This window comes from Engraulis encrasicolus, chromosome 2 (genome assembly GCF_034702125.1).
Source record: "Engraulis encrasicolus isolate BLACKSEA-1 chromosome 2, IST_EnEncr_1.0, whole genome shotgun sequence".
Classification (NCBI taxonomy): domain Eukaryota; kingdom Metazoa; phylum Chordata; class Actinopteri; order Clupeiformes; family Engraulidae; genus Engraulis; species Engraulis encrasicolus.
The window spans coordinates 51824643-51895514 of record NC_085858.1 but is presented as its reverse complement, the minus strand read 5'-3'; the positions used below and the strand labels follow the sequence as shown (position 1 = coordinate 51895514).

The 70872-nt window shown below is 41.6% G+C and overlaps 7 protein-coding genes across 10 annotated transcripts in view; 5 read left to right on the top strand and 2 right to left on the bottom strand.

Annotated features, from left to right (window-relative positions):
* Positions 1-13739, top strand: part of LOC134440588 (heparan sulfate glucosamine 3-O-sulfotransferase 6-like) — an 18814-nt gene extending 5075 nt beyond the window's left edge. The window contains exon 2 of the mRNA XM_063190710.1: positions 11915-13739. Within this exon, the coding sequence (XP_063046780.1) occupies positions 11915-12539 (625 nt within the window). The 3' untranslated portion in view covers positions 12540-13739. The remainder of the gene's footprint in view (positions 1-11914) is intronic.
* A 6352-nt stretch (positions 13740-20091) lies between these two features.
* LOC134440627 (hydroxyacylglutathione hydrolase, mitochondrial) lies at positions 20092-28157 on the top strand. Of its 3 annotated transcripts, none has more exons than XM_063190762.1 (9): positions 20092-20315; positions 23659-23834; positions 23934-23998; positions 24208-24325; positions 24734-24842; positions 25168-25271; positions 26490-26591; positions 26887-26966; positions 27066-28157. In XM_063190762.1, exons 1-9 carry the CDS (start codon positions 20279-20281, stop codon positions 27163-27165), a joined length of 891 nt encoding a protein of 296 aa, XP_063046832.1. In that variant the 5' UTR covers positions 20092-20278; the 3' UTR covers positions 27166-28157. The 3 variants fall into 3 exon arrangements, with proteins under 3 accessions (XP_063046832.1, XP_063046826.1, XP_063046839.1); XM_063190756.1 differs by lacking the exon at positions 20092-20315 and adding an exon at positions 22083-22275; XM_063190769.1 differs by lacking the exon at positions 20092-20315 and adding an exon at positions 22995-23364.
* On the bottom strand, positions 20859-21873 carry fahd1 (fumarylacetoacetate hydrolase domain containing 1). Its single transcript, XM_063190779.1, has one exon. It carries the CDS (start codon positions 21769-21771, stop codon positions 21118-21120), a length of 654 nt encoding a protein of 217 aa, XP_063046849.1. The 5' UTR covers positions 21772-21873; the 3' UTR covers positions 20859-21117.
* Positions 28158-28696: 539 nt separating the features above from the next.
* Positions 28697-33218, top strand: LOC134465126 (hydroxyacylglutathione hydrolase-like protein). The gene is given in 10 exon segments (XM_063218592.1): positions 28697-28801; positions 28896-28960; positions 29029-29063; positions 29066-29148; positions 29308-29422; positions 29530-29637; positions 30095-30198; positions 30497-30576; positions 31152-31230; positions 33147-33218. Coding segments are annotated over 10 exon segments (846 nt in total).
* A 3611-nt stretch (positions 33219-36829) lies between these two features.
* Positions 36830-47133, bottom strand: narfl (nuclear prelamin A recognition factor-like). Its single transcript, XM_063190688.1, has 11 exons — positions 46997-47133; positions 46547-46642; positions 46278-46421; positions 45742-45871; positions 43716-43850; positions 43210-43328; positions 41948-42077; positions 39507-39579; positions 39246-39383; positions 38458-38615; positions 36830-37897 (listed from the first exon to the last, which is right to left on the bottom strand). The coding sequence occupies exons 1-11, from the start codon at positions 47060-47062 to the stop codon at positions 37656-37658; spliced, it is 1431 nt and encodes a 476-aa protein (XP_063046758.1). The 5' UTR covers positions 47063-47133; the 3' UTR covers positions 36830-37655.
* Positions 47134-47438: 305 nt separating this feature from the next.
* Positions 47439-54815, top strand: zgc:113333 (beta-N-acetylhexosaminidase). 2 transcript variants are annotated; one of them, XM_063190678.1, is made up of 14 exons: positions 47439-47700; positions 47848-47935; positions 48127-48367; positions 48885-48994; positions 49189-49276; positions 49460-49624; positions 51490-51673; positions 51781-51852; positions 52039-52243; positions 52695-52777; positions 52927-53002; positions 53095-53193; positions 53354-53443; positions 53625-54815. In XM_063190678.1, exons 2-14 carry the CDS (start codon positions 47856-47858, stop codon positions 53815-53817), a joined length of 1686 nt encoding a protein of 561 aa, XP_063046748.1. In that variant the 5' UTR covers positions 47439-47700; positions 47848-47855; the 3' UTR covers positions 53818-54815. The 2 variants fall into 2 exon arrangements, with proteins under 2 accessions (XP_063046748.1, XP_063046741.1); XM_063190671.1 differs by having other exon boundaries at positions 47841-47935.
* A 3274-nt stretch (positions 54816-58089) lies between these two features.
* e4f1 (E4F transcription factor 1) lies at positions 58090-69954 on the top strand. Its single transcript, XM_063190629.1, has 14 exons — positions 58090-58217; positions 59361-59482; positions 59605-59707; positions 59872-60035; positions 60192-60312; positions 60733-60885; positions 61208-61353; positions 61957-62322; positions 62770-62869; positions 63500-63717; positions 64546-64744; positions 65189-65343; positions 65646-65711; positions 66942-69954. The coding sequence occupies exons 1-14, from the start codon at positions 58124-58126 to the stop codon at positions 67347-67349; spliced, it is 2415 nt and encodes an 804-aa protein (XP_063046699.1). The 5' UTR covers positions 58090-58123; the 3' UTR covers positions 67350-69954.
* Positions 69955-70872: the final 918 nt, after the last annotated feature.

Genomic DNA, 70872 nt, shown 5'->3' with positions numbered 1-70872 from the left:
CACACAAGACAAGGCTCACCCGTGCCATCATTTTGGCATTTACTGAGAGAGAGATAGAGAGAGAGAGAGATTGCACAGATATTTCCTCATCATCTCATGTGGCAGTTGTCAGGGTCAAGACACCTGCCTTTTAAGTCTGCCATCCTGAAAGCTGCCATCGCCTTCTTCTGTTTGTTTTTATTTATTTATTTCTTTTGTTTACATTTATGTGTTTTGAAATGGTGAACTCCGGTGACAGCTCGAGCGTAATGACTCCAGTGAAGAGGAAAGCGGCGTCCGGCCTTTAGCGCCCCCTGGTCACAGTTGACGGGGCAACCATGCGGAGAGCGGCCAAGTGTGGACACAGGTTTGAGTGTGTGTGAGCAGGGCCGCTGACAGCTTTGGCTGGGCCCAGGACAAAGTCATCTGAAAGGGCTCCCCACCCAATACATATAATGTGATGAGAACCCAATTTTGGGCCCCCTTTGTCCCTGGGCCCGGGACCACTGTCCCCTTTGTCCCCTCCTGTCAGCTTCCCTGTGTGCGAGTGTGTGTGTGTGTTTGAGAGAGAGAGAGAGAGAGAGAGAGAGAGTGTGTGTGTGTAAGAGGGGTGTGTGCAGTGCTACCTTCTTCTTTTTACCATTAGGGGTGTGTGTGTGTGTCTGTGGGGGGGTCACCTGCCTTTACTGTCACGCCTCGACAAACATGCACTGTCTGTTTTGTCTGCATTCATTAAGATTCCGTGTCGGCCCCTCCATGTCAGCTTTTCCCTCAAACCCACCTGATCCCTGACATGCAGCTTGCAGGCATGTTTCTTTTATTCTTCTCCGGTTTCGCTGCTGACAGCTTGCATAATTGTGATGCCTTCAACGGCAGGCAGCAAAGCGAAGGGGCCAAAGATTCACGGTAAACCAAACGTTTAAACGGGGGAGGCCAAACATTCACACTTTATACCCAAACCTTTCTTGGCCCAAGGACGTACCGTAGTCTGTGGTGTGCTCCAGGCCTTAGATATACCGTATAGCATGCAGAGGAAACATCTGCGATCAACTAAAATGTTGGTACAATATGCACCCCTCTGCTTTGTTTATTTTGATAGCTGTACACATCCTGTTATGGTATAAATACTGCCAATACTGTCCATGGGTTTGAACAGCAAGCAGTGTTTTGCCTTTTAGAATTATACTAAAAGCACATCCATTTGAATCACTCAAAGGCCTGATAGGCAATTAATTATGATGATCGCAGCTAGGCTTAGGATGAGGGTTTTTTTTTCCTTTTTGATTTTCCCCCTTCCACTGAGAGGCAGACCATGAAACTTGGAGAGTGTAACCCCATCCAGAGGATTCAGAGGATGCGTAGAAGATTTCAATGCTGGAACATTCTCCTCGTTGTGGTAGCCCAGACCCCCCACCCCCCAAAAAACCCATGTAGGATTACCACTACTGCAGACTCTCTAATTTGTTTTGAAAATGTGTGCCCTTTTGGGCACCAATAATAATAATTTCATGACACAAAATACCTCTTTACGTACAACTATACGACACAAATTCAACAGCACTATAATTTCTTCTGTTTTAAATTTCACAGCACAGTGCGGAAGTCACACCATCTACTACTATTATATGTGGTGCATCGAGTTTGGAATTAATACGTGTCTGTCACCCCACCCTCATCCTGTCTGGCTAATGCAAGTTGGAGAGACTACAGCTCCAACGTGATTTGCAAGTAATGCCAAGGAGAGAAAGGCTTCCACATGAAAAGACCTACTTTTCACTTATTCATCCACTTGAATCGTTTTTTTGGTGGAGGAACTGTGAAAATAATATTAAATGCATGCTTCGTGGATGACAGAGGGCAGTCTCTTCACAACCTTTTTTTGTCCTCCAAAAGTGAAGAATTACAGTAATTTCAGACTTGTTAGAACTTCTGGTGTCCTTGACTACCTGTGTTGTTGCTCTGAGGCCTGGCCAATAGTCAGCAGCCATCTTTGTCGAGGCATCTTGAGATCATCAAGGGGGCCTGAATGGGATTCTCTGGCATAGCGTCTCTGCCAGTCTCCATTTGGTGATGAGAAGTTGGTTCCTGTCTTCTCTCAGGCCATAGCAGGACATTTGCTTGCAGTTTCTGTCCATCTGCTATCATTATGCAGGAAGCTCACGAAAGTGCCCCATGAATTTAGACTTTTTTGTTTGTTTCCAAGCAAGACTTTTTTGGGTTGTTTGTTGATTGTCGGTTTTGTTCTGTTTCATACAGTCTGATGCCAAGAGAGGCTCATGCAGCAAAAGCTCTTCGATAATTTGAGGGAAGCGCCATGAATGAAACATTGGTTCACTTTTCAAGTTACTCTGACAGTTACTCTGACAGTAGCTTCCACCTACTTCAAAAATTGTTTTTTTTAACAGAAATCCACAGCAATTTAAAATACTTACAAAAAATGTAAAATAAAAATGTACAATTAAATATGCATTTCTGTGATAGTGGACAACATACCATACATAAAAGAATCAAGTATATGGTATACTGCGCACAGGTAGTATTTTACTGTATTTTTCAGACTTGTTAATTTGTTTGATTAATAGGCCATACTTATTGATGGAAATGACAAATCATAGATAATCTAATGCCTTGCAAAACCCACAAAGAATGTCTATAGAAAGTATAAAGGCTACCCCTGTCAAAAAAGAAAACAAAATAGTGAATTCATTATAAAGATTGTATTAAACAAACATGATTCAGAGACTATTCCCCAACCAGAGAAACGTAATTTAGAACATTTTTAAAAACATTCATGTCACCGCCCTACTTGCAAAACATGTATTTCCTTTTACTTCCGAGCACCAACAGTATAGGCCGTATCAGAGCACGGACGTGACTATTGATTATGGGTGATAAATGGAGCCTATGATTTATGGGAAGCTCCTCGGGGAGTCTTAGCAACACATTTGAATAGGGGAAAACTCTGCACGGCACTCCACAAGTTCTGGTATCAATATGTTGACTGTCTGTCAACTGGTTGACCTTTCCCCTCTGACTCCAAAGGCCATCTCCTATCGGATTGCAATTAAAATATGGAAATACCGGCATAAGCGGCCCAGTAACCATTTCCAGCATGGAATTTCCGAAGTCTTGGCGTTTTCCAATCCTGCCGGAAATATTTGGGTAGGAATGACAGCATGGAGTCGGACACATGCAAAACAGAGTCTCGTGCTGTGTCAAAAGAATGGACATTTTTGTGGATACTTCATGTTCCGCACACACTCACCGAAAGGAAGGTTCAGCCCAGGTGAAGAGAGAGGGGTTTGCAATGGTGGTGCAACACAAGACGAATAACAAGTCGGACAAATAAACACTAGTTTGTATGCAGTGCAGGGAGAGCTGTCGTGCATAAAAGGTCAGGCCTCCATGGCTCTTCATCTACTCACAGAGTTGAATTAAAATGTTAATCTAACGAGGCCTAGGAAAAACATTTTTATGTGATTTGGAACATTTTCCATATACATATTCTATGCTGTACATAACACAGGGCATAATGCACTTAATCATATTCCCCCATGTCAAGTTCAGTGCCTGACTTTTAGTAATGAAAGCTGCGTTTTAAATGCATTCATACCGCATGACAGGAAATTGATTAGTTGTGATTCATTTCCAATGAATTGCATAAACCATGACTTGATGGATGTGTTTTAAAACATTTGAAATTTAATTTGTTTTGACCTTCCATTTGATCTTTCCTTAAGTCACGAACACAGGAAAATATATGGGATATTTAGAAGCACTATCATTATCTTGGATTTCACTCTGGCTTTAAATGGTGTTATTTACACAAACACTCACACTAACCACTCATTCATGGCTTTTTCCTTCTCTGATTCTTTTATCCAATTAATCATAAATTATCCGTTCTTTACCCAGTGACATCAGCTCTTGGTTCAGGACCGTATGTTGATTTTGATCATCCTTTCAGATTCAGATCTAATCTTTTCCAGCAGAGTGTTTTCATTGGCTTAAATACATCCTGACAGACGAGGAAGTGGTTTTAGAATTTCTTTTTTCTTTTCTTTTCAAAATATCACTGGAGGCCCTGCCGTGGCCTAACGATAGGGCACTGGGTTGTTATGCCGGCGACCCGGGTTCGATTCCCGCCTGGGTCATTTGCTAATTCTTCCCAGTCTCTCTCTCCCCACTCATTTCCTGTCTCACTGTCCTGTCAAAAACAAGGGCAAAAAAGCTCTCTCTCTCTCTCTCTATATATATATATATATATACAGTGCCCTCCATAATTATTGGCACCCCTGGTTGAGATGTGTTTTTTAGCTTCCAATTATTATTATTTTTTTCTAAATAATATGGGACCTTAATGGAAAAAAAGAGAAAAATCCAACCTTCAATACAAGTGCATTTAGTCAGTGGGGAAAAAATCCCACATAAAGAAATAATTATTTGACATCAAATAATGTGTTTCACAATTATTAGCACCCCTGGTGTTAATATTTTGTACAACCCCCTTTTGCCAACAAAACAGCACCTAATCTTCTCCTATAATGTTTCACAAGATGGGAAAAGACAGAAAGAGGGATCTTCAGCCATTCCTCTTTGCAGAATCTGTCTAAACCTGCGTCCTCTCCTCTGTACTCTCCTCTTCAGTTCACCCCACAGGTTCTCAATGGGGTTGAGGTCTGGGGACTGAGATGGCCATGGGAGGAGCTTGATTTTGTGTCTGGTGAACCATTTCTGTGTAGATTTGGCCATATGTTTAGGGTCATTGTCTTGCTAAAAGACCCAGTGACGACCCATCTTCAGCTTTCGGGCAGAGGGCAACAGATTTTGATTTAAAATGTCCTGGTATTTCAAAGCATTCATGATGCCATGCACTCTAACAAGGTTCCCAGGGCCTTTGGAAGCGAAACAGCCCCACAGCATCACTGACCCACCCCCATACTTCACAGTGGGTATGAGGTGCTTTTCAGCATGCGCATCTTTCGTGGCACGCCAGACCCACTTAGAGTGTTTGTTGCCAAAAAGCTCAATCTTGGTCTCATCTGACCAAAGCACACGGTCCCAGTTGAGGCCCCAATACCGCTTGGCGAACTCCAGACATTTGCGTTTATGATTGTGAGGAAAGGTTTTCTCCGTGCATGCCTTCCAAACAGCTTGTTGGTGTGTAGACAGCGCCTGATGGTTGATTTGGAGACTTTGTGACCCCAGGATGCTACCATTTGTTGTAATTCTGTAACAGTGAGCTTTGGAGATCTTTTGATTTCTCTTACCATCCTCCTCACTGTGCGTGGTGGCAAAAGAAACTTGGGTCCTCGTCTAGGCTTGTTTACCACTGTTCCAGTGTTTTGAACTTCTTAATTATTCATCTCACAGTGGATATGGGCAGCTGCAGTTGAGTGGCAATCTTCTTGTAGCCTCTGCCTGACCTGTGAAGGTCGACGCACATCTGCCTCACTTGTATGCTGTGTTCCTTTGTCTTTCCCATGTTTAAGAGTGGATAAGAGAAATGTCCTCGGTGTCACGTCATATTTATACCCCAGGGAAACAGGAAGTGATGAATTACTAATTAAATGTTCCTACATACTCTGGTAAACTTTGTAAACTACTGTAGAAATGACAGAAATGCTTCAATTATATTTATTTCCTGGGAATTGTTAAGGGTGCCAATAATAGTGGAACAGGTGATTTAATGAAAAATAATTATTTTTCAGTCAGGGATTTTTTTCTTTTCCTACAATTCATTTGAGTTGAAGGCTACATTTTCCTACAATTTTCAGTGTGACAGTATTCTTCTGCAATAAACACTGAATTTATTTTAAGGCTTTTAACACATCTCAACCAGGGGTGCCAATAATTATGGAGGGCACTGTATATATATACTGTATATATACAGTATATATATATAATATCACTGGAACTCCATCTGAGCTGAGTCTGAGATGTTCTCCAACTCCAGAGGGATGAGCGAGAGAGAGATGTGATGTGCACAGAGCAGTCGGTAGCCTGATATCAAACAAAGCATACAGCGAGGGAAGAAGCTCTTCAGTTGTGGGCCATCATGTTCCCATGCATACATTGTCAACCTAGGGAAGACTGATGTTTGGTTAAGATGATTGAAAATGGAAACCAAAACTGACTTGGAGTAGTATCAGTTTCTGCTGTGTGATGAATGTGGATCGTATCTGATATCTAGTCACTAAGGCAAAGCCCTAGAGGTGTCTCAGTGTTTTTAGATGATGTACGTCATTAATTCTAAAATACTAGGTCACACATGTTCCTAGGATCTGGTGAATCACTTAAAGCATTTGGGAGTTAAAAATTCAATTATTCCATGCAGTATTCTCTTGGTTGTTCAAAAAAAATGTAGACTTAGGCCCACAAGTGCGTTATAATTTATTCCCCATTCTTTTTGTTCTCTGTCTCGGGTGCTTTCTGACATCACTGCTTAACTCGTGTCACTGTTTGAATGGCCATAAAACTAATCTGGTGCAGAATAATTTTATATGATGTGGTTCTTCTGTTTTGCAGGAAATGCATTGCTAAGCTTAACTGTGAGCACAGCATCGTGGTTAAAAGAATATGACAGGCCTCCTTGGATGTCAACAAAGTCTGCTCAGGATGTTCTAACATTGTAAAAGTTACAAACATGCCTCATAAGAACTATAAATGTTAGAGCCCTCTATAATTTGTTCTATAAGTTACTGTACAGTTTCTTCACAGCCAACAAAATGCACCCTGTGAACATGACTGTAGTAATGGTGCTGAATTGTTGTGTTTGCATGGCCAGGGTCTGCTTGAAGTCTGCCTGACATAGAAGGGAAGCCAATCACAGACTACAGGATACACCAAGAGATCTTCATTGTCGTTGTTTTATTTGTGACCATTATATATGTGGTCTACATTTTTGTTTCCCTCTGGCTGCGCGATCCTGGCTGCGCACAACTCAACCTCTGATTTTTGGAAACCGGTCAAAACATTAGCTCACGTGGATGGTTGCCAGTGTCTTTCCCTTCCTCACAACACCATGTTTATAAACAAAAAAAACCCATGTATTAGGGCCCCAGCACTGAAGTGCAAGGGCTACGGCCCTGCCCCTGCAACGTATGTGTGAGGGCCTGTCATTGCCGCTTGCGGCCTTAATTTGCTTACTCGCACAGATTATTTGTGCCCATTTGTGATAAGCTACAAGAGAACATGTTCAATTCTTATAGTACAAAAAGGGAAAATCAGCTCTGAACATTTGTCTTACCCATAAAAAAGACATGAAGTTGGCCATTTTAAAGACAAAATGTGAGCTTTTTGATTAACCGATACTGTTTTCTGAAGCATTAAGTAGCTTCAACTTGCATACTCTGCAAAAAAAAAAAATGAAATCACAATGTGATTTTCTCAGTTTCACACTCAGAGACATGTGTCTTTGGGTTCGAAATCCAGTCACATTTATGAGCAGTTTCCATGTGACCTTCAATGCATTAATCATGTTCAGGCAGATCAATTGTATTGTTATCTGTCTTGAGGTGTGCATTGCAGAGTTGGTCTGGGGCCGGAAGACACATTTTTAAAAGGTTTATGCTGTGTACATGATGGGTGAGTTTGTATACATTCATGGGTTTTGAAGGGGGAGCCTCAGAGAGGCGATTCACTATGCTGCTGCATTGACCGAAACACCAAACACAGCTGGCCTCATTTCAGGAGGTGATACACATGCAGGTCACAAGCAGACAAATACAAACACATACCTGCTCCAACAGACACACACATCCATCCGTCCACCACCCCCACCCCCACTTCCAAACACACACACGCACGCGCACGCACGAACACACACACATATGTCATAAGTGATTGTTATTTATTACTCTATCACTTATTGTACTGGTTATCACCGGTCCATCACTATCACTCAACAATGTTAAATGCAGTATATTTATTACTTCATCACTTTATTGGTATTGGACCATCACTGTTACTTGTCCTGTCTTGCACTTGACGTCAGTCTGTAAATGTCAATCCTGTGTATGTCTATGTCCTTCATGGTATACACTAGAGAGAAAATTTTATTTCATTTTCCTTGTATGACCTGTCCATATGAAGAAACTGACAATTAAGCTGACATGACTTGACTTGACTTGAGGTGATAAGTGGACCCCGCTTAGCCCCACTTGTGTTATGCATTTATGAGCAGTGAACACCAGCATAGGTGAGGGCTTACGGCAGAAATGAAAAATTACAATTCACCGTTGCAGACAGGCATAGCAGACAGGCAGGATCTGTTGGGGGGACTGTGAGGCCTTGGTGGATTGTTAGGTACAGGGACATAGCCTATTGATCCTTATTTAAACAGCAGCCTCGCTCCCAGACAGACAGACTGAACATAACACTTAAGAGATAGAGACAAGGGGACAGTCACCACTGGCATACTACTTAAGGTTTCTCATATTTTTCTTATTCGTTTGATGGCTGAGCGCGCTTTACTGTTTTTTTGGTGAGGACTATAATTTCCTTATAAAAGAGGGAGCAGGTTCAGAAAAGCCCAAACAGGCAAGAAGAGGCACTTAGTAGACAGACAGGCAGACACTCAGGGATGGCAGGTACAGCCAGTACCGTCTGGTCCTCAAAATGCATCCTTGAAATAAATTGAGGAGCGTAACTCAGGGTCTAAAGATTTAGTTTCTACCTGGCAACAGGTATATCTTTTTATATACAGTCCCAGGAAAAGGTTTGTACACCCTCTGAAATTTCTTACATTTCTGTCAAAATTGATCATAAAACATGGTCTCATCTCAAGAAGGAACAATCAGAGTCTGCTTTAATTAATTCCACCCAAACATTTACATGTTATCATATTTTTATTGGTCATAAGGCCATAACATTCACAGGAGAGCAGGGCTTAAGTAAGTACACCCTTGCATTAAGTAGGTTTTAACCCTCAGTTAGTTGCAATATCATCAACCAGACTTGTCCTGTAGTTGCAGATCAGATTAACAAAACAATCTGTTTGTATCTTGTCTCCCTCTTCTTTTTTGTCAGAGATTTGACTGGGCTATTTCAGAATGTGTATTTCATTATTATGAAGCCATTCTAAAGTCGATTTGCTTCTAAAGTATGGGTTGTTGTCACATTTCAGGACCCATACTCTTGTGTGCTTCAACTGTGTGTCAGACTTCCTCACGTTTTTTGTTCCACTGATAATAGCAAACTGTCAAGGGCCTGAGGCAGCAAGGTAGCCGCATATATTGATGTTCCCGCCACCATACTCAGAAGAGAAGATGCAGCCAAGAATAGCTAAAAATGGGATTCATTCTGCCAATCTAAAATTAATGGGGTTTCTGTCCAAAAAATATTGCTGCACCTTTGCCACGTTTTGGTGTTAACTCACCAGTTTAATTCTAAATCACCCGAAATGAAACCCCATTGAAAATGAATGGGGTTTTATTTCTGTTTAGTTAGAATTAAACTGGTGAGTTAACACCAAAACCTGGCATGGAAATCTACAGGGTATATTGAAGAGTGAAGTGTGGGGCACCAGGTCAACAAACAAGAACAGCTGACAGCAAAGCATCAAGGATATCTGGGCTTCCATAACTCCCATGCACTGTTTTTGCCATTGACTTCAATGTTAAACGCATCATGGCCGTTATGAAGACAGAGAATGTCCTAACCAAGTATTGAACATTGCATGTCATGTAGAAAGTACCAAATTTCAACTGATTTAATGTGACCCGAATTTTGATGAAGAAAAATGTGATTTTATTACAATATTCTAATGATGCGAATTCCCCAATTCATGTTTTTTTTTAGCTGGAAGGCCAACGTATATAAAAAGACAAAATATAATGATTGGAATAGTTAAAAAACTGGGCCATGAATCTACAATCCATGACAGTTTAACATTATTGATGGAATTATGGAAATAAATCAACTTTTTCATGCTAGTCTAATAAAAAGGCCTGGAGCTGTATGTTTGGGGGGCTTTTTAGCCTTTATTTAGATAGGACAGTTTAAGAGATGACAGGAAGTAAGTGGGAGAGAGAGAACTCAGGTTGCCCGCATATGGTACGTTGTGTTAACACGCTGCGCCACAGCACCCCCGGCAACAGGTATCTTAACCCATTGGTCTTCATCAACATCTTCACCATGGAGAAGTCCTGTGTAGATGACTCCGTACCATACATGCAAGAACAGAAAGACTGAGGAAGGGGTTTTTCCCCCAGGCAGTGCGACTGCTGAACAGTGATCTATTTAAATAATCATTTTAGTTTATTACTTATTTCTTTTTTATGTATGGAAAAAAGCTTTATCTGAAGTAATTTTAAGAGATTGTAACTTCAACTAATGTATCATTAGGGTATCATGATAACTGATTGAGACAATTTAATTTCTTGTCTGTTATTTAGCTGTCATGGGGACTTACTGTAAATTAAAAGGTATACCATGGCTCGTAGAAAGCGTCTGTCTGGTATTAGGCTCTAGCTATGACTTCTAACCTGTCGAGAGATACATGAGTTGTATATTTTGGATGGCTCAGATTTAAAAGAGGGACGCAAAATGCATTGTCATTATGAAGTTTATCGTCAAACAAACACACTTTCACACAAAATTAACACATAACAGTCTACAGAGTTGCAAAACTAGAAAAGCACTCAGAGTGCAGAACCTGCATTAGCTCAGATCTTCACCAAATCAGCTCAATCCATCCATGTGTGCCGACATTGTGCTGTAACAATGTCATCATTTTGTGAGTTATTTTGTACCCCAACAAACAAGCAAACCTTGGTGCAAAATAACCTACTTGGCTGATATAATGGAAATTAAACAAATTGACATTTTACATCGCAAATCCATCCCGACCTTCTTCCAAGTTTTGCTGAAACTCAATTGCACTTGTCAGCAAAGTTTTTTCTCACTAAATGTATTGGCCATTTCGGCTGTTAAGCCGTTTTTTAAATGCTGTTTATTTTCCCAGAGCACATTGCTGCAATTTGTCTTGAAAATCCACATGCCAACCACAAACCACGTGAGCCGACTTAGCTTGTAAATAATGGATGAGCTGGTGATGGAGTCATGTCCCTGCTCTGATGGCCCTCTGCATGGCTGGACTGGCCAAGAGGCATACAGGGCATTTCGCCGGTGGACTGTTGATGATTTTGGCCTGGTCCTCTCCTCAATGTAGTGGTGTCAGTCCTCATGCTGCCACTTCTGACCTCAAAGTCATATTTAAATATTCATTTTGGCTGTTGTGGTCAAAATAGCTCGTAGATAACTAAGAAAGGTTGTCATCACAGGCTTCATTGTCTCTCTCAATGCCTGGCGGACTGGTCTTCACTGGAAATGCCTGACCTAGCATTTTGCCCCAGTCCAGCCCTGGCCCTCTGCTGCAACCACAAGCAGACCAGAGGGGAGCAGGAGAAAACAACATGCGGTTTAACAAAAAAAAAAAAAAGATTTAAAAATCCTTTTGAGGAGCTTTCATTAGTTAGGATTTGGCCATGTTGAGGTTGTTGTTTTTTTCTCCTGTGGAAAATGTATTGGAAAGAAATCCAGTGAGTGGGCCAAATGACTGATTAATGAAAGAATGAACGACAGAAGGGATGAATGAGTGAAATTAAATGAAACGGGATTGGGGATTGGACTGTGAAGGAGACTGTTTCCATTGTGGCCTGTGAAACTCTGAGGTGTGTTTGCAGTCCACAGAAGTCCTGCTGACTTCACAGATCTAAAATTCACTCTCTCTGTGTTTTGTATAATATATGCAACGTTGTTTAACCATGATGATTATGATGGAAATATATCACAAAATCCACCACAATCAAGCCTGGATGAGTTGATCTTCAATGTTTCTCCTCTGTTCTAGTGCACTTAGTATGTTGCTTGTAATGCTCTCACTTGTGAAAATGAAGTCATGAACCCTCTCTTCCCCTCTCTTTCTCTACAGGAGTCTGATGCCGCGCACGCTAGACGGCCAGGTGACCATGGAGAAGACGCCCAGCTACTTCGTGACCAAAGAGGCCCCCATGCGCGTCTGCTCCATGAACTGTGACACCAAGCTCATCGTGGTGGTACGGGACCCGGTGACCAGGGCGGTGTCCGACTATGCCCAGACGTTGTCCAAGAACCCCGGGCTGCCCTCCTTCCAGAGCCTGGCCTTCCGCAACTCCTCCGGCCCTCTGGACACCATCGACACGTCCTGGAGCGCCGTACGCATTGGCCTGTACGCCCAGCACCTGGAGGGCTGGCTGCGCCACTTCCCCCTCTCGCAATTCCTCTTCGTCAGCGGCGAGCGGCTGGTGGCCGATCCGGCAGGGGAGATGGGGCGCGTCCAGGACTTCCTGGGCCTCAAGCGCATCGTCGGGGACAAGCACTTCTACTTCAACCAGACCAAAGGGTTCCCCTGCCTGAAGAAGCCAGAGGGGAGCGGGCACCCCCGCTGCCTGGGCAAGTCAAAGGGCCGCCCCCACCCGCTCATACCTCCAGAGGCCCTGCAGAGCCTCAGGGAGTTCTACAGGCCATTCAACCTCAAGTTCTACCAAATGAGCGGCCAGGACTTTGGCTGGGACTGACAGACTAATTCACAACAGAGGACAAGTCTAAGACTGGCATATAACATCATCTCCGGCTGTATATGTCAGCAGCATTCAAGTTGAGAGATCTATCTGAGGAAGCACTGTCAGACATTTGGCTTGTTGCCCCAAGCCAGCGATGAGTGCTGAGTTACTGAAATATCACCAAATTATGGGTATGGATAAGTTGATTATCACTTACACTGGAAACGTCATAATGAAGACGTTCTTGTTTTTCCCACCAGGCCGTCTGTTGAAGGCTCTAGTCCAAAGAGTATTGGTTGAGTGCTAGTGGCATGACTGCAGGTGGTGCAATGCAGTGGAGTGCATTGCAGTGAGCACATGAAGACACATTGCAATTAGCTGTTTGAGTGAGAATGTCAGAGAGATCACAAATTTCCATTGTGTAGCAATAGACCACACAGTGCAACTTGAACTCATTCCAATCCATTGTAAGCTAACTCACTTGTCTGTCAGAAGTCAGTTGGACCGAGAGACTGCGAGTGAACAGGATGTAATGAAATTTGCTCAGCACAGGAAAAGTTCCATGAGCTGAGTGTCAGAGTTGTCAAAAAAAATGCCTCACATGATTAATGTGCTTCTTCAAGCAGCTCTTTCCACCTTCACAATATTGTGAGGCCTGTTTTTTTCCAGTCTTCAGGAATGTATATATATTGTAAGTCTGTATAGATGTTGTTCATTTTAAGGTGAATATTATGAAAATCCCGGGATACATTTACAGTGTAAACATCATAAAGAATATTGACAAATATCTGTTCAATTTAGGGCTGGGCAATATGGCAAACAAAATGGGCACACTGTATATTTCCCATATTCTCTGATACTCGTTGTTATCACAGTTCTGTTCATGCTGCTTTATCATTTCCCATCACCTCACAAATAATCGTCCTCAACAAAGCTAGTCAAAGGTTTCGTTTAAAAAATACCCATTGCTGATCATGAGAATTGACCTTATATTTATCACAGTCGTGATTTTAATGCCCAGCCCTTGTTCAACTGTATTAATGTATGTTGTACCCTTATGAATGATATCAATATCAGCAAAATAACTGTTCAGCTGTGCATGAACAGGATTTCTTGCTTTGGATGGAGGTTGTGGCCGTTCGAGCTGTTGCATTAAACACAAATGCCAAACAACATGGATGTCGTGCTTCGTGAAATGACACACAGATTGTATTTCAGGACTCTGCCTTGCATTCAGCCAATCGGATCAATAAAACAACACAGACAACTAAAAGTCGTGGCCTCAGTTAAGAGAATGATGTGAGAACAGAAAGAGGATTTGAGGACAGCCAGCCAGCTGTAGCTCGGGGCTGAGAAATTTCAACCTCACCCTGTGGTTCCAATTGTTTAGTGCAAACTACACTTGCAGTTATCGAAAACTATTCTCCGGCCTCTCATTACGAATTATGGCTAAGAATGTGAAAAGAGAATCTGTCAGAGATCATTCACCACACATCTCTATCATGTCACTGTTGTTTGTTGTGGGATCCAGCTCACTGAGCTTTTTATGCCAACCATAAATAACTCTTGTGTCTGGGTAAAACAATCATTTTAAACAGCGGGGTATGGATGTTCATTGACTCCCAATTCAGGACAGGCAAGTCCAACTCACCCCATAGGCGGCAGGCTTTTTTCAGCACATCCTGTGGATAGGAAATTTTTAGGTTTGTCCTTCTTGACAATGCCAGCACCATCAGTCTTAATTTGTCAAAATTTCAGTATCATATCACCACAACAGGCACAGGATGTGTATTTCCAGCTCAAGACACAGGACAAAACACATTCCCTGGCCAATAAAAATCAGCTTATAATACGCATCTGTCCTACGCATGTTATAAGTTGTGAGTCCCAAAGTCTTAACCTTGAACCAACTCTAGCTTTTGCCACCAGGGTTGGATCTAGCCATTTTGGGGCCCTAGGTGAAATATCAACATGGGGCCCTAAAAAGTCATTATATAGGCCTACACATAAATTCTGTGTTTTGATGCTATATACATTTTTTGAGTCATATATCTTCAATTCTCTTGCATAAGTGACCAAGCCTACTTTTTTGTTTTTACTGCAACTTTAACAGTTGGGGCCCAGATTTGGTTGTGGCCCTAGGCAATTGCCTAGGTTTACCTAATGGAAAGTCTGCCTCTGTTTGGTACAGGGGGGCTCATAGGATTATATAAAAAATCTGAAACATTTTTTGTTTGATAGTTGTTCTCTACTGTTTTCAACACGTGTTCATTGGAACCCTTTTCAAAAACATTTCATGGTTTATACTCACATATTTTTCCGTCAGTCCTCAACTAGCAGTCATCTTGATCTATTCTCATTTAGGTACGGTATAAGCAATGAAACCTTAATACGGTTTGCTAGTTTAAATGACGTTCAGTCACACACACTGCCAGTGTTGTAATTTATAATTTGACACAGAGGGTTGCAATAATCAATAGCAGCTTCGGTATCAAAACAGGCTATAAATATGAATGGTGAACCTCAAGGTAGTGATTGTGCTCCTTTTATGTAATGAAATATGTGAGCAGTATCTTAAAAAGAACAGTAAGCATCTGAAATAATACGGCCATTTTCTGTTGCTAAGCCTATCGTACAAAAGACTTCCATGAACTTTCTGTGCCTCCTACACGATGAGCTCATGATAATGGACACTTAAGTTATGAGATTTGTGTGTCAAAGAAGTTATGAACTGTAAATTAGGTTTAGAGGAGTGTAATCCATGGATTTTGCATGTGGCTCTGTATCATTTAGGCTACTGTAGTTTTCCATAAGGTTTCAAATAACAGATACAGTACTGACAGGGTTGCAGACAGGGGGTGGGGGTGGTAGTTGGGGCAATGGGGACAGTTGCCCTGGCACCAGGAACAGAGGAGGCCCAGGTCCTCATTACATTGTGTCTATTGGGTGGGGAGCCCTTTCAGATGACTTTGTCAATTGGACCCATCCAAAGTAGTGGTAGTGAGTAGTGGTATATGCATTCAATCTATACATTTTTCAAGTGTCATGTGTTCCATATCGAGATAAAGGATGCTGTGCGGTGAACTGAGAGAACCCTTCCTATATATGCACAAACATATTTTCCCCCTAATATTCATACTCACATCATGCCATCAGCACTGGAACATATGCAGAGCCCGTGCAGACCCAGAATGTGCCCTGTGCCTCTGGAAGATTACCATGATGAGGGGGTCAATGTATTTTCAGTCATGCCTTTCATTAAGGCATATGGCGACCTAATCAAAACCAGGCCGCAGAAATTTTGACTGAGCTGAAAAGTGGAGAAGGAAGAGGGCAATTTGTCTGCGTGAGATCAGGCTAGGATTACGACGTAAAAAGTGGGATTTCCTTCTTTCTGAGATCTTGTCACTAAAGATGCTCGAAACAAGATGTTCTGGCCTCCATCTCAACTTTTCTCGAATATCCTGGAAGTGGGAGATTTGTTTGGGATTTCTTCCTAGGCCTGGTTCTTTAAGCACAAACATGCCAAATACAGCACAAGTGCCCAAGGCACTCAGCGTTATGAAGAATGGGGAAAGTAAACCTTCTTCAGCCCATTTGACCAAAGGGAATGATTTTCATTCCAGGACCCAGGCATGGGCGAGCCTGCATGGATCCTGCAGTGAAAACCTTCAGTCTTTGGTCAAATCATAACCCAGCCAGGCTTGTATAGTGGGCAAAGAATGCAGTACAGTAGTAATAGTCTCTGACACACTATTGTGTGTATAGTGGTGGGGCTAGTATTCTTTCTTCTTTCACAAGATTTTTTGTGTGTGTTTCACTGCCCATAAAAGACCATGTCCAGACTTCTTAAGTATCGGTCTCTGGCTGTCAAAGTACACTCTCCATAGTAATGGTCTCTGACACACAATTGTGGTTCTCCTATACAAGTAGCCTACTTTTGTAGTTTTTTGTCCATATATTTTTTTAACAAGCTGCTTTGTTTGCGCCACCACTGCACATAAAAGGGTCACGTCCAGACTGCTTGTACTGTAAGTATTGGTCTCTTGCTATTAAAAGCGCTGGACATCTTTACCAGAAAGTCCTTAAACATGAGACATGCAAAGGCAAGTCTATTATTTACACACACTGACTCACTTAGTCATGATGCAGCCTGCACCTGAAATAGGTTGCAATTTCGCCAATTGTGAAGCGGAGTCAAAAAAGAGGAGCAGAAATTTCACCCATACATACTGTAATACATCAACATAATAACCCATAATGACATTTCACCCATTACATAACATAAATAATCCATCTGAGCTAACCTATACATATGTAATAAAATATATAATCCAGTGAGAGTTTATAAACTTATCCTGCTCATAAAGATAAGGTGACACAGTAAAGGGGCCTGCTTACATAATGCCACCACTGTGTCACACCCTGCCTTTTGCAATCTCCTCGAAGCGCACAATATCCTTTTATAATGGGAAATAATAAAATCTTTAGAGTTCCCATCTTCAGTTGGAACACAGCACACTGTAGAGCAAAAAGGGGGAGGCTGAAGAAGAAGAGAGAGGGAAAATAAAAGCTATTACCATATCACAGTATTGGCCCAGAGAACAGGCCAATACATGCAACACTGCGAAACACACAAAAATGTCCTTCTCAGCTGCCTGTGTTGAATGCTTCGGCTTTATACAATCAATGTAGCATGCAGGGGAACTTGTGCACTGTGTGTGTGTGTGTGTGTGTGTGTGTGTGTGTGTGTGTGTGTGTGTGTGTGTGTGTGTGTGTGTGTGTGTGTGTGTAAGTAAATATTAGGAAATGTGATTCCTGTATGGTGTTGATTGGTGGAATCAAAAAAGTGTGTGTGTGTGTGTGTGTGTGTGTGTGTGTGTGTGTGCGTGTGCAAGCAGTAAAGGAAAGCTAGGTCACTGCTTGGCCACTAAAGCTCAATAATATTAAACAGCCTGAAAAAACAAAACAAATTACAAAGGAAGAAAACTATCTATGCGCAGTTAGACTTCATTTGAAGACGAAAGACCAACGCGGCCCACATTTACTCAGGCTACGCAGGCAACAGGTTTCAATTGGACACACATCATGATGATTAGGTGGATTTCTGCGGACATGCATGAGCGATCCTCCTATTAGCGCTGTATTTAGCATTGTCAGTCCCTCCAGCCTTGTAGATGGACTGTACATGTGGCAGTGAGATGTATATGTATGGCAGGCAGGGCAGTAGGCTCACCTCAACAGCTGGAAAACCTATTCTGTGTTCCACAAGACATGGTTACCAAAACATAAAACGCATGAATGAATTTTGCCTTTTCCCCATAAAGTTCGAATGCATTCCACAACTTTATTTAACACTAACTCCCATGTTGTTACTGTGTTTTTTTTTCTTCTTTTTTGGACGGATTTACCTCAACTTAAACTAATCATGCCCATATGGGGAATGACTTATGTCAGAACTAACTACAGCAATGTAGATTTGTGTAAAACACAACTGACATTCATACACTGTGATTGCATTCCCACAGTGTTTGACGACAAAACGAATGAACGTATTTGTGTGAGTTTTTACAAGTAGTATTGAAAACTTACATTTTATGAGATACAAGTGAAGGTCTAACTCCCCCCTTTTGGTACTCAATGCAAATTATATAGTCTATAGCTTTGCAATAGGCCTACCCCCCAAACTCTATGATTTCTCAGCATAAGCTTCAATGTTTTTTTTTTACTGTGCTATCCTCATCAATTGACTTCCCAGATTCAGCTCTTCAGATTGTTTTCAAAAACAAAAACTATACAATTTATAAAATCATCCTTGTAGATTATTATGACAAAGTTTTCTGAGACGATATTGCACTACAAATAATAACAAATAAACTAATAAGTTATGCACTCTTAAATTATAAGCACCTGTGTTGATAGGTTAGATGTTTCAATAAATTTGACCCGTAAGTTTTCCCATGAAAGACAGCTTGATTGTCACTATTTGAAAATTTCAGGTTTGAAAATGGTTCTACAGTATTTTTTTAAAAACATTTTATCTTCAACAGGATGTTGATGCTTCTGTACCAATGAATTTGAGGAATTAGTGGACACGGAATGGATCTTACCAGAGGTGTAAATAAAGTAAAAGTATATCCTAATGTAATTACAACAACATTATACAGCTACACCACTTTACCCAACTCAATGAGGTAGATAAGGGCTACTTGAATGGAAGGGCACTTCTACTTTTACTTAATACGGTACACGTCCGCCAAAGTGTGGGAAGATGTATATGACTGAAACCAGGGTTACATACATATACTGTTCAGTCACAGTTTGCAGACAAGTGTGATGATGGATCTGGCAAACAGTGAGATGAAGTGAGGGGTTGTAATCGAAGATGTCTAACAGCTGTTACACACCTGGGTGAATGGGGGCAAGAAGGGGTCACACACTTGCGGCGAATATTGTCATTAAAGAAAAGTTCAAAATGTGAGACAGGGAAACCCTCAAGTGTCCTAGACAGTAATCTCAAATGTGACCTATGGAAGTTAGGGAGTTGGTTTGTGATCAGAAGCGTGCAGTTTTGACTGCCACTCCAGTAGACAAAAATGTGGGTGGTCTCCTACACATTACTCATGGCTAACGTGCCCTTAAGCAAGGCACCTACTGCAACCCTACTTTGCTCTAGACCTCAGGCCTCGCACATAAAATAGCTCTATGGCACCGCGATTATAAAATGCAACTTTCTTAGTTGCTGTAGGTTATGGCCTGCATCTTTCTCTTTTAAAGAGGTGAATCTTGACATAAAGTTAAACAAAAGCAACCCCCCTTTGAAGGCTTGGCATACGTCTGGTGTTGTCCAAGAGGAACCAAGCATTAAACCATTTGTACTTCCTGCAATTGCAACCGCACTGACACCAATGTCACGATTATGTGCTGACATCATGTCTTATGGCTCTGTCAGGGGGGGTGTTAAAATAAGCTATAGCCTAATAAGAGCCCTTGTTTCCTTTGGCACCTGCATGATTTCTATTAGAAGATTTGTCACTTTCTTTAGGTCACCTTAGACAGGTTTATCACTCAACAAAGTGATGTAAATACACCGTACCCCAAGGTGCTATCCTTTCTCTTGAAGTGGTCTCAATCAATGCTTCCAGTCGCGTCCCTACCACAACACCAGCCAAGAGTTGAAGACCATTGCTGCCCTCTCCTGACTGTTTTAGGGAAGTACAATAAAGTGACAACATATTGACGTGACAGCTGGTGGTGATGAGTGTAACCACCAACACCCCCCCCCCACACACACACACACACACACAACACTGTGGTACCATACCACAATAAGCATAACATAACCAATATGGAAATGTCAAAGTACAAAGTAGTGTGCCGCTTAGTGTCATAGCAACACACCTCCTTCCTAAAACTCCTATGCAGATGTACAAAAGGAATTCAAGGCCCCCCATTAGTACAGCACAACTCGCCAACAAAGACACTCAGAAACTGGGGGACACCCGAGACAAAGGCTGGCAGATATAAAAACCACACCTGGATCAGGGGGCAGGGGCTTCGGAGTGAGGTGGCGCAGGGCTTCTGGCACAGCTTAACACAGGTCAATAGTAAACAAGTTGCAGTTGCAACCAGACAGATAAGACTTCAAGTTGTCGATGTAACCGGACGAGCTGTAGCAAGAAAGCCACTGCCAAAGTGTAGACCTCTTGGAACAAGCCACAGCACAGTAGCAGGCAGAACTAACTACCTAACAAATGGACTATGTGGACTGGAGGAACATGTTTTGGCCTGGTGAGTAAACTGAACAATCGAAACGTTTGGTTTGTCCCCCCCTTCAACAGCATGACCCATTGAGTAAGTTAGACAAATGGATAGTTACTCACTTCTTACAGTATGGCCAGAAGAGAAGACTGTGATGGTCTGTGGTCTGATGATATTGTGCTGGAGACAACAGGCACTTGTGACACACACTGAGGCAATTGAACAATTAATCTACACCTCAGGGGGGGGATATAGGACAAAAATATAGGACTGAGCGAGGCGGATTGTTGAGCAAGAGCACGGCAGAATTCTGATATTCTCACAGCAATACATTCCCTTGTAGAAGACATCAAAACATTATTGGGAAAATATCTGTGCAACACTTTCCTCTTGGCTTTTTCCATAGAACATGTCGCTTATCACTAAACACTGCCTGGAACTGGTTTTGACAAGTTCTGGTAGGCTATCTGAGTAACAATCCTAAACCAGTAGCCTAGTTTCAGTCCTGTATGTTTGTGGCCTAGCCTACTTCAATAAGAATTTAATGTGGTGTATAAACACATACATTGCAGCAAAGTTTTTCCCCTTCATTTATTGTTAGTTTGGACCAATTTTGCAATTTCTGCTTATTTCCTTGTAGAAATGTGATTGCTGGATATACATCCAGAAAAATGCCAAGAGAGGAACAGAATCTTGGTGCTGATGTGTGTGATCCCAAACAGTCAACAAATGAGTCCAAGTAATTTAACTGGAACAACTGACTAGTAGTATTTCAGTAACAACAAATGGTGGTTCATACGGGCAGAACATGAAGCATCATGTGGATTGCGTTTTATAACCTGTCGACTTTGAAAGACATGGTGACAATGCCTTCAATGCCTGCCTGTATCTCGTCGTGCTCCTGGACACTCGAGACCCCTTTGGGTGTCCCAGTGAGGATCAGGTCTCCCTCCTCCAGGGATATAATGTCACTGATGTAGTTTATCAAGTATGGTATGTTAAAGATCATCTGCGACGTGCTGCCATTCTGCCGCATCTGGTCGTTCACCTTCAGCCACAGCGTGAGGTTCCCCGGGTCGGGGATCTTGTCTTTGGGGATGAACTCACTGACGGGACAGGACGTGTTGAAGGCTTTGGCGAGAGTCCAAGGGAGACCTTTGGACTTGCACTCTTCTTGGATGTCCCGCGCAGTCATGTCTAAGCAAAGCACATAGCCAGCTACATGCTCCATTGCTGATTCTCGAGAAATTCCGGTTCCCGATTTGCCAATGACCACCCCAAGTTCAACCTCATGGTGAAGATTGCTTGAGTATGTGGGGACGAGGATTGGACTGCCCTCCTTCAAATAAGCTGATGGTGGCTTCAGAAACAGAACAGGTTCCGTTGGAATGGCGTTTTTAAGTTCCTTTGCGTGGTCTGCATAATTCCTTCCGACGCAAATAATTTTCCTGCCCCATTCCCAAAAGCGGGTGACATTTCTTGCCATTTCTCACCTGTCGAACAGAGCCAGCAGTAACCAAAGTTCTTGCAGTAACCCAGCGCAGTGAGTGACCTTTGAACGCTGACAACTAGGCAACGAACGCATTACGGCAGTACGGAAAGTCAGATGGGACAAATGTAGAATGGTAAACAAACACTAGACTAGAATCCCTCTTCTGGGTGGGTTTATTATCGTATAGTGGATTTGCTATTACAAAGGAGATAAACGACTGGCCGTGTTAGTGTTAAACGAAACCATAACCTCCCTCTAAATATTATTTTTAATTTCCCGAATATTCAATGAAGTCTATTACGTATGCCGCTCCCCCTAACGCGATTGGTTAGTCCGTGAGGTCAAGGGTAAAAGGATCTGCTCAAACCAAACTTTCTGCTTCCTTCTTCTGCTGTTGCTGTAAATACGAAGACATCTGTCAACTTGCTATGTTATTCAGGTCACTACTGGCGGGTGCCTGCACTCTCGGTGTTTTTGGAGCTGCCGCGTATAAATTTGGTATGTTGCGTACTGGCCAACAGAATCTTTAAGCAGTGCGTGGTCCTGTCACTTCAGCCAACACACTTTACGGTGGTTATAACCAGTGTATGATGTAGGGAACTAGTGTAATCCAGTTCGCAGGACCTATGTCTTTCCCATGTTGTAGCGCTGTCACAAGTTAACAAACAGAAGAAAAAAATACTGCAACATTACTTTCAAAGCGAATCCTGAGCAGTTTATGTGGGTCAGCGACAGCGTGGATGTGCCCACACTTATAAAGAAATAGCAGTGTTCATGGAATATGTGGAACATCTGGGAGAGCCTACCTCCGAACTGCCCTTTGACATTTAATTCAATCTTCGTTCGACTGTCAAAGTATGGGGGTAAACTATGATGTAGACAGCCCACCGACACAGCTACCTAGGTTACACGTGCAGGAGTAACGCATTACAAAAGTAGTTACATTTCATTAGGCTACTTTTTGCTGTATGTAGGCCTACAGCATTACAGGGGAAAGGCTGTAATTAATATAGTTACAATGAAACTTACACGTTTTACTGTAACCCATGCAACGGTGTACAGTGGGGTCAGAAAGAAACTATTCCCGAACCTGTTTGCTTTTTAGTCTGCATGCTGCCCAAACACCTCCTGGATGGGAGGTGAGAGTGTCATGATGACTCCGCTTGATTTACACTGTAAATTTCCAGATTCATATTTAGTTATTGTGGCGAGAATCTTGTCTCTTTGCGATAGCCTAGTAATATTGTAGTGTGAGAGATTGCTTTGAAAAATACAGTAACCTAACATGTAATTAGTAGGCGAATGCTTTAGTTTTTGAGTAACTTGTCCAACAGTGGTCGACACACCCCAGCCTCTGTAGTGCTTGTTATCAGGTTGTGAGTTTCACTGACTCCACCCTAAAGTCAATTCGTGACATAAGCTCCAGAACAACTGGATAATCAGTTGAGTTGACAACTTTACTCCAGCCTATGTGAAAAGTTAAACTAAAAAAGAGCCCACATTGTTGGGTCAAATGAGGTAATCCAGCCACTGTACATTGTAGGCAACACTGTGCTTCACCAAAGGGGGAGACAAATACAGATTGAGGTAAGCTGTTTTGGAAAAATAGAGAAAGGATAAGGTAACAGTGTTAGTATTTCGTTGTGTCTTGTAGGGCTGTATAGGCCTATAGGGTACAGGTGTTGTAGGTGGTCAGTCCTTACACATCAATAGCAAATTATGTATTTGGTAGACTTATTGTATATTGTTTTAAGCTATACAACTGTGCTATGTTTGTCATCATTACACAGACACACTATCTGAGGCTAAACAAGAAGAAAAGAATGAAGAATAATCTCTCTCCCTTTCTCTCCCCCCCCTCACACACGCACGCACACACAGTTCCATCAAGGATACAGACCGCCTTACTCCACTCAGTGGAAAGAAAATCATCTCTTGTGGATTTAGTCAACATGAAGATTGAACTGCTCCCAGCGCTATCTGATAACTACATGTACCTTCTCATTGATGAAGACACTAAGGAGGCTGCCATTGTGGATCCTGTGGAGCCAGTCAAGGTACTCCTAAAACACCACCATATAGAGCGTCCTTACTTATTCTTTTTATGTCAGTCAGAGTATACGATATGTGTAATTATCTTATTTTAATGTTGCAAGGTTGTGGAAGCAGTGAAAAAGCATGGCGTGAAACTTAAAACAGTCCTGACCACGCATCATCACTGGTAAGTTGATTGCCCTCATGTTTATTCAACCATCGTTGCTAAACGTTGATGCCTGTGCAAGTATTCTGGAAAAAACTATTTACTATTATAGTGAATAATATTCCCATAAGTTGCACATTTTGGCACCAAAAGAAAAATAACAAATGCAATATTGAACTACTACATTACAGTAATACAAAACTAACATTTATTTGTGCATTTCTGCATAGGGACCATGCAGGTGGAAATGAAAAGATGGTGAAACTGGTGTCTGGGTTGACTGTGTATGGAGGAGATGACAGAGTGGGAGCCTTGACGAAGATGGTAAAACACAACAATACATTCAAGGTACTGTATGTACACAGGTTGGCCCAACCCATATGGCTTTTGACATTTGTAAAGGACAATTGCTGCCAATTTTGATGTGTGTTTGAATTGCTCAAACTGCCTTTGACTTGTCTGTACCTGACGACGTATGATTGTTAAAATTCAACTCTTTCCGAGATCCTGGTCATTTTAATGGGGGCATATTATTATTATTATTATTATTATTATTATTATTATTATTTTAAAGCATCTTAAAATATTTCAAACGCCATCCCAAAAGTTGTAGCAATACAACTGCATGTTGAAATTGGCAGGAATTTGCCTTTAAGGAACTATCAAAAGCCATGGGTTTGAAATATTTTTTCTTTAAATCTGGATGTTGTGCAGTACATTGATAACTGTGGTGACATTCATATCCTGTCTTGACAGGTTGGCTCACTGAATGTGAGATGTTTGTTCACTCCGTGTCACACGACAGGACACATTTGCTATTATGTGACCAAGGACAATAGCTCCGAGCCACCTGCCATCTTCACAGGTTTGATTCCCATTTCATATGATACAGACAGATCCTATTGGGTCAGAAGTAATACACTTCCTATGCACAGCAAAATGCCCTGGTGCTGATGATGTGCAGTTATAAATAATCCAGAGACAAACTTGATGCATCACCACACTCTGGTGGACTTAGATTTGCTCTTTTATTTCAATAAAATAACAAAACCTAGCAAAGTCCACCAGTGTGCTGTCATTCATCAACTTTGTTTCTGGAAAGCTATTGCATAAATGACACATCTGCAGTACTTATTTTGACCTTTTGACCTGCTTCATGTCTGTTTCTGTTGTGTTTATGTCTGTTTCAGGAGACACACTTTTTATCGCTGGTTGTGGAAAGTTTTTCGAGGGCACTGCTGATCAGATGTACACAGCCCTGATAGAAATCATTGGCCAGCTTCCTCCTGAAACGGTAAAGACAGCAGTCCTTCCAAACGCCATCCCTGCTGAGTGCCTTTCCCACTAAATTAGACAGATACCAAACATGTTTGGATTTCAGGTCTGGCAAGTGTAACCCGTATCACTGTGCACTGCGTCCCCCTCGGGGGCGCAAACTCGCCACCACGTCAATGGGAGTCACAGCACGATACCGCTGGACTAAAGGATCAGTCCCCTAGCCCAGCGCTACCAATACTGTATGAGGCTTCGGGAGGGAGGTTTACTAACGTTCCACGCCACGTTAGCCTCCGTTACACCACAATTTAGATGCATGCATAGCTATTCAAAAGGCCAGACATTCTGTAGTACTGTACAACATACTGTAGTCACAAAGCTCTTGTTACCTGCCATCCCGAAGGGGTGTTGGGTCAGGTATGGCAATGGCCTTGTCAGTCTGTCTATTTCTCTGTCCGTTTGTCCGCCGGCAGAGTGTGCCAGTAGTCTGCAGGGGGTGCCAAACAGACTACAGTACAGTACACCGCCAAATACCGTACAGAAGAGTCTTCACACGCATTGACCCCTTTAGAAGTCACGTCATCACTGACTGCGCATACATTGTTGGCTCAAACACACACACACAAACAGCCAGTGCAGACCCTAAAGAGAGAAGACCTGCCTTCCTGAAGCATGTACGGTAAAGAAAAAAATATAGATCCTAAAGTACACTTGTTATGCTATTCCAAGAGGAATGTTTCCGAAGCATAGGAGATGTTTGTGGTTACTTGAAATTAACGTACCGACTGGACTAAAGACACCATAAGAAATGCCCATGTCTGTGGCACCCACTTCATATCTGAAGTTATTGTGACCATCCATTTTCTTATTTCGAAAAAAAAAAAAGCCCACCTGGCTAGATTCTTTACAAATGTGCGGTACTTGGTCTATTCTGCTCCAACAATGCGTACACAGTGAAGGGAGTGGGTTGAGAGCGGTTATACTTCTACTTACACATGCTTGTGTGATATATTGTGTGGCACATGCATACTTGCACAATGTTTATTCTTTGATGGAATACTGTAGTTATCAGTATGATGTGGCTGATGGTTGGAAAAGTTATCTATATTGCTATGCCCGTAGGGCTGGCAAAGACAACGAGTTTTGCTGGTGCATCAGTGTGCATTATGTGAGTTCTTCCATGTAGTACATTTCTATTCAAATGAGACAGACAGCTAAATATCGATTTGATTTTCAGCGTGTGTTCTGCGGTCATGAATACACCGTCAACAACCTGAAGTTTGCACGCCACGTTGAACCAGACAATGAAACCATCCGTAAGAAGCTGGCCTGGGCTAAGGTAAGAACAGTCTCTTAACCACAATTTAAGCTGCTGGTTACATGTATGCTATTTTTTTTAAAATCCATATGAACACAGCATATGGCTAAAAATAAAAATGGCATTGTGAAAGGTACGTTTAGACCCCCAAAATGGTATGTTTTTAAAACTGGAGTTTTGAAATGTGCATTCTAAAGCTCTGTTTAAATGTAAATGAGCGGCCCAAACCAATGCATTTTCAGAAATGTAAACAGGTATAAAGTTGTTCACATCAAGAAGTCTTGTACATTTGACTCAAATTAGATTTGTTCTTTAGGAAAAATTCTCGAACGGAGAACCAACCGTTCCATCCACAGTGGCCGATGAGTTCTCCTTTAACCCATTTATGAGAGTAAGGTAAGGTGCATGGTCAACTTAACTTACTTAACATGCAGTCACTCTTCTGACTATGCTTGGTGTACATTTATGCTGATCTTTTTCATTCTCGTGCATTAGAGAGAGGTCAGTTCAGGACCATGCAAAGAAAAGTGACCCTATTGAGACGATGAAAGCCATTAGGAAGGAGAAGGACAACTTCCGCGTTCCGAAGGAGTGAAATAATCCAGTGACCCACAGCTCCAACAATGTTCAACGCTACAGCTACAGTCTCGTTTCCTACTACACTAGTATGTATCCTGGTTGGGTATACATCATCGGAGAGCTACTCTGCCCCACAAAGCAAAAAGGCAGTAACTTCGTTGTTGTGGAAGACCAGTTACTATGACTTTAATGACATATATATCAAAGTTTAAATTGAAATAAAATGATTCATCTGCACAAAAGGTGGTAATATAAAGTAACAAAACTGCTTCAAGTCAATAATCTCCCCAAAACTACTCAGACTGTACTATAGGATCATTTTAAAGTCATTTTACTCAATTTGGAGCTCTGCGCAGTTACTGCCTTTTTTGCTTTGTAGGGCAGAACTGACAAATGTCACCCAGTGGCTGTATAGTCATTGATGTCACCAAATAAGAAGGTTATTTTTTCCTTTTAAATCTCTCTCCTGCATCACTGAAACATGAGTTGGTCGTGTACAGCATAGAAGGAACTGTAAATGCAGAGCATACAAAGATATTTTAATATTGCTTAAGTCTTAAAGATGGTGGTCCAATTATGGCCAGCCATGTGAAATGTTGTAAAATGAACAGAAAAGCAGGGAGTTTTTGCATTATTATTATTTGTGCAACTCGGGTTATAGGCTGAAGTTCTCCTATTGTGTTCAAAAATAATAGATTTTGTGTTACATTCTGTTGATATAAATTGGATTCTACAGTTTTAATGTGGCTCATCCAATACATTGCAACACATTGTTTCATCATTTGCTTTTTTTAAATTATGTAGCTATTTTTGAGGTCACTAACAGATTTAATGTCGAATGTTATTAGCAGGCATATTTTGCACTTTGTGTTTTTAAAATGTTGAGATAATACAGTGTTTATCTTTAAAATACAATTGAAAATCTGTATAAAAATGTTCAAGTGTGTTTATTAAATGATAACTCCGAGTCCATTTATGGTCCATGGTCAAATACATACATGTATCTAAGTATGAGTGTGTGTTGAATTATTCTAAGGCAATTTGTAAGCCTGCAAAACTCTGAGATTAACTCATAAGACTGGTGCATCACTTAAAACGTTTCCAAACTCGCCGCTGTGCTGCGCAAGAGAGCGCACGCTGCTTCCGACAGTAAGACATATCGTGTCGACTCAAGGGTATAATAAAAAGCATATTGAGCAACCTTCTTGTATTCAATGACGGTGTCAATACTTCTGAAAAACAGCAGAAAAACGGTTGAAAAACTGGAAGATTGAACGCACGGTGGCCATGGTTGCCTGCAGGCAACAGGAGAAGCAGGTTATGCATTTATACCAGGGTAATAGAAACCCAGCCACAGGTCCTGGTCTCTTTGAACTCAATTGAGCTTGTCACCCTCTTGCTGACCAGAATCTCTGCATTGGAACAGCAAATGATCACATCAGTGGTGTAAAATATTTAAACTGACCCGTCGGGCCACCTCTTGGCGCCGTTAACCCATACTTTACTCCCTTGGTTCGTTGTCAAGCCCTCGTCGTGCGTGTTTGACCATGAAAGTAAGGGTGATCTCCATCCTCGAAGATAACTATATGTACCTGATCATTGATGAGCAGACCAAAGAAGCAATTGCAGTCGCCCCCGCTGTACCGCAAAGGGTAAGGTCTGATGGTTTCTAAAAGTTGTCGCGTATCCATCCCCTTTTTGCATCCGTTTAGAACCCAGCTGATGCAACAACATCTGAATGCAAAGCTTTTGCAGATAGTGAAACGAGAAGGGTTAACCCTGATAGCTGTCCTCACCACACATCATCACTGATAAGCCAAACCCTGACAGCTGTCATTTGTTGTGGTGCCAATCTTTTGGACCTTTTTGGCAATCAGAAGAATCCTTTTTTCCATGCAAGAGGCAATGAAGATTTGAGATCCCAGGACTGAGGGTGTATGGAGGTGATAACCGCATCAAAGGCCTGGCAGATAAAGTATCCAACAGCCAAGAGTTGAAGGTATTGTAGTCACAATGCTGTCTCAATGACAGTGCTGCAAAATAAAGCACCTAAGAAGAGCAGTTGCACATGCATAGAGATGCTGTCACATAAGGCATGATGTTCCAGAGTTATTAGGAGTGAGTTCTTAAATGCTGTATACTAATGCTTTTCCCACAGTTCAACTCCATCAATGCGAGGTGCCTCTTCACCCCCTGCCGCCACCACACTGCTGGACACATATGCTACTTCGTCTGGGAGGATGACTGCACTGATTCGCCTGCTGTTTTCACAAGTTAGGCAGCAGGAGACGTTATATCAATTGCCCCTGTTATGGATAGGCCTACAGTGCATCATACAGTATCTCTGCTCCCACATCTGGAATGCTGTTTGGATTGTCAGGAGACAAACTCTTTGTCGGTGGCTGCGGAAAGTTTTTTGAAGGCACCGCAGAACAGATGCATCACAACCCGACAGAAGTGTTGGGGACCTTGCCTTAAGACACAGTAAGTCTCTACACTACAGTGACCAATACTACAGACCAGCATTTAGCACAACAGGAAGGTATGGTGGGTGCGCATTTCATAAACATATGGTGAGCCTCCACAGAGATATTGATACTCCTGAGCAGCATATAACAGCAAGATGTTTGAGCTTTTCGTAAATATTTACTTGATAGGATAGGCCTACTTGCCAGTATGGCAAAAGTACTGTAGCTTAAGTGTTGCAGCTAATAATGGCCATTTATGGAAATTCAAAACAACGTACATGGAGATGAATGATCCACCTTTTCATGTATGAAAAGTGCAGTTTTCCCAGTCATAATGAATACTTGGAATTTAATGGTGGTGGTAAGTATTCCTGAAAAAGGCAACATTTGTGAATGGGCAGCATGAATTCTGGAAATATACCAATAAAATATTAGACAGTGCACCTTTAAAGTACACATTCATATAGTTTTCAGAAGGTGTTCTGTTCTGTGGCCATGAGTACACAAAGAGGAACCTCAAGTTCGCTTTACTGGTGGAGCCGGAGAACGAGAAAGTCAAAGAGATGCTGACCTGGGCAAAGGTGTGTTGTGTTGTGTTGTGTTGTGTGCGCGCGACTTAGCGAGAGAGAGGCAGAGAGAGAAATATTTGTGTATGTGTTCGAGAGGGAGAGAGAGAAAGAACATCATCTGGTGTGTATGTTTGTATATTACACTTCATAAGGCACATGGTGGCAGGAGGGAGTATTCTTCATGCACAGAAGGCCTACTTAATTATGAACTGTTACACACATTAATAACATTTCTGGGAGAAGAAAAACATACCTCTTGCCAGTATGACGATATGGGTCTTGAAATTAGCAATTGTCTTTTTGTGGCAAGGCCAGAGATGATGATGACCAACCGACAGTCCCCTCGACATTACTGGAGGAATTTGAGTACAACCCCTTCCTCCGACTCTCGTGAGTACTTACCTGGTAACACAACAACCAGATAGGTCAGGGGTGCGTTTCTCGAAAGTGTAGCTGTTAGCCAGTTAGCAACTTGGGTAGTTGCCAATGGGAAGTTGCATTGCAAACAACAAAGTAGCTAATGCAGTTTAGCAACTACGCTTTCGAGAAATGCACCCCAGAATAGTAGTGTCAATGAAGCAATTGCATGTTTGAACTGAACTGTATGGATCACTTTTCTATGTAACAAGAGGTCACATCTGCACACTAAACAGTAATTTGACTGAAACACGATTGCCAGTTAACATTACCTGAATTTTATCTGCAAGAGTTTGCGCCTTCAATCAACATGAACTCACAGAATTCACAACACATGGAGACAAAGGAAACTTGGGAAGACATAGAAAGCACTGTTGTGTTGTGAATTAAGGCAGAATCTGTCAAACTGCCACAGATTTTGCGTTCCAAGGGGTCGTGTTCATTTCATGGAATTTTGTGAGACTTGAGGTTGAATTCAATCATGAAGGTGCATCTGAGCTTTAGCCCGGTTTGGTTGATTCAGGTCTTCCCTCTCCTGCCCATCACAGGTGCGAGGCTGTGCAGAAGTTCACAGGGAGGACGGATCCCGTGGAGGTGCTGAAAGTGCTCCACAAGTAGCCTGATAAACCAGCCTAAATGTAAGACCGGAGATGAAAAAATTCGGCGTCCAGCGGGTGGCGCTGGTTTACCAGGCTACTCCGCAACGAGAAGGACAACTTCAAAAAGCCCAAGGACAGGGGGCGTTGTGGCGCAGCGCGCTAAGCCCCCCACATTTGCCCACCCTCGGGGACCCCGGTTCGAGTCCGTCATTTCCCGATCCTTCCCTGTCTCTCTGCCCCATTCGCTTCCTGTCACCATCTTCAACTGCCCTGTCAAATAAAGGCATAAAAGCCCATAAAAAAAATATATATAGTGAGTCCAATATGTATTTGATCCCTTGCTGATTTTGCCGGTTTGCCCACTAATAAAGACATGATCAGTCTATGCATTTATGATAATATGTATTCAAACATGGAGAGACAGAATATCAAAAAGAAATTCCAGAAAATAACTTAAAAGAATATATTTTAATTTATTTGTATTCAATTTAGGCCAATAAGTATTTGACCCCTCTAGCTAAAGAGGATAAAGTGCTTTGTGGCAAAGCCCTATATGTCTAGCACTGAGGTTAGATGCTTCTTTTAGTTAATGACAATGTTTGTGCATATAGTAGAAAATATTTTTTGCCCATTTTTCTTTGCACATTATCTCTAAAACATTAATAGTTTGTGGCTGTAGCTTGGCAAATGGGAGGTTCAGTTCTCTCCATAGAATTACTATAGGGTTAATATTTGGAGACTGTCTAGGCCACTTCACGACTTTAATATGCTTCTTATTGAGCCACTCCTTTGTTGCATTGACTGTATGTTGTGTATTATTGTCATGTTGGGAGATCCAAAAATGGCCCACACTTCAGTGTAGTGGTGGAGGGAAGGACGTTTGCACTCAGGATTGCACATTACATGTCTCCCTCCATCCATTCATTGACGATGCGAAGTTGTCCTGTGCCTTGCCCAGACAAACACCCTCAAACCATAATGATACCACTTTCATGCATGATGGTGAGGAGGGTGTTCTTGGGATCATAGACAGCAGTACTCTTTCTCAAAACACATTGAATTGTGATAATGTCAAACAGCTTGATTTTGGTTTCATCTGACTACAGCACCTCCTTATCATATCCTAAACCAGTCTGATGTTTGTTGGCAAACCTCAAGTGGGACTGCGCCGGTTCCTTCTGAAGTAGAGGTACCATGTGTGCACTACAGGATTTTAAACCTCTGTGGCATTAAGTGCTACCAGTAGTTTTATCAGTGATTTTGGTCCCAGTAGCTTTGATATCATTGCCTAGTTCATCCCGTACAGCTCTAGGGTGATTTCTTTCTGTTCTCATGATTATCAAATCCCTACAAAAGGTCAAATCTTGTATAGAACCCCAGACAGGCTGATGGATAGTCATTTTGTATTCCTCACATTTTGGAAGAAATGCATCAACAGCTGGGTCATTAATACCCAGTCTCTTTCTTGTGGCTTTGCAGTCTATTTAATCTTTGTTCAGGTCTAACATCGTGTCCCTGATATCATTTGACCACTCTTTGGTCTTTCCCATGCTGGTGAGGTTGGAGTGTGACTGATTCACTCATACTATGGACTGATTCTGCTGATTCAATGTGTCTTTTATGCATGTTAGTATGTACAGGTGTCTTTAATTCAGATGACAAGTTGATCGGAAGTGCCCATCTGGTCTGTGGGCCCGGAACTGTAATCAGTTGGCAGGGGATCAAATACTTATTTTGCTCGATGAAATGGAAATAAATTAATATATATTCTCTTCAGTTAATTTCTGGATTTTCTTTTTGATATTCTGTCTCTCCATATTAGATTACATATTATCATAACATTTATTGACTGATCATGTCTTTTTTAGTAGGCAAACCAACAAAATCAGCAAGGGATCAAATACATATTGGACTCACTGTATATATATATATATATATATATATATAAAAAAGCCCAAGGACAGAGTGCCGCCCCAGGTTCTGATGGCCCTGGAGTGGGATCTACTGGACTCCTGACGAGACAACCCCTGGCTGCTCTGCATACTACCATGTCACCAGAGACAACATGAGGACTTACAAAAACACGCATGCACACACACACACCTGAACTTCACCTGCGATGGGAGACAAGTTTACATGCTTCATACCAAGAGCAGACACTTTATTATTTCAATGCACTTTCTGTATTTATCCTTGTTGACTTCTGTGTGCCTGATCGATGCATGTGACCCTGGCTCTCCACCACTGAATAACAGTCAGATGGCTATGCACTTCTGTTGCAGACAGGCAGGGCCCACTGTTTGTATGGCAAATGAACTTGAGTGTATACTAGTGAGGTTTATAATACTATATATAGCTCAGATCAGTTGGTTAATTTGTAATATTATTTATTTGTAATATTACAAACTCAAGAGGTCTGAAAGTGATACTGTCCCATTTTTGGAAATCAGGTTATTTTACACCTCCCCTTGAGTTAAATAATAGAGTTTTACCGTTCTCCTGTACTTTCAACCGTTCTCTGGGTATGGCAGTGCAAATTTTACCTCCAAGCTAGCAGTTAACATTGAGTCCTATGAGACCAGCTGGCGGCTAACTGCGATTAACACTGCCATAACCAGAGAACGGTTGAAAGTACAGGAGAACGGTAAAACCTTATTATTTAACTCAAGGGGAGGTGTAAAATAAGCTGATTTCCAAAAATGGGACAGTATCAACCCTTTCATGCAGACACCATGAAAAAAATGTGCAAGATTTTTTATATATTGATTTTCTCACTCATAATGGAGCTAATATGAAGAATCTTTTGGAATTTTTCAAAAATCTCTTTTGATGTGGAAGTTATTTTACTGTCCACATATGTGGACACTGCGCATCAAAGGAGTGAAAAGTTATATAGGCCTATACTGTATTTCAAGTTCAAATTAAGCTGTTTTATTCATTTTTATGGTGTTTTATGCTATATAACAACACAATATAACACTTTAACACCATATATCACTGTAATTAACCAACAACAAAAGCATATATATAAAAATAGCATTGTNTATATAGGCGTCATAGAAAAATAATATGTGGGAAATTCTTATTGCATGCAAGAAGACAGCCAATGCTGGTGAACAAAAAGCTCAGTTTGATTCAGCATGTACTCTAGCTCAATCTTACATCATTTATGTTGTCCCTGTATAAAAGGTAATGTGAAATTTGCCTCCAGACACATGCGTTCTGTAGTCATTCATCAGCATTTTCAAGTATTTTCTGTAAAAAAAAAAATAGTGTTAAATAGACCCCCTATTATAAATGTAAGTTAATTTACTTACTTTCCATGTTACCTTGTGTCATATTACAACATTATATGACACTTATGCATTATACATTACACTATTTAAGGAACAAAGATTAAAAAAAGAGGAAAAAACCTGTCAATTTAGCAATATTTACATACACAGCTATGGCAAGATTTGTGGGGAAACCTTGTTGCATGTGGAAAAAACCTTAAATTCTGATGAAGAGACACATCTGTATTTGATTCAGCATGGATTCTAGCTCAATCCTACATCATTTATGTTGTCCCTATATGAAAGGTAATATGAAATTTGCCTCCAGACACATGCGTTCTGTAGTCATTCATCAGCATTTTTCAAGTATTTTCTGTAAAAATAGTGTTAAATAGACCCCCTATTATAAATGTAAGTTAATTTTACTTACTTTCCATGTTACCTTGTGTCATATTACAACATATATGACACTTATGCATTATACATTACACTATTTAGGAACAAAGATGAAACAAAGAGAAAAAACTCTCAATTTAGCAATATTTACATACACAGCTATGGCAAGATTTGTGGGGAAACCTTGTTGTATGTGGAAAAAACCTTAAATTCTGATGAAGACACATCTGTATTTGATTCAGCATGGATTCTAGCTCAATCCTACATCATTTATGTTGTCCCTATATGAAAGGTAATATGAAATTTGCCTCCAGACACATGCGTTTTGTAGTCATTCATCAGCATGTTCAAGTATTTTCTGTGAAAAAATAGTGTTAAATAGACCTCCTATTATAAATGCAAGTTATTTTACTTACTTTCCATGTTACTATATGTAATATTACAACATTATATGACACTTACACATTATATATTACAGTATTTAACGAACAAAGATGAAAAAAAGAGAAAAAAAACTGTCAATTTAGCAATATTTACATACACAGCTATGGCAATTTGTTGGGAAATGCTGCATGTGGGGGGAAAAACTTCAATTCTGATGAAGACACATCTGTATTTGATTCAGCATGTATGCTAGCTCCTTCCTACACAATTTGTGTCATCTTTGTGGTGAAAGAAACCCGAAATATGCTATTGACACGTGTGTAAAACACTAATTTTAGGTAGTTTGTCTTGAAATAATGAAATGAAAAGTGATAAATGTGTTAAATATGTTTAAAATATTTTTTTTCACACTATATTTATATACACACTATCATTATAAATGCTCACATCACAAAGTATTTGCCCAAAATGAGCAGAATATACTCAGGGTAATCATAAATAATATGTTTATCATTAGACTCCCTTGATGCGCAACGTCCACATACGTGGACAGTAGCTTTATATTGTATAAAAACCTACCTTTATTGTAAATTTGGATTTTAACAACATAGACTTCTCAAGTGAACTGTACTAAACATCATAATATTTTTTAAAACCTGAAATTGCCCTTTGGTGTGGTTGATTTTCAGATATAAACATGCTTGTTATGGTCATAATTCACATCGGTGGATTTCTTAGATTGATGATGTCATCAAACACTTAATATTTAGTGCAAAAAGTTATAACTGCTGTTAAAGTATTGTAATGAACCTCATGGTACTTCCCATATACAATTTGGAAAAAAATAACCACTATTTACCTATCTAAAGTGGGGTTAGAATTACTGTCCACGTATGTGGACACCGTGCATGAAAGGGTTAAGTTTGTCTTCCAATATTACATTTCACCTCAATTATATCAATTAAAACATGACCTCCACAGAGGTTCGAAGATAATCATAAAGGCTTAGTGTATAGTGTGAAGTGAGGAAATATGACTATCTCTAATTTTCAATGACAAATCTAAAAAGTAAACCATGCTATTCAGAAGGCTTTGAAAAGGGAACATTTGTGAAACTAGGTGTTAAGATCCTGTAATCTGCAGCACGACCACTTCGGACCTCAAGAACAGTACAGATAAGATTATTCCATTGTAATGTAACAGATGCTTCAAAGTACTGCGAGACTTATGTCACCAGGAGGGCGTGCCAGGCAACAATTCCTTTGCTTCCGCTATGTAGAGAAACTGATTGTCAGTCCAAAGTTCAAACATTTGGTTTACCCTGGCTGTCAATATTTATCCTGTGCACTATGCGAACGAGGCACAGTCCATCTGGCATGAAATGCACTTTACAAACATTACCATAGTTGCGCGTAGAGGTTGAACACAGACCTACTGAACATGTTGTACTGTATATGCATATATATACACCATTTTTTATTTTTAGCTTCAGCTATCTTCAATAAATCACAAATAAGAATACCATCTCAGACTTTTCATTTTTTTCCAAAGCAAGATTAAAGTGACTCAGTATGACATTAAAGGCATTTTAATAAATAAAATATTCAATATTGTTCTATAATTTCTCCAAGTCATGTTATAAATATGGCAGGAATGATTATATACATGCTTGATTCGTAGATATTATGAAAAATACTGCTGATTTCTTGAAAATATAATACACAGTGTACACTACAATTAGTGGGACCAGCTATGGATGAAAATGCAATGCTCAGTAATCAGTCCCAACAACAACAACAACAACAAAAATCACACAGCCCAATATAGTTGGACAACAAAGGCCACAATGCATTTGTACTGCTTTTTAGTGCAAGGTACAGTACATATACACCAGCATGATACTTCATCATAACTTGAAAATCTTACTGCTATTAGTGAAATAAACCAGTCTGGAAGATGGGAGCCTTAGTTTAAGCAGCCTGCATTTTAGAAATAAGTAAAGCTCTCCTCAAACAAGTATTGCTCAGAGGACCAATAAACAACAGAAAGACCTTTGCTTTGGGTTTAGAGAGCAACAAATTGTTGTTACAATAAGATGACCTGTGAAAGGCAACATCCACCTACACCTCTCTTTCCACTCCACCAGTCTTATCTTTGCAGTCAGTGCTTGGCATTGATTTTTTAAAAACTTGTGCGCAGTGAACTTCAGTGGCTTGTGGTGACTGCAAGTCAAGCACCTGCGTGGTTTTGAATCTAGAGGGGGGGTCTCTCTTTCTGGACACCGTTTCTCGCTAACAAATTTAGCATCTTAGTAGGCTGCCAATGCCGACAACTGCATTGCAACCAAGTAAGTTGCTACCTTGGATAGCGCCGACGGTGTTGAGAGGTGCACCCCTGTTCACCATTTGATGACGAGTCCGTTGGTGGCCTTCTCCACGGCGTGGTACTGGGTGTGGAGCAGCTGGCGTGCCCGCGCCTCCCCGATGCTCTGCAGCCAGGTGTGGTAGAGCTGGGCCACGCAGGCCTCCTCCTGGGGGGCGGCGCTCTGCTCGACCTGGTACAGCTCCTCCACGCGCTGCAGCAGCTCCTTGTTGGACTGCTCCTGCTGGGGCTTCAGCTGCCCACCGCCGTTCAGGCAACCTGGGGGAGGAATATGATGAGGGGAGTAGGATGAGGTGGAGAGGAGAGAGGACAGTAGGGAGAGGGGGGGTGCAGTAGGGAAATTCAAAGCCCAACAGAATACAGTGAAACTGACATGCAATATGTCATCATCATCATCAATATTGCATTCAGTGGAGGGCCAAGTAGGTCAGGTCAGAATAGAAGGCATTATGTGGGATTTGAGAACAAAACAGGAGAGGAACGTGGAATATCTGTTTGTATGTAAAGTTAAACCAGATAAACTGGTTCGGCATGACAACCAGGGTTTATTCAAATTCTTTTTAACCCAGAGGCAGAAGAGACTAACCTGTGAATATGGGATATCTTATGATGCAGGAGTCTAAAATATTCCTCCTGTGTGTTACACAACACAGTCTTAAAGGAGAATTCATGCCAATTTCAACATGCAGTTGTATTACTCATGGTACCCTTGACTTATCAGTACGCAACAACAAATTTTTTTTTTTACAAATAAGTTACTAACTGATTTAGCAACACCCTTTCGAGAAACACATCCCTGGATGGGAGTCCGTGCTCACCTGATGGGCATGCCATGACCTCCACAAAGTGATAGGGGGACTTGCCCCTCTTCAGCTTCTGCACCAGGTTCTGAATGTTCCGGAAGCCATAGGTAGCAGCGAAGCGCAGCAGGACCTCCCCGTCCCTCTCCAGCGTCACCTCTTGGAAGTCCTTATTCCTGTCACACAAGGAAAGCAACTTGTGATCGATGGATTACATTACATTACATTGCACTTTGCTAATCGTTTTATCTAAAGGGACTTTGGGTATTGCGTGTACAGTCCCTGGAGCAAAGTGAGGTTAGGTGCCCTGCTCAAGTAGCCTGATAAACCAGACTAAATGTGGATGTCTAATTTAGTCTGGCCTCGATGCATAATACATCCGAAGATTGTTGATGAGAACAACCTTCCATCAAAACCCTGCCCGCTTTGATTCAAAACACATCTTTGCGTTGTAATTGGTTTGCCAGATTCATGGCATTCTGGCTTCATTGAATCATTATGCGAGGCCAGACCCACCCGTAGACAAAACATTTTGCCGTCCAGCGGGTGGCGCTGGTTCACCAGGCTACTGCTCAAGGGCAATTCAGCCATGGCAAACTGCTACGGGTGGGATTCGAACATGTGACCCTCTGATCCCTATTCCCTATGCTAGTCTAAGCAGAACAAAAGCTGTTGATCTTTTCATGCTTTTTTAAAATTAGGTTGCATGTTGCAAAAACTTTTCTTTACCCAATTCATTTAACCACAATTTCACATTCTGAACAGTGAACTTTTTTTAAGAGATATAACATGGCGGCAGGACTCACTTGAGAGTTTTATAGGTCAGTTCCTTCACGTCCTCCCCAAAAAGCTCTTTAGCAGCGTGGATAAAGGTGTGGTGCAGATAGCCACCTGAGCCACTGCCTGCATGGGACAGGAACTCATCTCCACACACGTGGCTAAACCTAGAAACAGACAGACAGACAGACACACACACACACATTAATGCTTTAATTTACATGTTAAGAAGGATATTATTACAGTAACATGTACTATGAAAGTTCCAGTGGAGTGTTATTGCTACATACATGGGGTCTAATGGTGCAGCTTCAACATCACTCAAAGATACACCCTCCTCCTCCAGCATCTTCAGAACCTCACCTAAATGAGCAGAGACACAAAGAGGAGCAGAGACACAACATATAAACCCACACTCACAAGAAATAAGGCTCTACACCTGGGGAGTCTTGCTGCACGTTGGAAAGAGGTAGGTCTACACACTGTGCTCGAAAAACAGGACAAAAATAAAATCTCAATTTTTTGGAGCACAATTGGCAGTGTGTAGACCTTTGTAGTAGTCCATTGTCTGACACTATTGTCTGGCACCTGGCACCCGCCTTAATTTCCCTCGGGATTAATAAATAAACTATACTCTAAAGCACACTTCCTGACGAAGGCTTCATGCCGAAACGCGTTGAAGTATTTTAATCATGCTATGCCCAACAAAATAAAGGCATTTTAATTACAAAGAAGATGAGTGCCTTGGTATTTCTAAAAAAAAATTTGAAATCAACCAAGCCTGTCACCAAAGAGCACCATCTTAAAAAACTAGACAGTTCCAGGAAGCACTCCAACTGGACTTCATTCTGATACTCTAAAGCTACTTTGGATGTACACACCCACAACTGAAAACGTCTGCCCGCTCACTACAAAATTGACAAAAGTGAATAAGCAGCTGAACAAGCTTGTGAGTGATTCTACGATTCGACTGCGCTTTTAAGTCCATGGATTTTATTTGCCAATTCCACTAACTATTAACTGCATCCAATGATGGTTTTGGACATTAGCACACATTTATCTTTCATATAATACAGAAAATGTAGACATGGCATTATTTCCCTCAGCACGAATGAATATTTAATACTGGTTTTGGGCGTTTTCATGCCGTCCTGTTTTCCAAATGTCAGATTCAGTCTTCATATTAGCATGTAAAGAAACTTGTTTTGCCCAAGACGATTGCAAATGTTGATTCACAGTAATCATCACAATATGACAAAACTGTCAGAAAGACCACTGTCCTTTCCATTATACATGAAATTTGCCATTTTGTGTGTGTCCACGAAAACTATGTGAACCGTGTCACGGTCTGAAACCCCCTCCATAAATCAGTAATGGTTTGGTCTTAGGCCATACGAATAACATCACGTGATATCATAACCTCTTTGGGATATGGGAAGACTTTTTGGTAAGTTTTGAGCTCCATCCTTCCATAATTTAATCCATTATTTTTCATGTTCTCATAGCGGGAAAATTGCCTGTCAACTGTGTTATCAACATATTCATAAGAATCTGAATTAGAAATCACATGTAGAAAAACACAGATAAAGCATACAAATACATGAATTGATTAAGGTGTTGTGGTAGAACTTCTGAGGTCCTCAGTTAGCACAACACCATAAAAATGGCTGAAATGTCAAGTCGTGTTACCGTCAATGGTGTTACAATAAGCTATGACAGTTGAGGAGTAGTATGTTTTTGCCAATTTATCTCCATATTGACAGACAAACAAACAAAATAATTTGTGTTCTAGGGAGATGGGTTTGTCTGCTCTGTTTTTTCTCCTAAAAAAGTGGCGACTTGTTCCCCTGCACTGTTGACCGTAACACAGTTGAGTAACACGGTTGACTGTTTTGAGAGTGTTTTTGTGCTATTGATCCCTTATGTGTTGGAAAAATCCTATGAACAGACACTAGGGATTATCTCTGGAGAAGGAAGTCTTGTGTAAGGAGGGTGACTAAATTCAAATAAGACGTTACAGGGATTTATAATGAAAAATGTGTCAGTCTGTATCACAGTGAATCATAAAATCCTACTTATGAAGCTCAACAATCACATTTTCTATATCAGTTGCACAGATTTATGACAACATTATTGCTAAGGGACATAAGCACTTTCAAACGTATGTCGTTTCAACTCTGTAGTATTTTTATATACGTTTGAAATGACATAGTATTTGTCCATAACACTGTTGACAAAATAATCAAGCAAATGTTCGCTTTCATTAGAGTATTTATCAAATGATTTAAGATTAAGCTTGGCAATTTGTATGTTTGGAAACTTAAATATATACACTATGTAAACATCTAGGTAATTTAGTTGGAAAAAAAACCCTAATATTTGACATTTTGCTTTTGCCAAAAGCGCAGGCGAATCGTAGAATCACTCTTAATTGTTTTTAACACATTTTGAACGCGTTTTATTCCCTGCTGGAATGACATGGGAATAGGCGATTCATCATACCATGTGACATTGATAAATGAATACATTCTGATTAGTTTCCAACGAATCCCATCATAGTTCATGGTTTGCCATAACAATAACTAGATTTTACCTTTCTTTTCTGCACTGGTCACTTAAAAAACTTCCCTGCAGCCGTTTACTGAATTTGCCATTTCCCCACAGAAAAAGCATTCCAATTCTGTGTTTGCCTTCATTGTGTACACACAGTGGCTGTGCTATTGTATCTTACCTGAGGTGATGACACAGTCCACCTCTCTCGTCTCAGCTTCGCTCAAATAGAAATCTGGCCGGGAGGCCTCAAGTTTCTTGTCATAACATGGCATCACAGTCACGTGGTAGATCCTCTGAGCAGACACACCCTGTGAAAGAGTGTCACTCTTGTAAATGAAGTCGCCCAACACAGAAGCCATATTGTAGTCAGGTGATCACCGTCAGCAGAAGGACTTATGATTGATGACATTTTTTTTACTATATTGTCCATTTTATGCATATTTATTATTTTCCAATTCCAACCTGTATGTACATGAAAAGCATTTGGATTTAAGCATTCCAGGTAACGTACTGTACATTTGTGTTATGAGATCTTTGATCCAAGGAGCCCAACATCCTAAATCAGATGTGCATAATTATTAGGCAATGTTGTTATCCTTTGGGAAAATGGGCCACAATAGAAACCTAACAAAGTCTGAAAAGTATATAAACTATCGTAAAGTCTTCCAGGGGGATGTGGCTGTCTAGAAATTGCCAAGACATTGGTCAAGTGATCAACCCCTCTTTCATTACACAAATGTACGTTACCTGGAATGCTTAAATCCAATTAGTTGTCATGTTCATACAGGTTGGAATTGGAAAATATGCATAAAATGGACTACATGGTCAAAAGACTTGTTCGCCAAATAATTCTGCACACAATGTAAATTCAAGACCTGTCTAATACACTTAAGGCCTCAATGCTACGTTAAGCTTTAACAGTCAATAACTATTCTTTAACCTTTGATTTCCTTATTTTGAATTAAATTTAATTTAACATTGCAAATTTTGACAAAGGGCTGGTGAAATGACAATTACACCTCACAAACATTAAGTATACAAGTACAAACATCAAACATGTATGCGAGAGGTCCCGGGTTCATATCTCGGACGAGCCCTGTATGCAGTGCAGTTGGCGGTGCCAATCATTTGTTGGGGCAGCCCTGGCCTATTGGTTAAAGAGTTGGTCTGTCAATCTAGGGGTTGCCAGTTCGAATCCCCCTGACCTCTCCCTACACCTCCATCCATGGCTGAAGTGCCCTTGAGCACAGCACCTAACCCCACACTGCTCCAGGGACTGTAACCAATACCCTGAAAATAATAGTTGTAAGTCGCTTTGAACAAATGAAAGCGTCAGCTAAATGTAATGTAATGTAATGTATACATTAAGATGGCAAAGGACATAGCCAAATGGCTTCTCCAGCAGCTGCATGTGACTGATTATGGATCCAGACTCAGCACCTGTTGCTCAGCAAAGTAGTTCTTCACCAGGGAGCCCATCATCTGCTGTGGGGAGCGTGTGGTACTGATGTATGGAAGGATGAACTCCCCATGAGTCTTCTCAGCATAGCAAATCCAACCTGACATGCATAAGATTTGTTACAAAAGAAACAAAAAAATGAGATTATCCATGTATTGACAATAAACTAACAAAGGGATTGCCCATTTAATGTTGAAGGGCAAAAGAAACTCAAAAATGAGCCTATCCATCTACAGACAAGAATGAGTCTACCAATCTACTGACAAAAATGAGCCTACCGTATCCATCTACTGACAAAAATGAACCTATCCATTGATTGACAATAAACTAACAAAGGGATTTACTGCCCATTTACAAAGGCATTGCCCATTTACTGTTACATTTTATAGGAACCACTAGCCATTCATGATGAGGATGGTTGTTCCGATTCAAATACTGCTAGGATAGGATGCTTTGGTTATGGGTAGAGAGGAGACACATCCTTCACCTGGACAGGCGGAGGCCAGCATGGGTAAAGCCTTCTTGTCATCCTCCTTCCGCTGGAAGCGCTGGATAAACTCTCTTTGGCTCTCCAGCAGGCTGAAGTTGCGACTGAAGCTAGTGTCAAACACGTAGTGAACACCTGGAATCCAAAAACAACAAAGCAAAAACTCAATCAGACATTTCCAGGTCTCCTTCCATCATTCTGAGAGGGTGCTATTAGTAAATGGCATTCATCTGTAGTAGTGGTATACCTGCAGGTTGAGAATAGTGGACTACATGCAGAGAAGGTGACTGGCTCACTTAATACCTAATACAGGTTTGTTCCACTAACTTATCCTATATACTTATCCTATTCTGCACTAAACCCAAACATACACACACTGACACACAACTCACTCACACACACACATACACAGACACACACACAGACGCACACCGCACATTCTACCTGCACTAAACAAACAAACAAACACACACACACACACACACACACACACACACACACACACACACACACACACACACACACACACACACACACACACACACACACACTGCTGCTGGTGTATTTGATAAACCTATTTTAATTATTTATTTTTCTTCAAATGCTACTATTACTATGTCAGAACGCTATAAAGGACTTTTAGAAAAAGCACAACAAAATACCTCCTCTTAATGTATGTTCTCTACAAGTCTTCTGTTGTCCAGTCTTGCACTTTAAATGTCTGTATGAGCACTGTCTATGTCCATACTGTCTTATGTCCATTTATGAGTACTGTCTATGTCTATACTGTCTATGTCCTTACCTAGATTAGTCTATGTCTGCATGGGAGAGCAAGAAACGTAATTTCAAATTCTTTGTATGACCAGTGCATGTAAAGAAATTGAGAATAAAACTTGACTTGACTTGACTTGACTTGACTATAGAAAACTTATACATGCCCAATACCATAGAAAATTCAAACTAAATCAGGATGATTTGGGCAGCCCATGCAGTTTTTCACATGGGCTCATGCATAGGCTAGGACATGATTTGAGTGTGGACCCCACAGCCTCTCCTTCGTTCAGTGGGCCCAGAATTTCTAGATGCACTCCTGACCTCCTCTTGTCTGGTTCTTGCCAGACTATTATCTCACCTGCGATATAGTCCATTTATTTTCCGGTAGTGGAGGTACATCTAAATTATTATTTAAATTAACATCTACCGCTTGATGGAAAGCTGGTTTTGCATCTGGTGTCGACATGATGGAACTGTAAATAAACAATAAGCTTTTGTTTGGTTTTGTCTTGCCCCGCCTTCCCTTTAGTGCTTAGGATCCCAAACTCAGGCAAAGATTTCAGATTGGAACAACTGTGCAAGGCAGCAAGGGATTTCCCAGGCTATATCTCCTTTATCCATTTCCCTTATTACCAGAGACTGTTTATAGGAGAAGAAACACTTCAGAAAGTGTCCATAGGAATGAACGTGGGCAATTTGTAATGCCAATATGGCTTGCACATATCCCACCTGTCCGGTAACAAGAGCTAATTACTTGCTGAGCTGCGCTGTCATTTATCCAATCATCTCGCCGCCTCGACACATAAGCTTTTACAACTGCTCTAACCCAATCAGTATGCCTTCGGAATATCGGCTTCCTCTGGTCGGTGGCAGATGACATTTGCGACTCACATTGGGTATCTACTCGCATGGTGTTGCTACAGAGTCCGCGCCACTTGATCCTACAGGCCACGAAGCAGAATGTGTTGTTGTGAAATGCCAAGCACGTGCAGTTCAAAAATAGTGGTAGGAAAATGATTAACAGCGTTGCTTTCATATACAGCCAATCCTAGATAGCCCTCATACGGTAATCTGTTTTCGATTGTGATTGCAACCATATGGGTTGTGCATCGGTCAGTTGTCCCATTCCTGTTTTTCTCATTCATTCTTAGATGCCCATGGTCTTACTAATCTGAAATAGCTCCCCTGAGACTTAGCCAAGATGGCCACGGAGTGAAATGGCTTTTGGGAAAATGACTTTGCTATTACTCACCCAGGCTTTTTAAGAAGGATGTGAGCCTCCTGCCAGCATCACTGCTGCTCAGGCCATAATGTGCGGCCAGAGAAGCTCTGGACTGGGGAGACACGGACACAACCACCACCACCTGCTGATCACCACCACTCTGCCGCACACGCACACGCACACACACACACACACACACACACAGTTACTTCCCTGTATGGTGTAGGCCTAACTACATTGCAATCCACAAAATAGCTCACCTTGTGATTAATCAAACACAAAATCAATGATGTTAAGGACTACAAGATTGGCGTTTCACATTCCGTTATTAATAGACGCTTGCTTCACACTACTAGAGGAATACGCTGGTGTCATAAGATAGCTGGTTTCTCCAGAAATTGGTTACCCAGATAGGCTATCAGAACCCAGAGTAGGGTTATCATCACTGTTTTAGTTATGAGCATCACTGTGGTTCTCCCATCTGGGTAACAGGCTGTTGGGGGGTAACAAGAAATGCTGTATTTTTACATCGGTACAAAGCAAAGCATCTACCCCAAGATGTGTACCTTGTTTTGGCGTAGTACTCGGAAGAGCTCCTCGTGACTCTGCTGCGTGATCAGAACACTCTCCGCCGATGTGATGCAGCCACTGCATGCTAAGCAGTCGTTAAGCGTGATCTTGGCCTTCTCCAGCTTCTGTTTCCTGCCATCCTAAGAAGTAGGAACAAAATAAACATTCCGGGTTTTTGTTCCGTCTTGGCTTGTGTGTCTTTCAGAGTTAGCTTGCCGTACGTGTCTGTAACTGGGTGACTTGTACTTCGTGTACATGTACTTACCTGATTAACTTGGAAATAATTTCCATCATCTTCGATTTGAATTTTGGCCAAGGATCGCCCCTGTTTCTTCTCTACTTTTATAGGCTTTACACATTCCTACAACAACAACAAAACCGAGAATTGATCAAGGTTACACTCCCATCATTTGATACACAAACATTAAAAGTTACACACACATTTAAGTTGCACGTGCTACATGCATATGTAGTGTAAACTCCAGACGTACAGTAATTACTTTAGGTATGTGATGTAAACCAACTGTTAGCAACTAACACTATGACAGATAGCAAATGACTGCATTTCAGGCGCATGTGTGTGACCCTAGTCCTTTTCTATGTTTAAAACATAGATTTAAATGCGTAGATGGGTACATACAGACACAATACCTAATACATAATGAATTCAAAAACACGTTGAAGTAACAAACAACTGAACAGTTTTCGTTGTTACCTGTGATGGAGTAATGAAATCATCGAGATCTGTCAACTGTAAAACACCGCTGAAGTGCGACGCCATGTTTATCCAGTGTGCCGTAAAGTAATACGTCAAAGTTGACAAGCATTGTCGCAAGATGTCGTACAACTGTCAATGGGAGGGAGCGCCGAGCGCGCCTGGCCAGAGTCACCTATCTTTCCACAGACACCTAAACGACCAGACATGTACATAGCATCCTATTAACAACTGTATAATTATTCAGCACATTAAACGTGAAATTGTGTATTTTTTATTTCCTAAAATATATACACCAACACACGATGAAAATGTATTTTCGACATATAGAAATAAATAGCTTTTGTTATAGGCTTCTTGACGTGCATGGTTTCCAGGTAAACAAGTCAAACGACTCTTCCCAACTCTGTCACCGCCCACAATACATTTCATGCTGGTGACATGCACTGTTGGTCACTCACTTTCACTACGGAAGTGTAGGCTAACTCTGTTGCCGCTGAAGCTTTTGGAAATGGGCACAGCAGCATCCTGGACGAAACTTCCATTTCCAACATCCACCTGTTGAATGGCTGACTATCTACTCTTCAAATGCTGCTCTTTCCTCGACTAGTTGCAATTACGACATACGAAGCACGACGCTTATGTTGCTGCTCACCTAATGCTTGCCTAGTGCTACGAGGGTACCATCTTCACAAGGTCAAAAGGTATAAAAATGCACTGTTTGTATATTACAAATGTCTCACAGTACCAGTAAGGCGAATAATAAGTCAGGTAGTCTACCTTTCAGTGAATTTCAAGCTATTGAATGAGAACGTTTTTGACGTAACATGAACCATGTTTTAAGGTTCTAGGTGAAAGGATGCCAATCCCAAAACCACTGAGGCTGCTTGCTGCCTGTTTGTTTTTGTGGCTCACAGTGAGGTATCTTCTTAGTGGGGGGTAAGTCACAACTTTTCTCAGCACTGTGAAAGACAATCAAGAGCGTGCTGTTTTGTTTCATTCCCTTTATGAAAAAAGCCAGCTGTTCTTCCTGCAGTATTACTGAGGAATATGGTAGGCTACTACATTGTGGCAGTAAATATTGAAAATTAAATGCTTTGCATGTATTATTGCATCTGATATATTTCTAGTGATGAAGATGAACCAAGACTCTCTCAAAAGTCAGTGGAGATACCTGGGCGATTCTGGCCAAAAGGCAGCTTGGAGGAGAATGTGGTAAAACCAGAAGTTCCACGAGCCAAACAAAAGACAGAGGTAGAAGAGATACCAAAGCCCAAAGAGGAGGAGGTGCACATCGACACTACGAATTTACAGCGCATCGTGCATTTAGATCTGAAAGGCGCTGCACCGAAAGTGAAGTACCTGGAACAGGTAGATGGCTCCAATGGCACGGGCATGCTTTCTCACAGTGGCCTGGTTGCAGTGATGGACAATCTGGATTCATCTGTTACTACAATCCAGTGTCACGTCTCCCAAATAATCTGGTTTTACCTGTCCATTTTAACCAGGTATTTGTCTGGTTGAATGACCATCTGGTTGAATTGGACAGGTCCTTTGGAATATGTGTCACTGGTTTGTAACTAATAAATTCATTTTGCCCATCACTGCAGGACCGTATTAAGCTATTGTGGTGGCCCTGTGCACTATACCTCAGAGGTGCCTCCTTTATGAATAATAATGTTTTTTAAAGTTTGTGCCGTGTGATACCCCTTCTTTGGTCAAAAATGGTTGGCGCCCTGCCCTGGCACATGTGCCACTGTCCCTTATGGAAATTCCTGCCATGCATTACTGCCCTTTTGGATGACAAAATAATGTCACAAAATCAGTCATTATATCCTCACTGTAAATGCTTGTTTTTTTTCTCCCCACACTATGACGCCACACACAGATCTTCCCTATGTTCTTCTCTCTCGGAGCAACAGGAATCCTGGTGGAGTATGAAGATATGTTCCCATATGACGGAGATCTTAGTATTCTCAAATCCAAGTTTGCTTACAGGTCAGAGGCTGCGTAAGCAGATGTTTTCCTCTAAGATCAGTTTTCTAGTTAGTGGCATGAACATGTTTGTATGGTATGAATATGTTTGTATGACCAAGCCATAGCTCTTAAGGCCTCTGGTAAATGTGGGGTACGATTGTGTAGTGTATTAGAGTTTGTGTGGTTTGTTTAAACGTAACCTTTTTTTTTAACAGTGTGGAAGATATTGCCGAAATACATAGACTTGCGAAACTCAGCAACCTTGAGATTATACCACTGGTTCAAACATTTGGACACTTTGAGGTACACAGTTATCTAATTATTATATTATTTAAGGTCTGGCCAAGGCATTTTCCATCTGTATTAAAATCTGCACATTTCAGCTCTCTGCTTCGATATGTAAAAACATAAATAGCGACCCCCCCCCCCCCCCCCTACAAACCCAAACAACAAAACGTGTTAAATCTTCTTGTCTCTCTTTGACAGTTTGTTCTGAAGCATGAGCAGTATGTGAGTCTGAGGGAAGTGGAGGAGTTCCCCAACAGCCTGAACCCCCGCATCCCCCAGTCTCTGGAGCTGGTCAAGCAGATGCTCCATCAGGTGATGAAGCTGCATCCAGACACCAGGCACTTCCACATCGGCAGTGACGAGGTGAGCCAAGAGACTGTAGTATTTACCACGTGTTTCCCACATGCATACTGTAGACTATTGTGTGGCCACTTCCACATCAGCAGTGAGGTGAGCCAAGTGTTTTCCATACATACTGTACTACTGAGTAGACCATTCTGTGGTGCAGCACCACAAAATGAAATCCAAGGTCAACAAATTGAATCGTTTTTTTTTATTGCATTCGTAGAGAGAGAGAGAGAGAGAGAGAGAGAGAGAGAGAGAGAGAGAGAGAGAGAGAGAGAGAGAGAGAGAGAGAGAGAGAGAGAGAGAGAGAGAGAGAGAGAGAGAGAGAGAGAGAGAGAGAGAGAGAGATTGTCAGCTGTGCAACACACACACACACACACACACACACTTGCACCGCGCCAATGTTTCCAGTGAGCGGGGTGTGGGTTGGCTTGGTAACACACAATGCTACTTGATCTGTGAGGGGAAAAAATGACATTTGTACACACTTAAGCGACAGGATGAATCATGATCTTATACTCACAGCCTATCATCACTGCAACAGTATTCCCAATACATTCAATATGGATTAAAAATGCAAAATAATAGTTCATACAGTACCAGTCCAAGCTTCCCCCCCATTGACATGTTTTTCTGCCAATTTATCTTATTCCATTTTAATTTCAGTTTTGGTTTAAAAAATAGTTTGTCATTCTCTGAAATGCAGATTGCAAATAAGCAATTTTATATTGGAAAAAAAGTAACTGGAATGAATCCATAGACAATACAAGAAATTACATTTGGCATTATTCAAAGCTGAAGTCAATAGAAAAATGGATTGAAACAAGTATTCCTATGTAATAAATGTGTGAAGAAGGGTGGTTAGATTTCACTCTATTGTCCAGGGTAACCCATTGCTGATATGGTATTACACTTAGCTGACACTTTTATCAAGTTCAAATTCAAGTGTGCTTTATTGTCAAACATCTATGTAACAAGGTTAGCACAGAAGTTTGAAATTGCATTTGACCAGTCTCCAATGTGCAGTTAAACTAAAATAGATAGGACACACACACACACACACACACACACACACACACACACACACACACACACACACACACACACACACACACACACACACACACACACACACACACACACACACACATTAAATCACAATGGCAATAATCGGTCTTTCTTTTCTCCTTTTTTATTATTAGTAAGTAGTGTACAATACTATCCAGTATTTGTTGTAGACAGTTTCTTGTTTCTTAAAAAGTGCTATTAACACTTAATTGATATTTACTAATACACTAATTGTAAACAACACATTTTTGTATTTTTTTGTCTACTGGACACATGTACAGTATATCCAGTGGTTTTGTTCCTTGGAGGATAAACTTCCAGAACTGTATGTTTGAGTATTTCTTCCAAGAGTGTTTCTAACTCATTTACAAACATTTGTTCATAGTTTGTTATAATTAGTTAATTCACGCAAGCTGTTAATAAAGCTATATAAGGGACTGCTATTCTAAAGTGTTACCGGCCTTTGATATTTAAGGGGTAAGTCTGGTAGCTACCACTTTTACTGTTACCTTTCATGAGTAGTTGTCTGCAATACAATAGAGTGTGGTTCTCCCCAGACGTTTGGATGTTTTTCTCTGTTATTTTGTTAATTTGGATTTTGACTTGGCTTGATTCAGAATGGCTGGTTTTAAAAATCTGCAACTAACCAATGTTGGTTAATGGTGTTCATTGGTGTTCCATAGCAAGTAGTTTCATAGTGAAATATGGCTTGTGTCGATTTATTTTTGGCATTTTGTAAATCAGAGAAATGTATCAAAATGATTTACCTGAAGCAGGCTCAGACACAATCCAAATCCTTTCTTCTTACCCTGCAGGTTTATGGTCTGGGAATGAGCAAAGACACCAAGCGTGTCCCCCACAGCGACAATAAAGACCTTGGGAAACTCTTCCTCAGTCACGTCACTGCCGTTACCAAGTTCATGACCGAAACATGGCCCGGTGTGAAAGTGCTTATGTGGGATGACATGCTGAGGAAGCTCGATTTGAATTTGTTGAAAGGTACAGCCTTCGTCTGATCGGCTCGCTATGTGCTCTGAGCGATGACCTCAAACTGGTTACCATCTTCACAATCCGTTTTTTAATTTTTTTAAATTATTATTCCTCAGAATCAGGTTTGCCGGCACTTGCTGCTCCAGTGGTTTGGAATTATGTGCCAGAGCTGAATACCAATGCGATAGGTATCTCCTTCAATATATTTCTCTAATATATTGCATCTTATTGATTTTGAGGATTGATATTTATAGTCATTCTACTGTAACTACTAATTATAACTAATTAACGGTGTAACCTAGTCAGATTCATCTTTATCCCCAAAGAATGATAATATTTGATGATGACATTGATGATTGTTCTTCTTTATTTAGAGAGCTGGATTTCTAAGTACCAAGCAGCTGGATTCCAAGATGTATGGTTTGCAAGTGCATTTAAAGGAGCAACAGGCATTGACCAAACGTGGACCCAGTTTGGACCTCACCTGCATAACCACTTGTCTTGGTTGAATATTGTGGCGTCCATGCACAAATATCCCCAGATATCTCTAAAAGGCATTATGCTTACTGGCTGGCAAAGGTAACACTCAAAAAAGAGAGAGAAAAAAAATACACGTAAATTGAAGTGCAAAGATATGGAGCCTCTATGCCTAGATGGGCTTAACAGCAGGACCATTCACTAATTTCTGGAATGACTCAACTACATCATAACATTGCTATGACATTTCCGAGAGTTTTAAGTAACAGGTTACGACTTGTCCATTACAATTTTGGTGACAATAAGATTATATAACAAAGACCCTGCACAAAGGTGTTTAGCTAAGCTTTGCAGTTTGACTTCTGAATTTCACATTTCTAGATGAAGGGAAAAATGTATATAGAAGGTAGATATTTCTTTGATGTAACCCTCTACTGATTAGCAATTTCAAAAAGTCTTTTTTTACGTTATTACAAGTCCACCAGTGTAATTCTTCTGTAATGCTGTCTAGTGTATTCTGAGACAGTAATAAGAGTCTTTCCCTGTTTTGCAGGTATGAGCACTTCACTGTGCTGTGTGAGCTGCTCCCAGTTGCCCTTCCTTCCCTAGCGGTATGTCTCCAGACGCTAAAGCATGGTAGGTGTCATGAGGAGAGGGGCCGCTTGGCTAAGAGGAGGGAGAATTACAGCAGCAGGCAAGGAAAGCTGTGAAATTCTGTGTGCAGCATGTTGGTAAAATATGGTGTGTGTCTGTGTGTCTGTGTGTGTGTCTGTGTCTGTGTTCAGGGTCTTTTAATGAGAAAGTCCAGCAAGAGGTTCACAACATCTTGGGCTGTGAAATTAAGATGGAGAAAGAACTTTGGTATGTGTAAAATTAAACATTAATCTATCTGTTGGGGGTTTAAAAATAAATTACCAATTATTATCAATCAATAATCAACCATTATCTTCCAGCTACGGAACCGGTGCCTTTGCTGGGGCGGAAGTTTATCATCTAGTGCACCGGATCCACATCAACTTCAAATCATCCATAGAAGACGTCATGCAGATGTTGTATGTGTTTTTTTCCCGATCTACATTTACATTTGCTCTACACAAAAAAAGAGATGTTTGGTTGACTTATTTACTTCTGCATGTTGCACCACTTTGTTTGTTTGTTTGTTTGTTTAACAAAAGTTAAACCAGTTACTTTCCGATCTGTGATACTCTACAGTCACCTGAAGGGGGCCTTTAGTCGCTACCACAGGAAGTACAACTTTGTCAATCCACGAAATCTAGGATTCTTCCAGAAGAAGCTAACAAGGTTAGTGGAAACTACATGCATGACATTAGACATAATCTTGAATGTTACCAGACGTGCTTTTTTGGTTTCATAGTCAGTCAGATGCACAAAATGTGGATGAAACACACCACACAATTGATTGTAATGTTATTAAGCGTCATGCTTGTTTTGTGAGGTGTTCAACTTTGTTTTGTATCCACAGTACTGTGGCTGAGTGGGACACAACGATAGAGAAACTCCGCTCTGAGATGGAGGCCATCTATTTCCCTGACACGGTGGAGGAGTGGATGGAGGAGAACGTCAACTACGAGATGGAGCAACTGCGGACGATGGTGCAAGACGCCGAGCGCATCGCTAAACGCCAAGGACGAGAAAAATCACTACAAACGTCATGAGCATGATCATCTCATCTCTAGTGGAACATAATCAGGGCTCGAGTTGTTAGTGGTGTGGATTGGCACTGCCCTCACGATCTGATTCAATCACGATTCGGGAGGTAGCGATTCGATTTGATTCAATTTGATGCGATGCGATTCGATCCGATTCATTGCAATGCATTACATTTCTACTGAAAGCAAAGCAAATGTTTCATCAGTCATGATGAGGCAATACAAGTAGTCAGATACTGAGCAACAATTTATTGGCTGTTTTCTGTATCAGTCTGGATCAGTCTGTATCAGTCTTGCAATGCTTTGAAGTACTCTTATTTAATTTAACATTCATTTGCTACCGAAATATCCACGGAAGTAATTGAAACTTAAAAAAATTGCCGCATCGATTCTGGAACTTGCCGCATTGAATTGGATCGCCGAATCGATCATTGTTGACACCACTACGAATTGTAGGGGGGATGGGGGGGGGATGCCATCCCCCCTACAATGAAAATGGTCTTAAGTTATCCCCCACTATGAACATGGTCAAAAATTGGCCCTGTCGTGGCAAACCGGTAGGACACTGGCCTGCCATGCGGCTGACCCGGCTTCGATTCCCGGCCCGGGTCGTTTGCCGACCCCTCCCGTCTCTCTCCCAATTTGCTTTCTGTCCACCTTTCACACTGTCCTATCAAATAGTCTAAAAAGACAAAAAAAAAGAAAATGGTCAAAAATCATCCCCCTCTAAAATGGGCATCCCTTATTCTCATATTGCGTTAAAATTGCACTTTAAACAACTACATTTTCTACATTTTCTCGGGGGAGAAACCTCAGAACTACTCTGAATCCATCTCTGTCCACCCCCCGGTTTGATTTTACAACTCGACCACTGAACATAATGTAATGTATGTTTTTGACAAATGACAAAAGTACAGAATATTATCATATACTTTTGCCTGGAGCAATGGAAGATGATTGGACAGAAGATTGTACAATATGAGACATGAAGGAGACTGTTTTCATTTGTTACCTCCGCCAAGGAGGTTATGTGATCGCCTGGGTGTCTGTGTTTGTTCGTTCGTTCGTGCGCTGCTATTTCACTGATTGCCACAAGGTGCGCACGGTGACCACTGAGCACCTTGCCTGATTATCATAGCGCACGGTGAGCACTGAGCACCTTGGCTGATTATCATAGACTTGCCGCCGAAGGTGTTGCGTCACTAGGAGGGCGCAGCCTGGCTACTGAGCACCGGCGTGCCTGCGCCTTTCTGAGCAACAATAAGGAACAGGGAAAGAGTCTCCTTTGCCGCGCCAGCTCCAACACAAAGTGCATTTGATATCACCTAAAAAGTTGTTCATCCGCATGCAGGAAACAATCCTGTCAAATGAATTACCACCGCTGCCAAAATATGGAATTTGTAATTGTGTTGGCCCATATGTTATCATTGCTGTTGCGAGATGGACAGTGACCACCCCCGCAGATCGATTAGGTTCACAATGCTGTCGAATTAAATACGTTGTCAAAAATATGGAATGTGATTGTGTACGTTCACAATGCTGTTGTGGACTGTGACTGAGGTTCGCAATGCTCGAATTAATTAGGCTACCGTTGCCAAAATAATTTATGACTGTACGTTCACAATGCTGGTAAAATTCATTACATCCCCTTCGCTACATTTAAAGTTAACCCCAAGTTGTTTGCGTGATGGACCAGGATCAGAAAGCCCGACAGTCTGCATAATGGCCGAGCACCGGCGAATATTCCAATCGGGTGTGCCGCCAAAGCAATAAGGAAAAGGACTGTGTCCTTTGACGCCAGCTCCAATACTATCAACCTAAAAATGTGCTCATCAGCAGGCACCCTTTTGGCTACACCCTCGTTGAAGTTAACAAACAGTCCTGTGAAATGAATCACCGCTACCTGCCTAAAATATGTGTGAAGTGGAAGTGCACTGCTGTGAGATGGACAGTGACCACCGCAGATCATTTCGGTTGACAATAATGTCGAATTAATTAGGTAGGCTACCATCTCCAAAACAATATGGAATTTGTGGCTGTGCAAGTTCACAATGCTGGTCAAATGCATTACACTTCACTCAATTTAACCCCAGTTGCGAGATGGACCACAAAGCCCGACAGCAATGCCTAGACTGATTAACAACGATGATAGTGATTTTCCTAGAAGGAAATGCCGCTTCACGCTTCAGCCGACAGCGCTAAGGCCAACCAGTGGCCCATGAGAATAATGCATACTATCGTGGGCAAAAAACAGGCCTAACCATACGGTTGTCTGTGGTTGTTTCAGTTTTGTTGGTCAAAATCATTACATTCCCTTCACTAATCATAGGCCTACAGTTCTACTAGCGTGTGATCACAAGTTTTCAAAGCAGGTTGAATTTTTATCTTGTAGTAACAAGGCTGGATTAGGCTGATACAATTGGTATAATTCCACTTAGTCTTTAAAGTGTGATATGAAATAGCTGTGAAATTTTAGATGGTAATAAGGGCATGCTGCCAATCATCAAAACTGTTTATAACAATGTGACCAGCAACTTCTGACCTTCAATACGTGCATTTATAGGACAGTGCATAGTGAGTTCACAATATAGCATGTAGCACTTTGCCAATACCACAATCACACAGGTGAACAAAACAGACCACAGTTAATCAAGGACATGGTAATTATAAAAAAATACAGATATAATCTAGTTACAACTTGACAGTTTAATTCTCTGAACACACTAATGGTGTGTATAAACCTGCATAAATGACACAAATATCCCACTGTATGTGTCTTAAAACAAACTTAACTTTGGCGGAGGTCTGCACACTCTGGGTACATTTGTTTAAATATGCCTTCTTAAAAAGAAACCCAGAGACAGTTTCATTGAGAGCAAAACAACTTTGAAGTAACCAATGTGTTGCTGTCTCAGGAAAATACTGTTAATGAATTGTGCTGCTGGATTTCTGAAATCACATAGGCCTTAAAACCACAACTGGGAAAGGCAGGAGGGCCAGTAAAGGATTGTAAGGTAGTTTCTGTAGATGACTATTGAGCTTCCTGAAGACACCAAAGCCAGCATCATGGACTTGACTGATGCGCAGGGATTTTTATTTTATTTTATTTTTTACAAATGTGTAAATAGAAAATAATGTTCTCATAATATTATATACAAATCCATGTGTATATACAATACTATTTGTACGATTAGATGATACGATATCTGGCAAATATTTGATCTGATGTTTATCTGAGAAGCACCATGCTGTGGTTATGTGTTATGTTGCCCTAAGATGCCTTGTGTTTTTTTGTTTACATTGTGTGGTGAGACAATTAATACCTGGTCATGAAATGGCACAGATAATGTTATCAAGAGATGCACATTCAGTGAATATTTTCTGTCAGTTCCACAGGGTACGCTGTTAATATGGTGCTTTATAGAGCAATACTGGAGAACCAGATTTTTTTTATTTGTTTGGAAGTTGGTTAATTGATTTAGATTGTCTATTTTTTGTTTTTGTTTTTACTCTAGAATCAGTTAATGCTGGTTCTCTGTAAATTGCTACAAGTAGTGAAAACACAACCTGTTGTTGCAGACAAAATGTAACATATTAATAAAGTGGCTAAACATTCAATAAAAGTTAGAAATTAGTTTATGGTGTTCTTTTCACCAACACAGGCTTCTCATTTCAAATTCTGGTTGAGTGGTTAGGTTAAAAATAAATGCACTATGTTTACTACCAACGTTTTGATGTGATGAGTGTGATTGGGGTTAATAAATGAAAATAGGGCCCAAAATGTTGTGTGTGGCTGTTTTTTTTTTTTTTTTTAAACCAGTTTCATTCTTTCATTCTTATTAGCATGTGAATCCAGGACTTCATACTTAGGCCTACAGTAGCCTAACAAACAAAGTGATAAATGTTCGACTATCCCTGTGACATAGGCCTTTTGGACACAATGATAGAGGGAAAAAAGCTGTCACCGGCCTGACTGTAGACCTATTATCATAATTTATGATAATTTATGAAATGACATAGGCCCTATCTTCTGAAACCATTTACTATTATTAGGCTATTTATTATTATTGTTGTTGTTGTTGTTGTTGTTTTTGTTAACAACATAATACTAATCATAAAAAATGCTATAGGCCTACTTTTGCAAATTCATTTTTCTTTTGTAAAATGTTTCACCTTTTCATGGAGTTGGCTGGCCATCTACTGGTTGGTCTCTGCTGGGACTTGCTTTTTTAGTTGTTATGACTACGAGGTCGTAAATCCGCCATGTTTTCACTGCTCTAGCGTTGCGACAGAGACGGAGAACTCGAACGACATGAAACTCGAAAATAATAATACGGCAGAAACAGCAAACGGTCAAACGGATCACGGCAACATCATCACGATTGAAACGACGCTAGGAGATGAGGGTATGTGTAGCCCTTATTGTTGTTCCTTGGCATTAAACCGACCTCAACACTTCGTTTACATCATGGGCCTTGATTCTGAAACCTGCGACAAGCTAAAAATGATGCTAGCTTGCTAACCGTGCTCACAACATTGTGTGCGGGTTGGGCTAGCAGAGTGCTAGTATTAGTGCTTGTGTGCAAAACATTGCATTCACGTCGACTGTCGTAATGATTTCTGCTTGTGTCCCAAATCGTTACCTCGGTGTACTGTGGGTCTACACATTTGGTTAATTGTTAACCAGAGCCATCTAATAACAGAGTTGCGCAAACCGGGGACCAGGAAGTCGGTTGGTGATGTGATTCGTGTAGATTAAAATGTTTCTTAACAGTAAACTTCTGTTCGTTGGAAACTAACACAGAACCATCACATACCAAACAAAGATTAAGTACAAACAAATGACATTACCTTTACCACATTTTCTGTGTTCTACGGCCACCTCCTGGAACTAAGTAACTTCTAATAGAACTAAAGTCAATGGGGATTTCCATGTTAACGCTCTGTGAGGCTCCATGAGAGCCGCCATTGCTGTGGAAAGATTGGTCCATAGAGGTCTATGGGAGTGGCGTAACTCTGATATTAGATGGCTCTGTTGTTAACAATTACGGTCTGCAATTACACCCGCACATTCAAAGACCTCTGAAGGCATAACATAACGTTGGATCTTCCCAAGAAATGATAATTAGCTGTAGTTGCTAAGTCAGCTAGAACTAGGGCAGTTGCCTAACGATTCACTGCTGGCAGATAGGGAAGAACTTTTTTTAACATGTCTGTAATATCATATGCCACTAGCATATGTATTGGCTGAATTTATCCTTAACGCAATGCCAGACATTGACTGGATGTATTGCGCAACGGAAATTCATACATATATATATATATTTTTCTGACTGAGCAGCTAATGCTTACTTGTCCTATATTATACCTAGTCGATAAAAAACCTGACACTTGAAACACAAAGATATATAGAACCAACCACAAACATTGATGCTGCTGTAATGACATGCTGCAAAATATTTCTGTATTAAACATTTTGGAGAATTGAAACTATAAATGTTATAGTTATGTGAAGCTTTTCCATCTAAAGTACAATTTCTCAATTGCAGATGAAGATGTACACAAGTGTGGGCGCTGTCAGGAGGAGTTCTCACAGCTGGATGCCTTCATACAGCACAAGCTGCGCCGAGAATGCCAGCGCTCCCAAGAACCCAATAAAAATGAAACTCAGGTAATGGTGCAGAAAGAGGAGACTGCCTGCCGCTGAAGTTGGCTTTTATGTCTGGTGACATTATTGCGTAGACTTCAAAGTTTGAATATCCTTAAAGCAACGCTGGTATTTTGCCATTGCAGAGTACGACCAGTGATGATGGAGTTGAACATCCTTCTACCTCCTTAAAAGGAGTGGAAAACAGTGACTTGTCATCCCTGAAACCAGACAGACCTGAAGATCCTGGTATGTTATGAAGAGAGGTGTCTTTTCTTTTAATCCAAACTGATTGTTATCCTAGCAATATTGCATCTTCTCCCTTTTGTAAAGTGTAAATGTTGAAGTGTCCTGAAGAAGCACTTCATCACTGGAGCTGATGAAATATGCTTAAAAATGTCTCATGTATTCAGATGAAGCCATTGCTGTGGCCTCCCAGCAAGCGGCAAGACCAGACGAGGAGTCCGGCAAGCAGGAGGCCCAGACCTCTGAAGTTGCGGAGAACTCCAAGCTCGTGCTGACGGTCAATGAGGAGGGCCGTTACATCTGTCAGCTCTGTGACAAAACCTTCAAGACAGTGAGTCACCGTTCTGTCATCAATGTGACGAGCTACTCACTCAGATCTCCCAAAATGTCTTAAGATATTCCATGAAGAAGAAAAAACTGTAAATGATGAAAGCAAATTTGATCAGAGTCCGCTAAACATTGCAGGTACTTTTTCCTTTTTTTGCAGCCCAACATCCTGCGTACGCATATGTCGACCCACAGCGAGAAAAAAGACTTCCGCTGTGAGCTGTGTGACACTGCCTTCAGAACCAAGGGATCTCTCATTCGCCACAACCGTCGCCATACAGGTGAGGTAGCCTCTTCCGTGCCCGTGGCCCTGTCAGCCTTTGCCAAAGGCCTGCATAAGCTGTTGATTTTATTAAGGTTCATGTAAGAGAAATTATAGTTTACTATTTTCCTCATCTACAAATGAGGAAAACTGAACAATGAAACTGACATCCTTGGTACAGGCTGAACAAAATATTATGCTTGAAAGAAAATGCCATTGGCAATGTACCACAACACGATCATGCTTGATTTGTGCTTGCATGTGTACATCTCAAAATATTCATCGTAACATTGCATGGAAATATTCCAATGTCAGTATGCTTAAGGGCAGAATATCAGCCCGATATGCAGTATCAGCCTAGACACTGCAATTTGATCTTCTGTCTCAGTATCTCTTTTATCAAAGTCTCTTCTCTCAATGTCTTCTGTTTTTCATTCAGATGAGCGGCCCTACCGCTGCAACCTGTGTGGTCTCTCCTTCAGAGAGTCTGGGGCTCTGACGCGACACCTGAAGTCCATCACTCCATGCACAGAGAAGATTCGCTTCAGCCAGTGCAAGGAGATACTTGTCGGGAAAGATGGTGTACGGAAAGGTGCAGGAAAGCCACATCACATTTACTGATTACATGGATTGCTTTTAAAAAATATCTCTCAGATTGACTTAGAGTTGGAGGTGATGCCATTCACGGTTATGTCTGTGCTATCATTTAGGCCTATCTGTTCACTCAAAATGAACATATCATTTTGACACTGCATATTCTCCCAGCTTCAAAGTTTTTCCTTTGTTGAAAATTGGAAAAGCATTGGTTACTTCTAAACAATTAATATGAAGTCCCACGATAAAATCAGAGGAAAATAAGAAATTGTTTTTTTTCTAGTTTGTGACGTCATGTGTCTGCATCTCTATATTTGTAGAGTCTGTGCCAGAGCAGTCTACTGCAGTCCCTCCGCAGCAGCAGCAAGAGCAGCAGCAGCAGCTGGTGCCAGCAGTCAGCATGGTGGAGGAGACCCCGGGCCTCATCCACATCCAGATGGTACAAGAGCCAGAGCACACGCAGCAGGTACACAAATGGTGCACACACACACGCACATCCCTCTGAGTGCAGTAGCACAGAAACGGTGGGTGCAAGTCAGACCGCTCCCTCCCATCCTTTCCTGTGGCTCCTGGCCTTTTGTGTCGGTGTCTCCTCACCTCCGCAGAGAAAACAATAAGGTTTCTGCACTGTCACAACCAACGCAGAGCAACTTTTGGGGGGCTTTTCCGATTCAACATCCTGATTGCAAATGAGGAAAATTACCTTTTGAATTGTGTTTTTATTATATTGAATACAAACCTTCAACATGAATGATGTCGCGTGTCACGATGTCTGATGCCATAGAAAAGGATGGTAGAAAATAGTTTGACTTTCCGCCAGCGTGAACAGTGAACAGAAAGAAACATTAGTAATCCCGCAGTGTTCCTAGCTCAGGGACCTCTCAGGGAGTCTGAGCTATGAAACAAGGGCGAGGTGTTTTATTATGCTTGCAGATTTTGGAAACGTGCAGCACCAATAATCATCCAGAACTCAATACTAACTCAATGCTAAATTTAAATGCAATATAAATATGACCGAAATGAACAAAAAACCCTTCTTCGACTATTAATGGTTCTGATTCCTTGACAGGACGTTGAGCAGCCCAAGCCTGTGATCATTGAAGAGAGCAGCAATTTGATATGCCAGGCGATCGTCAACTCTGGCATTGCCCTTGTGGCAGAAACGGAGGGAGATGGAGACGGAGACGGAGACGGAGACGATGATGGAGGTGCAGACGATGATGGAGGTCCAGATTCAGATGGAGATGCAGACGTAAACGGAGATGGAGATGCAGACGTAGACACAGGTCCCGAGATGGCGGTGAAATCGGGGCCGGAGCCCGGAGTCACCATCCTGACCCTGCAGAGCCCTGAGGCAGAGGGCCACCACGTCAACGACATCCAGCTCTCAGAGGAGTGTGTGAAGATGGAGGAAGATTGTGTGCTGAGTTCAGGGGTAAGAGAAATTAAATCAACCGCCTGTTTCCAGCATTCAGCATTTATTTCATTGGGTTTAAGGAGTAGGCTCGTGCAGAAGTATATGCTGGAGTACTTCTCTTTGTACTTTTGTATGTGTTAAGTATGTTGAATATTTGATGAATATTTTACCAGATTTAATATACTAAATATTTTAACAGAAAAATTTATGAGGTTGAAGTTGACAGGAAACCGTATTGAAAAGATTTTGGCAGTGAAAATGGGATATTTGGAATAAAATACTCATTCCTTTCTGGGAAAAGAAACTTTACCTTGATGGAGTTTTCTCAATAATGAAGATGCCAGTGTGCAGTTGTTAGAATGCACAATACTTTCAAAGTATTCGCACGGTGCATGCTTTCTTGGTAGATCATCATATTACACAGATGTATTGTTTTTTTCCAAGTATTTTCATTTGTATTCACAGGATGACTCTCCAAAGTCTGGAAAGGGCCACAAATGTCCGCACTGCAGTCGATCCTTCAAAGCCCTGAATTACCTCCGCTTTCATATCAAAGGACATCTGGGTGATTATTTACATCATCGATTTAACCATCTATAAAATTACTTTTTCGAAGGTGTTAGATAATCTTAAGTTACAGTTTTTCTCGATTGTTTACACACAATTTTTCATGTCTGGAATTCTCAAAACTCTTCACACAAATCTAAAAACTCAACACACAACGGGCAAAATCAAAATGAACGCCTTGTCTCAAAACAATGTACTCTCTTCTAAAAAGGCAATTTTGTTTTCAAGTGACAAACACAAGCCATCATTTTAATTCACACTCGTATGAACCATTTGAACACAATGTGCATAATGGGGAAAAATGCTATACTCAACATGATGTACAGTAGACCTTATTTTGTTCAGTGTTCCACTTACTACAGAGTTAGTGGTAAATCTTCCAATAGAAGAGATTGGAGTCATAATTTTCACAACTAAATGACCCCTTTGGGCCATCTGGTTAACCACTTCCTGTAGGTTAACTTGGCCAGGTTTATGACTTAACCATGTTCTTGGAATACCCTCCAGTCTTGAATCTCGAAAGAAAGGTGTTACAAGTAAACAAGCCTTTTAGATAATCCCACCTCTGCCAAAGATTGTCCTAGTTAATCACCATAGACGGTCTCTGCCTCCGCTCTCCCTGCTGCAGGCTACAAGCCGTTCAAGTGCATGGTGTGCCAGAAGGAGGTCCTGACGGGCTACCTGCTGAAGAAGCACATGGAGGTGCACCTGAGCGAGCGCCGCTACAAGTGCGGCGAGTGCGGCAAGCTCTACAAGACCATCGGCCACGTGCGCGAGCACATGCGCGCACACTCCGACGCGCGGCCCTACCACTGTGCTTACTGCGTCAAGGCCTACAAGACCAAGGTGAGCGGAACGTTGAACATTTGGAGATGCATGCAGATGCACGCAGCACATATACACATCTCTCACACAAATGAACAGTTGATGCACATAAATGTACACATAAATGTGCGCGCATACTAGGGCTGCTCGATATTGGAAAAAATCAATATCACGATATTTTCTGCAAATATTGATATCACGATATTTTAAGCGATATACGAAATTCCCAACCCCCGCCACTTTTATCGTAGTGGAGTAGCACGTATAATGGCTTTCTAGTTTCTAGTGCTTTCTAGTAGAATAATGTCTAGTAAGTCTGGGTGAATGTAGACTTGACGAGAGCGCGAGACTCAAGAGGCGTCTATTTTTCTCGACATAGAGCTAGTTCTGATGTACCACCCCTGCGTTTTGCTTAATCCCTTGGCTGCCATACTGCACCGTAGCGTTACAAATGACAAAATATCACGATATATGAATTTTGATATTGATATCACAATATATGATGAATATTGATATCGCAATACAAGTACGATATATTGCACAGCCCTAGCGCATACACACTATAAAGTTGGTAATGATCTTGTGTGTGAATCATGCTGTGATGAACCATCTGGTTCATTCGTCATGTTATCAAATGTCTCTACTTTTTTAAGTGGTTGTATTTATTGCTTTAGAATCCATACGAATGTTGTAAAAGTCACTTAACAACTTAACTACCATAGTACTACACCACTATGACCTATAGTAAAGTATAATGACTTTGTCATTGCCATTCTGATAACCACCACTTTTATAGAATGCATTTTGTGTTGATGTTTTTGCGTTCTCTTTTCCCCACCACTATCCCAGAATGCCTTGCAAGTGCACCAGAGGACCCATGGGCAGGAGAAGCCGTACGTGTGTCCACACTGCTCGCGGGGCTTCCGGGAAAAGGGCTCCCTGGTGCGCCATATCCGCCACCACACGGGAGAGAAGCCCTTCAAGTGCCCCAAGTGCAACCGCGGCTTCGCTGAACACGGCACGCTCAACCGACACCTGCGCTCCAAAGGTGAGCGAGGGATCCTGAGCTCAGGGTGGGATGAAAGGATTGATGGATGCGCGGATGAAGGGATGGATGGATGGATAAATAAATGGATAGATGGATGGATAAGTGGATAGTTAGATGATGGATAAATGGGTAGATAGATGGAAGCTAAGTGGAGTTACGCAAAGTGTTGTAAGTAAATGTTTTGGACCAGTGCAGAAAACTGAAAACTGAAAATTTTCTGAATCGAACTGAGTTAGTCATTTCCAGGAGATTGCTGCTTCTAAGACATACTATTCTTGTTATCAGTCCAGAAAATGCACTGCACAAATGCAAATCAGGTCATCCAAAGGCAACACAATTTTAAATTACTTGTATCACTATACCAAACATGATACTAACTTTGGTGTGTGTGCGTGCCTGTGTGCGTGCGTGTGTTTTTTGTGCGCTTTGTGCCTGACATGTCAGGTGGCTGTCATCAGAGGGAGCAGTTTGGTACAGTGCCGTTGAAGGAGCAGGAGGGGGCAGCAGAGAGTGTGGCAGCGATCATCACTGAGGACCCCCATGCTGTGCTGGTGGAGTTCTCCTCTGTGGTGGCCGACACTCAGGAGTACATTATCGGGGTGAGGACCAATCAGGATTTCACACTTTGTCAGACCAAGGCTGTGCATTATCGCCACATGATTTGTGGAACACCCCCCCACCTCCTGCTCATATTTTAGAGCATATTTATTTTTGTTTTATTGTTGTATGCATGTAAAATAATGTTTGACTCTTCCCACACCTCCCCTGTTCATCTTTTATTAGAATATTTGTCCGTTGTCATTTATCTTAGCGGTAAAGCCCCATTGAGATGCATTATTTCTTCTTGTGGAGTGCTGTGTTTCAGCTGAGTGCTGTTTGTCCGTCCCTACTCTATGTGCAGGCGTCATCAGAGGAGACGGTGCAGACAGAGGAGGTGGCCCTGCTGCAGGACAGCCAGGCCAGTCAGGTCAGTCTCTACACGCTCACTTCTACAACACAACAATGCTCACAGGACAGCCAGGCCAGTCAGGTCAGTCTCTACACCAGGGGTCAGGAACCTTTTTGGTGGAGAGAGCCATAAACGCAACATTTTTAAAAATAAATTTTCACGAGAGCCATATCATTTTAAAAACACTGAATACAATCAAAAGCATGTACTGTATTTCAATTAAGCCCAACAATTTTAGAGTGTACTGTCAAGTTATTGCTTTTATTGATAACAGGTAGGCTATAAGTATAGGGTTGCCAACTGTCAACTTCCTTATCGCGAGGGTTTGGGAGAATATTGTTTTTCTTAGATGTAATTTCCTGCATTTTAACACTTTAACATCCCTTGTCCCGTTTCAACTCAATATGGAACCCGTACTTTTATTTAGAAATACAGGACGATTCCATATTTCTAGGGATGTTTGGCAACCCTAGGTGAGTAAGAGCCATATACAGTTCCCAAAAGAGCCACATGTGGCTCTAGAGCCATAGGTTCCTGACCCCTGCTCTACACGCTCACTTTCACAACACAACAATGCTCACTTGGGAGGCCACGCGCAATGCATTTCAAATGGTGGGGTTGTCCCGGGATCTAGAACTCTGAAGAACACCTCTTTTCTGCAGGTTCTGGTTCACTATTTACACTTGCACACTATCTAAGACTGGATATGATTGTACAAAAGTATAAGACCTAATGAAATGCATGCACTGAATTTCGAAGAAACATCATGCTTTTTTAAATCTTACTATGGTCTTTTTATCCTTCGAAAGAGGTGATAAAAAATGAAATCATATATTCTTTTTTTACTTCAGCAGACTTCTATTACTGTACATTTACAAATGATCTTAAATTATATTAAAACATTTACTGATTGGTGGCATAGTAACTCCTGTCCTTCTTGCTCCAGATCATGAAAGTGGTGGCTAATTACCTTTTAAAGATTTTTTTAAATGTTTGTTGCTCATTCGCAATTCAATCTTTTCAGTCGCTAACTCATAAACTAAGACGTCCAACCAAATGTTCAGACTCAGGACAGGAAGCGAATGGGGGGAGAGACGGGGAGGGGTCGACAAAGGACCCGGGTCGAGAATCGAACCTGGGTCAGCCGTATGGTGGACGAGTGCCTTACCGATTGGCCATGGCAGGGCCAGACTCTTGTGTTGTTAATACTTAATATGAATGATCTGCCTCCTGTGTTTGCATGTCCAGATGGGCACCCAGATCATGAAGGTGGTGCAGCAGATCGTGTCGCAGTCGCAGCAGCAGGGCGGCGGGGGGCGCCACATCATCGTGCGCAACGTGGCGGCCAGCGAGGACTCGGCGGGCACGGCCACGGCCACCATCTCCGACACGGGCGACACCATCACCATCGCCACGCCCGAGAGCCTGACAGAGCAGGTGGCCCTCACGCTGGCCTCCGCCATCGGGGACGGCACCATCCTGACTGAGGCCGCACCCGGCTCAGGCAATGCCGCCCCCACCACCCTCACCATGCTCACGGGAACTGCTGCGTCTGCGGAGGAGGAGGCCCAGGAGGTGGAGGTCATGGAGCAGGAGCAGCAGTACGTCATCGCCACCATCCCCGATGAGATGGAGGTCCAGACTGTGGTGGTCTGAGACGAGTTGGGGGACACACCATTGTCATTGGCACCATCCCTGCGATGAGACAGAGGCACAGACCGTTGGTGGTCTGACACAGGACGGACTCTCAACATCAGATGTTTCATCAACGTTTACAAGGTGGTTCACAGAGACATTTTAGACGTTTAGTTATGACTTGGTGGTTAGAGACACGACTGTCATTGCCATCATCCCCGATGACATGCAGGTTCAGATCGTGATGGTCTGAGAGAGGCTGGAGTCACTGGACACAAACGCAACTTATTTCAAGACATTTTATACAAATGTTTACCAGATTTTTGGTTCATGGACGTTTATGAGACGTTAACTCATGACTCGAGGTCCTCTATGATCCCGTATCTGACCGTGGAGCCAGATACAGGGTGTGTATTTATAGAGATGGTCAATGCTGCAGGAGATAAGGACAAAAAGCGATGCTACGCACAAACAAGAGACTAAGAAAATGGCTCAAAATAAGAACCAGTCAGTGAGGAGTTCACTATTATTATTATTTTTGCCTTGTGCTGCCTGAAGAACAGTTAGTTTCATAAGAAGCTTTTTACAGTTTACTTTGTATCCTAATAGTTTATGATTAAAACACGGGAGTAATAGAAGCAGCTTCTTCATATTTAGCCATTTTGGTCATGAATTCACAGCACTCTCTTGTGTTCCAATGGTTTACGGTAACTGCCTATCCAGCTCGTCCTACCTTTGCATTTGGTGGCCTGCACCATACTGATGGAGAATCCGCAATGAAGACCCAACCACCTGACGGAACAGTGTTGACTCCATTCTTTGTAATAGCTAGGTCAGCTGTGCATTGTGTGATTGTGTGCCTGTGCATCTGTTTACTTCCTATGAAACTGGGCCATTGCAACTGTTACAGCGCATGAATGCCTCTTGTCCACTGCCGGTTTCCTGGTAGGCCTACAGCACGACTCGGCCGCCACTTTTTGCTTTATGATTGAGCTGTCTCGTGCCTATTCGAAAAGCAAAAAGTGGCGGCCGAGTCACGCTTTGTCGAGCTGTAGGCCTACCTGAAAACCGTCAGTGGAAAAGAGATTTGTTCAAGAGGACAATGGCCGGCATCGATAGCTACATGTTAGATTTTATCAAACAGTCCTAGAGAGACATGTTGGGGGGTACATGCATTTTATCGAACAGGTCAGCTTTGTAAATCTTTAAAACGAAGGGCTTTCTATGAATTGTTGGTGATGGTACGGCATATTGTCAGTACCAGTTACGCTTGCTGATTCATTACACACAGTAGTGCCCCATATAAGGAATGAGTGAAGACTTGAGATTTGCCCAAAAAGACGACAAAACTAGCTGCTTAATTATTGGCTTCAGTTTGTGTCCAGGATGCTAAGAAATGAATGTGAACGAATGGTGATTTCCTGGTGTGTAGCTGAGCAGAGCAGAGCTCACAGTGATAGTTTCTGTACAGTCTGAATTGCTGCAGTTATATTGTTACACACACACACACACACACACACACACACACACACACGTCAGCAGGCATGGACGACGATAATATTAGTAATATTTACTTGAAGTGGTCCACGCTGCATTTCTGTTCGCTTTACAACTGTTTGAGTTGCAGAGTTAGGTGTGTTACTGGAAATTGACAAGCTGATTCACATCGGTGCATGTTTGGGATATTTCGTTAAAGCATTGTGAGTGGCTGGATTAATGAACAGGAACATGTAATGGTTTTGCGTCATGTTTTCTATGAGTGGACTTCCACTTCTTTCAAAGGTCTTAACTTTTTTTTTTTTCCTTCGTATGCCATTGCAGTTACAGGGTGGATTCCAATATGCCGACTTCCGTCATCCTTTGCTCACTTGCCTGCTTGTGACCTCATGATGATGTCACTGACAACAGAAAATTATTAGACATCTTGCAAAGGCACAATTTTAATGTCATTTTCTCATTTGCAATTGGGATGGTGAATGAAAAACAGTCCCCCAAAAGTTGTTGTGGCTTGGCTGACAGCTGGGAAACTATTGTTTTCTCCACGGAGGTGGGGCCAGGAGGCGTAGCGAGTCCACAAGCACAAGTGGAGGACGGGAGTGTGCATAATATTGGAATGTACTCCCAATGTGCAGCTAAGTCTCTGTTAGAGGCACCATGCCAAAGCACTCCCATGGCTTATACCTTCAACTTGTTCTGTTGACTTTGCATTGCATCAGTACCAAATATGCCCCCATCTTCCATTACAGTTCTTCTGTCATGTTATTGCTGGACGCCATTCGCATCATGCTGCTTTCAGCACCTACCAATACCTTTAATGAGGATCTCAATAAAGTCTCTTTTTTGCTTCCCAAAGTGAAATGAGTTGTCCTGGTGTCATTAATTAGCCTGGTCTTACCATACCCTAGCTCAGGGGTGTCAAACTCAAGTTGACTGAGGGCCAAAATCTAAATCTGTAACGAAGTCGCGGGCCGAACTCAATAATTACTTTAAAAAATAGACCTTGCATATGTACATGCATGCACTTCATTCTTCTACACTCTTTCCCATCATATTTGTTCAAATGTGTGTGCACATCCTGTGATACAGCAAATTTCATGTTCAAGTTGTGTTACGCCGAATAAAATGGCTCTGCGGGCCAAATTTGGCCCCCGGGCCTAAGTTTGACATCCCTGCCGTAGTTTGTACTAATTTCATTCGTACAGAGGATCTGGAACGGCTTAATTGAAACTCTTCAAGTGGAAGGAGGGGTGAACACTGTTGAAATTTGAAAGCTTGGTCATGGTATTCGAATTCGATAACTGGTGGGAGAAGTGAATTTCATTGAAGTTTAAAATGTCAGTCCCCTCTCCCTCATCCTCATCCTTGTGCAGGGTGAAGATGATTGACTTAATTTTGACTATTATTGACATAGTACAACATTGAACAGTAACCTAAGCCATGAGGTATAACGCTCATGTAGAAATAGTCAGGGATGACAAAAAATTGCTCTACAGCTGATGTCCCTAGTGGGCCCTATTGATGACAGATGGAAGGCAATGGCCTCGTTCATGAAGGTGCGAAATCAATTGAATTTGATGAAAGCTGTGCAGTGGACATCGTAAACCATTCTGGTTAGACATTTGTTTCCACCACACTGTTGATAGGAGTGTCTTCTGCTCCAGGTCAGAAGACCCCTCACATCAACAGCGTCATGGACACAACAGAATGCTGTACAATGTCACAGTGTGCATGTGCACTGCGCACATCCGCATCAGGAACGAGCCATCACAAACAAGCCCAATGGCATGTTCATATAAAGACATGCAAACACTACAGTACACTATGTGTTCTCAGGTGGTGTGGCATGTGAATGTAGAAGGTATGGTAATGTATGATGTGCATTTAAGGCCAGCCATTCCTTTCAAACCTAATATCAAGACTGTGGAACTTCTAGGGAGCCTCCTTAACCCTTTTAAAGTCTTTTCAACATCAACATTAACAAAGTTGGAAATACATTTACAACAAGGGCGTGATTTCCAATCCATCATTCTCATCTCTAAGGATA

What these genes read in the sequence shown, in the direction of transcription:
- fahd1 (XM_063190779.1), bottom strand. Translation starts at nt 21,771, where the DNA reads ATGGCAAGAAATGTCACCCGCTTTTGGGAATGGGGCAGGAAAATTATT.
- LOC134440627 (XM_063190756.1), top strand. Translation starts at nt 22,206, where the DNA reads ATGTTATTCAGGTCACTACTGGCGGGTGCCTGCACTCTCGGTGTTTTT. An exon ending in ATCCTGTGGAGCCAGTCAAG is followed by an intron (nt 23,835 to 23,933) that starts GTACTCCTAAAA and finishes TAATGTTGCAAG; the next exon opens with GTTGTGGAAGCAGTGAAAAA. An exon ending in AACCCATTTATGAGAGTAAG is followed by an intron (nt 26,967 to 27,065) that starts GTAAGGTGCATG and finishes CTCGTGCATTAG; the next exon opens with AGAGAGGTCAGTTCAGGACC.
- narfl (XM_063190688.1), bottom strand. Translation starts at nt 47,062, where the DNA reads ATGGCGTCGCACTTCAGCGGTGTTTTACAGTTGACAGATCTCGATGAT. An exon ending in GCTGGCCTCCGCCTGTCCAG is followed by an intron (nt 43,329 to 43,715) that starts GTGAAGGATGTG and finishes TATGCATGTCAG; the next exon opens with GTTGGATTTGCTATGCTGAG. An exon ending in GGTCATGGCATGCCCATCAG is followed by an intron (nt 37,898 to 38,457) that starts GTGAGCACGGAC and finishes TTCCTCCCCCAG; the next exon opens with GTTGCCTGAACGGCGGTGGG.
- zgc:113333 (XM_063190678.1), top strand. Translation starts at nt 47,856, where the DNA reads ATGCCAATCCCAAAACCACTGAGGCTGCTTGCTGCCTGTTTGTTTTTG. An exon ending in AAACATTTGGACACTTTGAG is followed by an intron (nt 49,277 to 49,459) that starts GTACACAGTTAT and finishes TCTCTTTGACAG; the next exon opens with TTTGTTCTGAAGCATGAGCA. An exon ending in ATGCTTACTGGCTGGCAAAG is followed by an intron (nt 52,244 to 52,694) that starts GTAACACTCAAA and finishes CCTGTTTTGCAG; the next exon opens with GTATGAGCACTTCACTGTGC.
- e4f1 (XM_063190629.1), top strand. Translation starts at nt 58,124, where the DNA reads ATGAAACTCGAAAATAATAATACGGCAGAAACAGCAAACGGTCAAACG. An exon ending in GTGACAAAACCTTCAAGACA is followed by an intron (nt 60,036 to 60,191) that starts GTGAGTCACCGT and finishes CTTTTTTTGCAG; the next exon opens with CCCAACATCCTGCGTACGCA. An exon ending in CTCAGGAGTACATTATCGGG is followed by an intron (nt 65,344 to 65,645) that starts GTGAGGACCAAT and finishes CTCTATGTGCAG; the next exon opens with GCGTCATCAGAGGAGACGGT.